Source organism: Elephas maximus, chromosome 21, assembly GCF_024166365.1.
Source record: "Elephas maximus indicus isolate mEleMax1 chromosome 21, mEleMax1 primary haplotype, whole genome shotgun sequence".
Lineage (NCBI taxonomy): Eukaryota > Metazoa > Chordata > Mammalia > Proboscidea > Elephantidae > Elephas > Elephas maximus.
The window spans coordinates 17,675,236-17,746,306 of record NC_064839.1 but is presented as its reverse complement, the minus strand read 5'-3'; the positions used below and the strand labels follow the sequence as shown (position 1 = coordinate 17,746,306).

At 47.3% G+C, this 71,071-nt stretch overlaps 2 protein-coding genes across 6 annotated transcripts; one reads left to right on the top strand and one right to left on the bottom strand.

Moving 5' to 3' along the window:
* Nucleotides 1-27,498: 27,498 nt before the first annotated feature.
* Nucleotides 27,499-34,647, bottom strand: LOC126065079 (atherin-like). Its single transcript, XM_049864744.1, has 3 exons — nucleotides 34,644-34,647; nucleotides 33,890-34,510; nucleotides 27,499-28,414 (listed from the first exon to the last, which is right to left on the bottom strand). The coding sequence occupies exons 1-3, from the start codon at nucleotides 34,645-34,647 to the stop codon at nucleotides 28,392-28,394; spliced, it is 648 nt and encodes a 215-aa protein (XP_049720701.1). The 3' UTR covers nucleotides 27,499-28,391.
* Nucleotides 32,699-50,153, top strand: SALL1 (spalt like transcription factor 1). 5 transcript variants are annotated; one of them, XM_049863623.1, is made up of 5 exons: nucleotides 32,699-33,214; nucleotides 34,785-34,877; nucleotides 43,380-43,457; nucleotides 44,005-47,427; nucleotides 48,579-50,153. In XM_049863623.1, exons 2-5 carry the CDS (start codon nucleotides 34,802-34,804, stop codon nucleotides 49,013-49,015), a joined length of 4,014 nt encoding a protein of 1,337 aa, XP_049719580.1. In that variant the 5' UTR covers nucleotides 32,699-33,214; nucleotides 34,785-34,801; the 3' UTR covers nucleotides 49,016-50,153. The 5 variants fall into 5 exon arrangements, with proteins under 5 accessions (XP_049719580.1, XP_049719581.1, XP_049719579.1 ...); XM_049863624.1 differs by lacking the exon at nucleotides 32,699-33,214 and adding an exon at nucleotides 33,749-33,766; XM_049863622.1 differs by lacking the exon at nucleotides 32,699-33,214 and adding an exon at nucleotides 33,802-34,508.
* Nucleotides 50,154-71,071: the final 20,918 nt, after the last annotated feature.

Genomic DNA, 71,071 nt, shown 5'->3' with positions numbered 1-71,071 from the left:
CTTTACCAAGCATGATGTCCTTCTCCAAGGACTGGAGAATACATGAAGAGAGAATATATATGGAGAGAATAATATATACAGAGAGAGAGAGATTTATCTCAAGGAAATGACTCACGCAGTTGTAGAGGCTGGCAAGTCCCAAGTCTGTGGGTCAGGCATCAGGCTGGAGGCTTTACCTGACTCACGTAGTTGCAGGGGCTGGCGAACCCAAGATTGGCAGGTCAGATGGCAAGCTGCCGACTCACAGGCTGCAGAGGCTGATGAATGCAAGATACGCAAGCAATACGGTAGGCTGCTGGTATGATGACCAGTTAGATGCAGGATCCAGAGCAAGCAAAAGCCAGAGAGTTTTGCCAGAACATCTATATATACTGGGTGCAGGCCAGACCCCCAAAGAAACTCCTTCTTACAGCTGATTGGCTGATCACCTCAGATATCACAGAGGTGATGATTACATTATATCACAAAATGGAGAATAACTACATCATTACATAACTGCCAAACTGCCTCATTACATAACGGCCAAACCCCTGAGAATCATGGCCCAACCAAGCTGACACACAACCTTAACCATCACAAACCATCACAAAGCATTCTTGATGTGATTGAGCCCTTCAAAATGTATGTGACTCTCTCTCTCCGCCATGCATGCCCCCCTCCTCTTCATCTTTCTGCACAGTCCCTCTCTGGGTATCTTTCATGACAAGTCCTTCTGCCCTTCGAAGCCTTTGCAGACTGCCCTGCCTGCTCCTGCCTGCCTGTCTTCTAACCTGGACCATGTCACTTAGCATATATGCCTTGAATTTTTTTTTTTTAAATGAGAGGCTGGATGTTGTAATGTCTCAAACTGGTGAACCAAATCTAGCTGGCTGATTCTTAGCCTCACAGTGTCAACAAAAGAAAAAGACTTCAATCAGTTCTCTACATATAATACTCAGAGGGGTTCACATTAAAACTCTGGATTTACGGCTTTTGTTTCAAAAACAAAAAACAGGAGATCTGGCAACAATAAGTGCACATTCCTTTTTTACAACCAGCAGCTGGAGCTGAGTAGCAGCTGTGACTTCTAGATGGGACAGATAGCTTCAGTTTGCTGAAGTCCCCACCATTCCCTAATGTCACTGAGAAGCTAGGACACTGAGGAGCCATTTATCCCAATTCCACCCCTAACTAGCTGTGTGATCTTGGGCAAGTTGTTAAGCCTCTCTGTGCCTCAGTTATCTTATTGGGAAAGGTAGCACAAACAGCTTATGTTCAACTGCTAACCTAAAGGCCGGCAGTTCTAACCTAGCAGGACCTCGGAAGAAAAGGCCTTGTGATCTGCTTCCGTTAAGATTGTTGATGCTGTTGTTAGGTGCCATCAAGTCCATTTTGACTCATTATAGCCTAGAAAACCCTATGGAATAGCTCTCTATAACACATGGGGCCGCCATGAGTCAGAATCAACTCGGCAACGATGAACACCACCACCACCCATGTATAAGCTAGGTCAAGAGCTAAGTATGGAGTGATTAAAAAAAAAAAAAATCACTCCAAATCTTAGTGAATTAACACAAGCATTTATTTCTCTGTCACCCTCGTGTCCAGCGCAGGCTGAAACAGGACAGGGGTGGTGTGCTCCAGTCCTCTTGGATGACTCGGAGTTCCAGGGACAAAGACCTTCCCACTCAGCACCTGCCTCCTTTGTCAGTCCAGGGACTGGGGCCGTAGGCGTGGGGGCAGGAAAGTGGCGGATCACACTCTGACTCTGAAAACTTCACCCAGAAGTGGCTCATGTCACTTTCACTGGCATTCCACTGGCCAATCAAGTCTCGCGGCCCTGTCCACGTCACAGGGGGCAGGACAAGCGATCCCACCAAGTGCGGAGGGGAAGCGTGGGAATCTGAGGCTGATTACCTGTGGGGCTTCAGAGCGCTTGCTCCCAGTGGCCCCTTCCAAGGCTTTCTTCCTGATTTCATATTTGTAGGTTCGTACCCCTGTCCTTCAATAGGAAATCCTGGTGCCATAGTGGTTAAGAGCTACAACTCCTAGTCAAAAGGTCGGCAGTTCAAATCCACCAGGCGCTCCTTGGAAGCTCTACGGGGCAGTTCTACTCTGCCCTATAGGGTCGCTATGAGACAGAAGCGACTCAAGGGCAACGGGTTTGTTTTTTTTTTGTTTGGTCGTTCGAGAAGGCTCCCAAAATTGTATAAGCTTCAGGGCCTACAAAACCTGGATCCCCCTCTGACCAAAAACATATGTTAAAAATCCTAATAACTTCCCCACTACTTCCCAAGCTCGCAGTGAAAAGTGTGTTAACACTTTATTTTCAAGACAGAGTCCAGCACAAGCCGTGCCCTATTTCAACGTTAGAGTCTATTATTATTAAGATGGAGTCCCTGAATGTGCTGAGAGGTTGGAAGTTCAAGTCTACCCAAAGGCACTTCGGAAGAAAGGCCCCGTGACCTACTTCCGAAAAGTCAGCCATAGGGAGCGCAGTTCTACTCTGACCCACATGGGATCGGCGTGAGTCAGATTCGCCTTAACCACAACTCTCTCGTTATTAGGAGGTTGGTGAACCCTCAGCAGCTCTAACGAACACTGAATTTGCTTGGTAAGGAGCTCTGGCTTATCAGGGAGTCATCATCAACCAACGTGGGGAACTGCCTTGAGACTGCAGCTAAGTGCTGTGTGTTTGTGTGTGTGCACGTGCATGTGTGTGTGTGCATGGGTGTGTCAGGGGATCCTTGTCTGCAAAGTCAGGAGCACCTGTGACCTTGAGGAAGTCCTTCCCCTTTCTGGGTGTGGTCCTAGATGGCTTGTCTGCTCCATAATGCTAAATTTTTGTTAGCTGCCCTTGAGTCAGCCCTGACTCATGGCAGCCCCCTGCGCAATGAATGAAACGCTGCCGAGCCCCGCACTATCCCCAGGATCAGTTGCAAATCGGACCGTTGTGCTCCGCAGGGTTTTCCCTGGCTGATTTTCAGAAGCAAATCACGGTGTGGCCTTTCTTCATAAGCGATCTTAGTCTAGACGTGCTGCTGGAGCCTGCTCAGCATCCTAGCAACACACAAAGTTAGGGGCCCCTTTAAGGGGTGCAGGCTGCACAGGTAGGAATGCTAGTTGTGGCAAAGAAGGGGAGCTGATGAATGGTGTAGGCAGCCCCACCTCTGCAGACTACCCATCCAGGAGGTCAGCTCGAAGACACTGTCCCTCTTGATGTTACAGGACTGTGCGTCTTTGCCTTTGGTCACCCAAATAAAGCATCCCAGCCATCCACTTCCGGCAGCCTCCCAGGCCTGGCCCCCGCACGCTGTTACTGGCTCACAGCTGTGGGTCCTTCTTCTAACAGGCTTTTCTGGCCAGGGACGGAGATGAAAGAAAGACCTCTGTGATGAATAGTCTAACCCTTTGCTCCATGTGTCCTTCTCTGAGTTTTTTCTCATCCTTCTTTGCAAGATCTCCAAAGCAGCATCTCCAAACGTTCACATTTTTCCTACATGAAAACAAAAGAGAATAAAGAGACCTCCCCTCCCCCGCCAAGGTACAAAGAAAGTCCCAGTCAAGTCCCCTTGCCTCCATTTACTGGCTGAGTGTCTTGGGCAAGTCCCTTAACCCCTCTGAGTGTATTTCCTCATCTAAAAATGGAGACTCCAGCCCTGCCTACAAGCACTGCTAGGAGGACCCAATGAATAGAAGTGGTTTTGCTACATGTAAAACAAATTATAAACCATCACCCATCCGTCAACCTGTCGTGCAGTGGTGGCGTGCGTGTTGCTATAATGCTGGAAGCTATGCCGCCGGTAGTTCAGATACCAGCAGGGTCGCCCACGGTGAATAGGTTTCAGTGGAGCTTTCAGACTGGAAAGAAAGGCCTGGTGATTTGCTTCTGAAAATTAACCTTGAAAACCCTATGGACCACAATAGAACATTGTCCAATATAGTGCTGGGGGATGAGCCCCTAGATTGGAAGGCACTCAAAATACACAGTGACCATAAGGATGTACTTGAGCATGCCAACGATCGTGAAGATGGAGCAGGACCAGGCGGGGTTTTGTTCTGTTGTACATGGGGTCACCATGAGTTGGAGCCCACTCGACAGCACCTGACAACATAATTTCAAGAGGCAGGAAAAGAGGTGCCATTATTAATCTCGTTTAGAATTTCCTAAATCAGCTTGTTTTCATTTTTTTATTGCCATTTGGCAGCTTAAAACAATGCCTATTTATTATCTCACTGTTCTGTGGATCAGAAGCTTGACGGGCTCACCTAGTTTCTCTACTCAGGGTCCCACAAAACCAAAATCAAGGTGCTAACCCAGTTGGGTCCTATGTGGGGACTTGGGAAGAATCTGCTTTCAGGCCCATTCAGGTTGTTGTCAGAATCCAGTTCCTTGTGATTGCAAGTCTGACATCCCGTTCCTTTGCTGTCTGTCAGAGGGGGCCACTATCTGCTTCTCAAGGCCACCCCACATTGCTTCTTATGTGGCCTCTTCCAACTTCAAAGCCAGCAACAGCACCTCAGCTCCTTTTCAGTCTTCCAGTCAAGGACTTGTCTGATTGGGCCAGGCCCACTAGGATCATTTTTGTGTCTTAAAGTCAATTTACTTAAGACTTTAATTACACCCGCAAAATCCCTTCCCAGCAGTACCTAGGCTAGTGTTCAATTAAATCACCAGGGGCAAGAATCTCAGGGAGAGAGTGAGACGTTTTTAGAATTCTGCTTACCTCACAAACCAAAAAGCCAAACCCATTGCCATTGAGTCAATTCCAACTCATAGCGACCCTAGGATAGAGTAGAACTGCCCCATAGTTTCCAAGGAGCGCCTGGTGGATTCTAACTGCCGACCTTTTGGCTAGTAGCCATAGCTCTTAACCACTACGCCACTAGGTTTTCCATCTATCTCACAGCACTTCTCAAACTGTGTTTCACAGAGGTAAGATGATAGTAGACATTCTGTGAGGAAAAGGCATTCATAGCCAAATCAATCTGAGAAAGCTGGGTTAAACGGAGTGAAGCCAGTTTTGTTTGCTTATTTTTCACTTCCGGGTTCTAGCAGAGCCATTAATATGCTGTCATACCCCATGACTCTTCAAGATAGAAAATATTTCTCAAATTTATTGAGCTATAGTACCCTTTTCTGCCAGAATACTTGTTATTCCATGTAACCCACTTTGGGGAAAAATTATCACATTTTTAAAAGCTGTCTTAGCTCTTTGTTTAGCCAAGGACCCCAGGATGGTGGAGAAATTTTGTATTATACAACAGCTTTTAGAGAATTGTGATCTGATGATTCCCAGTTGGCTCCTTATGGCTAGGTGCCCTGCAAGGCACAGTCTTGGATGACCAGTTACAGGAAGGAGTTAGGTCTCTGTGTTCAGTCTGAAAGACCAAAGTGAGGTCCATACCTAGGAGGGCCAGAGGGAAGGGGCTTTTATGTGCAGCAGCCTGCTCTCGCTGGGCATCTGTTCAGTGCCCTTCTAGGCTGAGCTGCTCTGACCACATCCTGAAATGTCAAAGACTGTCTCTTCTTAAGCACATGTCCCTAGCAAGCACTCCCTTCCCTTGCAGCCCTTCTGCCCTCCCTGGTGTATCTGAGCTGCAACCATGCCACCCCTTTCAGCAACTGTCCCAGAGGCCCAGCTCAGGCCAGCACTGGGGCCATTCTATGATGCAACCTGTACATTTGGGATAGAAAATGGGTGCCAGGTTTACTTGACCTCTCCTGACATCAACTCCAAAATAATTTTTCCTTCCAGTCCATTCATCGGCAACTCGAACTTGGCTTGATTTCAGATGGCGGTTTGTTTTCCTTCTAAGAATCCCTCCATTACCATTGGGGTAAATAGCAGGTCTGTTCTGGGCACTCTAATAAATTGCAACTTCACATGGAAGGTTGATTTTGCTGGAGGCAAGTGATTAAACATTTTAATAGTGCAGCGAACTTATCAACAGATTCACCAAGAAAAAAAAGGAAGTGATTTTATCCTCCCAGCTTCTGTTTCAGAGTATTTTACTACTGAGTTCAAACGTCCATCAGAGATTTTGAAAATTCGACTTTGAACAACCTCAGAATGCTTCTCTAATGCAGATGACATTGTGCCCTGTAAACAGCCGAGGGTTCGGCCTTTTAACTATCTAGTTCAATATTACCATGGCACCTAAAAGGGTTTTAATATAGATATTAAATATATCCATATCACCACTTCAGTGAGCTGTGCTTTTTCCTTTGGGGTCTTCCAAGCTATTTGCTGGCTGACATACACTATTAAAAATAAACCTACCCCAAGGAACTAGTCATTTTACATGTTATTAGGACTAATGTTATCATTTAAGGAGCTGCCGAGATTTTCCAACTACAAAGGCCCCAGATAACGATGGAAACATGATCGTGTGAGGTGATCTTCCGCGCGGAAATGACTTCCATCATCTGTAACATGTCATTTAGGTACTTATTTAAGATTTATGCTATCGAAGAAATATTGATGCCTTCAACTGGATAAAAAACATCAATGCCATGGTTAGAAGAGGGATACGATTCACTTCTGGGGCTTGGGGCAAGTCTAAATATGAAGCAGTAACTGTGTAACGAAGGGGGGACGGTGGAGGGGAAGAAAGGGGCATTACAGTTAAGCGTTTGGCTGCTAATAGAAAGGTCAGCGGCTCGAACCCACCAGCCACTTTGCAGGAGGAAAGACCTAGGGATCTATTCTCATGAACATTTCAGCCTGGGAAACCCTATGGGGCAGTTCTACTCTGTCCAACAGGGTCATTATGAGTCAGAATCGACTGGACGGCACAACCGCCACCTTCTGTTTGGGAACACATCAAGCACTGGCATGTGCAAGCTGAAGGAGCCTGCACAATAATATTATTAAGGAGGTAACATGTTTATACCCATTTTACAGATGAGGAAGGTGAAATTCAACAAGTTTTCTTAAACTGAAGTTCAAACAAGGTCACTGCCAGGATGTGACAGAACTGAGATTTCCACATAGTTCTGAGTCCAAAGTTTATGCACACTACAGAGATATTGGCTTCACCCCCATTGTGGAGAGACAAGGACTCAGACACCTTTCTCTCCTCCATCCATATGGCAAAGGAAGTCGACGATGTAGTCCCATATCCATTCATCCATTGATTCAGTCAATCATTGATTCACCTAATACTCATGGAGCATGTATAACACACCAGGCGCTGTGTTAGGCTCAGAGCACACAGAGATGAAAAAGGCATGGGCCCCAACCCCAGCAACAAAGCGGGTGTCCACATGCAGTTCCTCACAGCCTGGTAGAAGTCAGTGCCCGTGTCTATGCCCACACAGCTCAGTGGGAGTCACTGCCCATGATCTATGCCCACACAGCCTGGTGGGAGTCAGTGCCCATGTTGTAGCTCACACAGCCTGGTGGGAGTCAGTGCGCTGGTCTATGTCCACACAGCCTGGTGGGAGTCAGTGCCCGTGTCTATGCCTACACAGCTCAGTGGGAGTCACTGCCCATGTTGTAGCTCACACAGCCTGGTGGGAGTCAGTACCCACGCTGTAGCTCACAGAGCCTGGTGGGAGTTGGTGCCATGATGTACAGCCACACAGTTTGTCGCCCTTTTGAGATACTGGATGGAAGCAACAACCTCTTCTACCCCTACCAGTCACTCATAATGACCCCATAAGACAGAGCTGACCTGCCCCATTGGGTTTTCTAGGCTGTAATCTTTATGGAAACAGATCAGCAGGCTTTTCTCCCACAAAGCCACTGAGTGGGTTTGAACTGCAAACCTTTTGGTTAGTAGCTGAATGCTTAGTCGTCGAGCCACCAGGGCTCCTCTATCACACACAGAGCTTCACAAATGGGACTCCCCCGACTCCATCAGGCTTGGAGCTCCCAGAAGATACAGACACAATTACTCCATACGCAGAGCTCACGTCTGGTTAATTCTGTGCTGTTGTCCACCGTTATACAGCACCATGACACTCACTGCCTAATTCAACCCTCATAACAGTCTAAGAAAGTAGGCATTACTAGCCCCATTTTTCAGATGAGCAGACTGAGACTCAGAGAGGTGAAGTGATTTCTCTAAGGTCACACAGATAGCACCTAGCAGAGTGAGGGCCCTGGGATTAATCCTTGATTGTCTTCACCCTACCACGTACCCATTGTAAAGCTAATGTTATCTGAAGGCTTACAGTGCACCTGGCCATTTGAGGCAGGTGCTGTGATCATGACCATTATATGTTGAGGAACCCAGGATGTGAGAAGGTTAGTCACTTGCTCAAGCCCACTCCACTAGGAGGACGTAGAGCCAAGCTTCTGACTCTGATACCAAGTTTCCAGGCCTTCTTGATGGGCTGGTCATCTTCAAAGCGGGCAACTCAGTCTTAGCAACAACTTGCCAGGCCCCCTCTGGTCATGATGCCATCATGCTAGGGACACAGCCCTGTTAAAAGCCAACCACTGAAAAGGGTCTCTCTTCTTGTCCCTTCTTTCCCTCCCTGGCCTCCCAGAGGCAGGGATCCCTGCGGCCTCATAACATCTGAGGCTATTGAAAGAGACTGTTCAGAAAATTACGGGGATCTATTTTTATTTTTAAAAAAGCAAATAATTTGTACGAGGGGTCCAGGATAGGGGAAAGGAGATTATGCAGAGAAAGCACCAGAGCTGGCCCTGGGAAAGGCGGGGTGACGGTGGCGTTTGCGTATGCCTAAGCAGCACAGCTGGCCTGATGGGGTTTGGCAAACTCAAGCCCTGTCTCCTTCCTAGTCATTTTTACCTGCTGCATTTGCATATACATATGATATCTGTTATCCTAATTATATCTATTTTCCCAGGTATAGACAGACATAGCCCAGAGTTGGGGTGCCCATTAGCAGATCACACGGGCCTCTGCAGCTGTGTTTTGATTAGCAGAAAAGGTTCTTTGGCATCAGAGAACTGAAATCACCTTTTAGGGTATGACAAGCGCAGCCAAGCGTCTCGCAAGTGGAAATCAGAGGTTTCTCTAAGGAAGGAGTGAGAACGACCACAAAGAATTAAAAGGAGAATAACCTTTAATGGTTTCAACTGTGAAAGCTCAGTCATGCTTAAGGCCCGCCATCCATCACAGCAGTGTGGTATTCGGGGAGCCTTCAGGCCAGGATTCGCCCCCATACACACTTCTGGAGGAGGGGATGGCAATGGGGGCCCGTTTTTTCCAGCCTGGGCTCCAGCAGGGAGGATGCGAAGGTGAAGAGGCCAAGGATGGTTGGAGGTGGGAGAGCAAGGGTATTACGGATTATGGTGCATTCCCACCTGCCTCAAATGACTTGCAAATGATATGCAAATCATTATGCAAATCACCACAAGCCGTATCTGAGACCCTGTGGTTCAGGGGCGCCTTTTAGAAGACATGTCAGTACTTTCCTGCTTGCATGCTTCCACGGTAGGTTTACCTGCCCAAGCTCTCTCGGCTTCCTTGGGAAGGCCATGCCCCTACATTACCCAAAAATACAAATGTGGTTTATTCTTTGTCATTTACATGGCATTTTCGTAAATTCTATCTTATTTGACCCCTGGCAAAGGTATAAAGGAGCTTGAACAGACTTTATGACTCCTATTGTACTGGAGGAGTCCCTGGATGGTGCGAACAGTTAACACGCTTGGCTGCTAACCCAAAGGCTGGAGATCCAAACCCACCCAGAGGTGCCTCAGGAGAAAGGCCTGGCAATCTACTTGAGAAAAATCAGCCATTGAAAACCCTTTGGAGCACAGTTCTACTCTGACACACATGGGGTTGCTATGAGTCAGAATTGACTGGATAACAATTGGTTTTGTTTTGTTTTGTTTTTTCTTTGCATTGGGCCTAAAGGGATTAAGCAATTTACCTAAGGTCAAAGAGCCAGGCTGTGGTTGAACCCAGCCTTGAACCCAGGTCTCCTAACTTGGAGTCTGGTGCTATTTACTCTACGTTTCCCTGATGAAAGCAGGGTGCATGCAGAATGGTGGAGGGCTGGGGAGGCAAGGAACATCCAGGAGAGGGGATTCCCAATCTTTTTTTCCCCTTCCAAATAATGTCAAGCTTTCTCGCTTTCTCACTGGAAGAAGAAAACAGCTGTGTCAGACAGGGCAGCAGAACTTTGTAGGCTGAAAATGCTCCTCAGGTAGTTACAATGTGTTCCCAGGTGTGTCCTGGTTGAGAATTAGCTCATTCTTTCCTTCAGTAAATATTTATTGAGGACCTACTACATGCCAGGCATTGTTCTCTGAAGTCCACAGTCTATTGGAAGCAGACAATTATCAATTGTGCGAAGAGCTATGACAAAGAGGAAACAGACATTAACTGGCCGAGGCCACTTTAGATAGGGCAGTCCCTCTGAGGAAGGGCCCCAGAGCCAAGACCACTTAGAGGGTATGAGGTAGTCATGAAAGAGCTGAGGAGAGCCTTGCAGTCAGGGCTGCCATGGGCAGAGGGTCAGGAACAGAAAGGGATGAGTTTGGGAACCAGGAAGGAAGTGGACCTGGCTGAAACTAGACAGAGCGAAGCTGCAAAGAGCAGAACGGTGTAAGATGAGTTTGAAAAGGGAAGCGGGAAAGAGACCAGGTGGGCCTCAAAGGGTTTTTTAAATAGCTCTTACATCACCCTCAACCTTAAAAGCCAATTGCTGTCCAGCTGATGCCAACTCATGGTGACCCCATGTATGTCAGAGTAGAACTATGTTTCACAGCGTTTTTAATGACTGATTTTTTGGAAGTAGATCTCCAAGCCTTTCTTCTGAGGTGCCTCTGGGTGGCCTTGAACCTCCAACCTTTCAGCTGGCAGCTGAGTCCACCCCCAACCTTAGTGGCTGGGAACTAACAGTTGTTTTTGTTTTAATGTAGAATAGCATACGTTATGCAATAATTTCCATTTTTGCTGCATATCAGAATCATTTGGAAGGCTTGTTAAAACCCCAAGAACTTCTGACATCACATCTCAAGTGGGGGCCCAAGAGTTTGCATCTCTACCAAGTTCCCAAGTAAAGCTGATGGTGCCAGTGGGGACCCCACTTTGGGAACCACTAGCAGGGTGTATCACATGCATTCTGACAAGTTTCATTCTTGGAAACTCTAGCTTCAGAAATATACATAGTTCGTGTGTACTAGATCTCAAGGCAAAATGTATCTCTTCAAGCAGATTACGATCGAAAAGAGTTGGAAAGCCCCTGATTCAGAGACTTAGGACCTTTGCATAGTACAGAAACCATCAGCCTTTGTGGTTCTAATCAATTCTGCTGGAAATCTTGTGACTTCCCTACAAATAAATAAGCAAATAAGTATACGAGTGAGAAATAAAAATAAAGAAAGTGTGGCTAGACTAGGAAAGCAGATTCTCCCATTCATAGCCTTACCTCGGCCTTAATTTGTCCTCTTGAACCTTCTAAAACATGATGTTGCACTTCTGCCTTGAGCCCAGGGTTATGCTGTCCCTAAGCCGCCGGCCTAACTCCAGAGCTCAGGAGCAGACTGACCTCAGGGGTGATGCTTCCATGTCCTGGTTCCATCTGCACAGCCCAGCCCCCCTCTGCAAGGCCCAGAGCACTCAGTCCTGGAGATGCCCACCTGAGGTGCCCGTGGCACCTACCACTTCCCACACACACCCATTGACTGGCTTCCTTTGCACTTGAGTCCTGCCTGCTTCTCCTGTGAGCTGCACCAGTTCCAGAGCCCCATGGAGAATTCAGGGTCATTGCCAGCTGCTCTCCCTGGCCAGTTTTGACATCAATCATAAAAGAACATCTGATCCTCATTCTGGAAGAGACCTTCCTGATGGGGAAGTGGGGAGTGTTTCTCTGAAAACCAAATAGGAAGGCAGAAGCCTCTGGAATCTATACTAGCTTAGGAGTCCAGAAACTTGCACACACTCCTTCAATAAGCCTTTGCTGAGCTCCGGCTGCGTGCAAGGCATGAGCTGGGCGCAATGACCATTGTGGTGGTGAGCAAGCGAACACAGGCTATGCCCTCATGAGGCTTACAACGGATCCACTTTCCAGCTCCTTCTCCAACTTTCTGGGTGACTTAGGCCAACCATTGCCTTTCTCAGAAACTTGGCACCATTCTATGCATGGTGAGTACTAGGAATGCTAGAGCCGGAAGTGACCTTGAGGATAATGGCGTCTCATCTCCTGGTTCTATAAAGGAGAACCTGGGTCACAACAAGGGGGAGTGACTTGCCCAGGGTCACACAGTGAGTTGCTGGCAGAAGTACAGCTGAAACCTCACAGGTCAGCTTCCCACCTGCCTTCCTTATACTCCTGCGCATGCGCTTACCCAACCCCATCCTTCCCTCTGCACCTGCCCGGACTATCAAGAAGCTGAATAAGGCTGTCTTGTTAGAAATACAAGATACGCAGAAGACATGGTGGATACCAGCCCCTAGCCCGTTGCGGTCGAGTCGATTCCAACTCATAGCAACTTTATAGGACAGAGTAGAACTGCCCCATAGTGTTTCCAAGGAGCACTTGGTAGATTCAAACTGCTGATCTTTTGGTTAGCAGCCATAGCACTTAACCACTATGCCACCAGGGTTTCCAGTGGATGTCAGGCAGTTGCTAACTTCCCAGGATAACTTCGGTTTTCACTGCTGCAACACAGATGGTGTTCCAGGCCAGAACCCAGAGCAGGGACAGAGCACTGAGGGGCCTCCAACCCCATTCAGAGGAGTTGACCCCTGCCCCTTCCCACAACCATCACCCACTGCATTTCTATTGACCCCTCATGGCAGAGTTCAGTGGGTGCCACATTCTTGATGCCTTCCCCAGGCCACAAGTTCAGAGCAGCCAGCTCGTGTCTCTCTAGCGCTTCTCTCTCGGCCTTGAGCAGGGGAGAGGTTACGCATTCAATCCCTGACCTGACAGAGCTATGTAGTGCCAGGAGGAGAATCAGGCTCACAACATGCAGGAGCTGCAGACAGCCCCTGCCCTCGAGAGCTGACACATAAATAACTTCCAGGATCACGTTGGGTGTCAACTCGGAGGCCCTCAGGAACCTCCCTGCAGGGTCAAGAGTTTGTGACATGGCTCCCCAACCACTCTGTGGTCCTGCCTATGGATCACAACGATCTGATCCACAACTGATCATGGGGAAGGTGCAAGACCAGGCAATGTTTCATTCCATTGTGTATCGGGTTCCCATGAGTGGGGGTCAACTCAATGGCAGCTAAGAACAGCATCACTGAGGTGAATGTTTGCCATTTTGGGCTGTCCTGAACCCAGCCCCCCACCTTTCTAACATCTTTCGGAGATCCCGGATTGTTGTAGTCTTGGTGGTAGAGCCTGCCAGGCACTACAGACGCTTAACCAAATGGCAAGTCTATGATATAAGCTCAACATATCCTGACTGAGTGACTCCAGGGGGTGGAGATGATTGGAAGTTATGTTGGTTGTAGCACACTGAACAGCCCACCTCTACTGCCTTGCCCTCTGGGAGTCACTGGGTCCCTGTCCCTTTTCACAATCTTGTGTTCCAGCCTGCTGGAAGTCCCCAATATCCTTCCAATAAACTCCTTCCTTTTGGTGTAGCAAGTTGGCTTTTGTCGCTTGCAGCCAGGAGCACTGCAGTGAGAAGGGCCTTCTTTGTAAGGCTGCTGTGAAGCTGAAATGAAATTACACTTGTAAAGCATTTTGCTGAATGCCTGGCACATAGTCAGGCTCAATACATGTTCACTATTGAGATTATCATGGACTCAGATGGCCCCAATGAAGGGGTGCTCTGAGTTGCATACAAGGTTTTCATTGAGAAAAAGGGTACACAGATTCCTAGTTGCCAAACTGGCAACTTTCCCCTCTACTCTTGGGGCTGTTCGGGGTCTTATGCTTGCCATATTCGCCATGAATTGGCAACGCTTGATGAACAGATGAAATGCAGGAACAGACCAGCCAAAAACCAACACCAAACAAACAAGAATACCATCGAGTGATTATTTTAGCAACAAATTCTCCTTCTTTACTATGGTTTGCATGCCCTGATGTTAAAATCACTGTGCAGTCTTGGGGCATAGCGCCAATAGGCAGCTCAAGGAAGTCAGGGGGGTGAAGGAACAGGGGCTCAATGGCAGAGGTCCAAGGCCAGCTCTTGAGGACAGAGAACCGTTCCAGAAACTTGCTATGTAACTGCTCAGCCTGGCCTTACCACCACGCACACCCTGAAGTGGCTGAACCTGCCTCATACCTGACAGGGGTATGAGTCCAGTGAGTAAAGCCTGTGGCTGCACTTTGCAATTTGGCACATTCCAGACACCAGTGGTCATTGTCACCAGCAGTAACAGCGTCAACCGTGTCTTTTTCTTCTTTCTAACATCTATTGTGCTATTCCTGTGCCCCAGGGACTGGCTAAGCAATTAGCATACATTGTTGTCGTTAGTTGCCCTGGAGTCAATTCTGGCTCTTAGTGACCCCATGTGACAGAGTAGAACTGCCCAGCAGGATTGTCCTTGCTGTAATCTTCACTGGAGTGCATCACCAGGTCTTTCTCCCAAAGAGCCACTGGGTGGGTTTGAACCACAAACCGTTGGGTTAGCAGCCGAGTACTTCACCATTGCCCCACCAGGGCTCACTACAACCATTAACATACATTAATTCATTTAATCCTGACGACAACCTCATGAGGCCGGCTACTATGATTGTTGTTAGTTGCCATCAGGTTGGTTCCAAATCATGGCAACCCATGCCTGCAGAGTAGAACAGCTCCACAGGGTTTTCAAGGCTGTGACCTTTCAGAAGCAGATTGCCAGGCCTGTCTTCCAAGAATACCTAAGCCTGGCTTTGAACCCATCAACCTTTCAGCTGGTAGTCAAGCCACCCAGGGACTCCTGAACATACACGAGTTCAGCGAATCCTTAAATGACCTTATGAGACCAGGTACTGTGATTATCATTAATAAACTGATGCTTAGAGAGCTTGAATGACTTGCCCGAGGTCATATAGCTAGTACGGGATGGAGCTGTGGTCTGTCCCCAGGCTTGTCCGCCACTCAGTTAAAACTCTGCGCACTCCCTGGAGTGCCTCCACCTCGCACACACGTACACACACATCCTGACCCTAATCGCAGCTGCCCTATTCCCAACAGACCTTTCTCTGCCGCCTTAACAGCCACAGAACAGAACTTGGGCTAAAGTGCCTTTGTGTTTTTATTTGGAAGATGGGTTTTATGCCCTGGTTGGAGCTGGTCGTGGATTCTGTCTCTTCTATATTATACGCTCTTATGTACATGCCGTAAAAGTGTCCAGTCGGTGCTTATGGCAATATATTGATCAGGGCCATTTAATCTCCTGTGCGAAGTCAGAGGGCTGGGCACACACTCTTTTCTGCTACTTTGCCCTGCAGGCTTCGGTTTTGTAAATCTGTTTTCCACCAGGGCTAGAGGGGAAAGAAAAAAGGGTTATTTATGAATGGGATTCTCAGGTGTTCTGTCTGGATAGATTGCTTCCCATCCTAGTTAACGAAGGCCCAAGGTGTCAGCGTGGAAAAATGAATCACAGCCACACCATTTCGACAAGGAAAGAAATCAGAAGAGGCACGTGTTTCTCTGAAAGGTCACTATACTACTGGGCCTGTGTTGTTGCTCTCTGTTGAGGCGCAGAATGGTGACAATCTGCAGCTCTTGAATGGCGAGCAGCTCTGGGTGCCCTCTATGCACACATGCTCCTCCCAGGCATGTTAACAGCCCGCACAACCACGTTGCCCCAGCCCATACCCCCCACCCCCATCTTTACTGCTCTCCCCTGCTCCAGACAGGCGGGGAACACAGGAGATCAATGAGCTGTGTTATCAGAGGTGCCTGCAGCACGGCCATTTCTCAGGCCGAACACTGATGGCACCTCTCCTTGGCAATAAAAGGCTGCTGGAGACAGACTGGAGGCTGGTCCGATCAAGGGCCTGTCTATCCCTTTCTGATAAACAGCTCCTGCACAAGCTTGAGGCAAAGAACCCATTTCCGCGGCCACCTTGCTGCGCTTGCCACATGCCCACTCACCTCCCAATCGACATTTCCTTGTGTTGCTCCAGATTTTCCCAGGACCACCGGGCAGGCCAGGCCATCTCCAAAGATCATTCCATTTTATTCCAGCAAATCTCACAGGAAACACTGCTGGAGGGTTGGCAGCGGATCCTGGCTCCCCAGGAGGTGGTGCAGGGACCCATGTACCGTGGAGATCCACTCCAGATTAAATCACTTGAGGGAAACCAAACCCAACGCATTTTTGGAGAGGAAAAAGAGTATTCTGCCCAACGAGTTGCCTAAAGTGCTGTGTTGGCTTTATTTATGTTTGTCTTATCTGTTTGTTTTATTGTGGTAAAATACATAGAACTAAAAAAAAAAAAAAGCTACTTTAACCATTTTTAAGTGTACAATTGACATTCTCCATATTATGTAACCATCACCACTATCCTTTTCCAAAAGTTTTTCAGCACCCCAAAAGAAACTCAATTCCCCTTCAGCGATAACTTCCCACTCCCCGCCCCAGGTGACTACCAATAAGCTTTTGGCTGTGTGCATTTGCCTATTCTAGGTATTTCACATCAGTGGGATAATACAATATTTGTCCTTTCACATCTGGCTTATTTCACTCACATGTTTCCAAAGTTATAGCATGGATCAGAATTCCATTCCTTTTCATGGCTGAATAACACTCCATTGCATGGATATACCACTGTCTCGGTCATCTAGAGCTGCTATAACAGAAATACCACACATGGATGGCTTTAACAAAGAGAAGTTTATTCTCTCACAGTCCAGTAGGCTAGAAGTCTGTATTTAGGGGGCCGGCTCCAGGAGAGGGCTTTCTCTCTGTCGGCTCTGGAGGAAAGTCCTTGTCATCAGTCTTCCCTTGGTCTGGGGGCATCTCAGCTCAGGAACCTCAGGATGCACTCTGTTCCCAGCACGGCTTTCTTGGTGGTATAAGCTTCCCAACTCTCTGCTTGCTTCCCTTTCCTTTTACCTCTTGAGAGATAAAAGGTGGTGCAGGCCACACCCCAGGGAAACTCCCTTTACCTTGGATCAAGGATGTGACCTGGTAAGGGGGTGAACAATCCCACCCTAATCCTCTTTAACATAAAATTACAATCACAAAATGGAGGACCACTGCAGAATACTGGGAATCATCATGGCCTAATAAAGTAGATACACACATTTTTGGAGAGACATAATTCAATCCCTGACAACCCCATTTTATTTATCACAATTTAAGGGACTTTTGGATCATTTCCACCTTTTGGCTATTGTGAATAATGCTGCGTTGTTGTACATTGACAAAATCCCGCTGCTAATTAACAGTAAAGATTTTAATTTAGACATCCTTTTCCAAATCACGGCTTTTTCTACTACATCTATACCATTTTTCAAACACAATCATCGGGTCAAAAAGAAGGAACAAACCCACCTATCAGGGTTTCTGCTTATCTTAGCTACAGAATCCTGTCGAAAGCAAGACTGGGGACTGGAGGTTGCCCGGACTGATGGCCAGCACCAGTCATTAACTTATCCAGGTCCAGACGTTCAAAGACAAACAACTTAATTCACTGGGGTGGGGTTAGCTTTGCTCTAAGCTCTCCATCAGTTCCATCAGTTCCAAATCAAAAGCATTTAAAGACCACCCATAAAAAATACAAAGCAACCCCAGTTTCTAAGATTTTAATGGGTCTGCACCCTCAAGCTGTAACTTCCTATCATCTGAAATAAAAATGGAAGCCCAGATCAAGTCCCTGCAGTGAACGCCAAAGCCCTGCCCCATTTTCCTTCCTTATCTGGGCTCCCTCAAATCTGAACACTTTTTTATGGTCATTTAGTATCATTTTGTCTTCCCAGAGAGACGTAGATGAGACCTGGTTTTTGCCATCGCGCAGCTCTAAGGCTCTGTGATTCCAGTGAAATCGCTCGAGAGCCTCAGTTTTCTAGTCTATAAAATGGGAACAATAGAGACCACATCACAGAGTTCCTTAGGGAATTCAATAAACTAATGTGTGGACTGTGCCCAGCCCCAAGCCAGACTCCTGGCAAGTATGCAATGAACAGAAAGCTACCTTCTGTCTTCTTTCTGAGAACATTCCAGAAGCCGGTGGAGGGTTGATGGAGCCTGATGAATCTTCTTAAGAATTCTTCAACGTTGGGTTGAGCTGAGAGCACAAAGGGGGAGAGCTCCAACAGTGGGGTGCTGCCTAGTTGCCTAAAAGAAAGCTCACTGCCACCTTTGGCATGTGGTTCAGAGGTGGGCTTTCTGTGATGCTCAGGAAAAGAAGACGACAGCTCTAAAACCCTCAGATGGGGTGGGGCTGTGAGAGTCTGTAGGGACACCTGACATTCTCCTGACTCACCCAACTTAGGGAACTCCCCACTGAATGAGGCTTAGACCATCCCTGCAATAGAAATTGTTAAGACATCAGATATCATTTTCCCAGCATCCCTTGCAGCTACAGAGCATCCATCGAATGCACCTGGCCAAGATGTTGACTCAGGAACCAGGACTGCAAAGAATCTGCTTTGCTGAGGATGTCACAGGGGTGGGAGTGACAGCCAGTGCCCAGGGCTTCAGTGCCCAGCTTTCAGGGGTCAGCAGCCTAGCAGTGTCAATTATGAGGTCTCCTGAGGAGCTGTTCTAGAGAGTCAGTCTGGACAGACTGAGGCTGATTCTCTGGCCCTTCTAAAGACTCTGTTAGCTCCCCGAGTCTTTTAATAGGTTATTTTGCTATTTCGATTAGTACATTGCTGTTGTTGAAGTTAATCCTATGGAAACATCCTTCAGCTTAATCCCTGGCCATAAACTTAACTTGCAGAGAGAAGGAAGTACGTCCTGATAAGACACCCCCATCACTGGACCTCCCCATTTCACTGTATCTACACACACACACACACACACACACACACACGCACACACACACACGCAAACCTTTGCCGTGGAGTCGATTCCAACTCATAGTGACCCTGTGACACAGAGTAGAACTGCCCCATAGAGTTTTCAAGGAGCGCCTGACAGATTTACACTGCCAACCTTTCGGTTAGCAGTCATAGCTCTTAACCACTACGCCACCAGATTTCCGAATCTACACAAGTGCTTCTCAGAGTAAGGTCCTTGAACCACACACTTCAGAGTCAACTAGCATATAATTAGGGTGTTGATGAAAATGCAGATTCCTGGGCCTCACTCTGCAAATACTGAATTAGAACAAATACTGAATTAGAACCTTCGGGGCTGCTGTTTAGAAAAATGTGTTTTTAGCAAGCCCACCCCCATCACTGTTATGCTCATTAAAAGGTGGGGACTTCCTAGCATTTTCCCATGGACAATTGTCACATTATTAGTGAGACAAAAGGAGGATGCTCTTCACGACCAGAGGCAACTGGCCCTGTGGGACCTCCTGCTGCCCTGAGTGCTAAGGGAACCAACATCTCACACACCTATACCCCTGGGGACACACTGGGATCAAGGAGGTTCTGGTCTATTCCAGGGCTACACAGTGTGTGGTTCAAGGTCCAGTGCCGTCTGTGAACTGTTTGTTATTGGTCTGTAACACTGCAGCTACAGAAATCGAGAGTAAGCATTGAGCAGCTTCTCTGGCAGTGTGCCAGATTAATTTTATATTTGCTGAATCTGTGATACAATCTTGGCCTTATATTTTGGGTAACCGTTTTATTTTGTTGTTTTCTAATTGTCTTAGTCGTCTAATGCTGCTATAACAGAAATACCACAAATGGATGGCTTTAACAAAGAGAAATTTATTCTCTCACAATCCAGTAGGCTATGGAGTCCAAATTCAGAGCATCAGCTCCAGGAGAAGCCTTTCTTGCTCTGTTGGCTCTGGAGGAAAGTCCTTGTCCTCAGTCTTTCCCTGGACTAGGAGCTTCTCTGCACAGGAACCCCTGATCCAAAGGATGCGCTCTCTTCCTGGCACTGCTTTCTTGGTGGTATAAAGTTCCCAACTCTCTGCTTGCTTTCCTTTCCTTTTATTTCTTGTAAGATAAAAGGTGGTGCAGGCCACATCCCAGGGAAACTTCTTCCAGGGATGGGTCCTGAGCAAGGATGTTACGTCCCACCCTAATCCTCTTTAACCACGGGCAGAGATTATGATTTATAACACATAGGAAAATCACAAAATGGAGGACAACCACACTATACTGGGAATCATGGCCTAACCAAGTTGGGGACACAATTCAATCCATGACACTAATAATGCATTTTTGTTGTATTTTACAAAAATACAGGACCATGACTTTCAGCTTGAGAAAGGACAAGCATGTTCTTCCCTTTTGGTTTTCTAACTCCAGGTCTTTCCACATTTCATTATCACACTTGACTTTGTCTTCTTGAGCCACCCTTTGAAATCTTCTGTTCAGCTCTCTTGCTTCATCATTTCTTCCATTTGCTTTAGCTACTCCACATTCAAGAGGAAGTTTCAGAGTCTCTTCTGACATCCATTTTGGTCTTTTCTTTCTTTCCTGTCTGTTTAATCACCTTTTGCTTTCTTCACATATGATGTCCTCCCACAACTCATCTGGTCTTTGGTCTTTAGTGTTCAATGTGTCAGATTTATTCTTGAGATGGTCTCCAAATTCAGGTGTGCTATACTCCAGGCTGTATTTTGGTTCACGTGGACTTGTTATAATTTTCTTCAGCTTCAACTTGAACTTGCATATGAGGAATTCATGGCCTCTTCTGCAGTTGGCATCTAGCTTTGTTGAAGGATTCTACGGACAAAATATTTGAACAATCCAGGAAGCATCAAAAGAAGATGGAAGGAATACACAGAATCACTGTACCAAAAAAAATTGGTTGAGGTTCAACCATTTCAGGAGGTAGCATATGTTTAAGAATTGATGGTATTGAAGGAAGAAATTCAAGTTGCACTGAAGGCATTGGTGAAAAACAAGGCTTCAGGAATTGTCAGAATACCAACTGAGATGTTTCAACAAACGGATGCAGCACTGGAGGTGCTCACTCCTCTCTGCCGAGAAATTTGGAAGACAGCTACCAGGGCAACCCACTGGAAGAGATTCATAGTTGCGCCCATTCTAAAGAAAGGTGATCCAACAGAATGCGGAAATTATCCAACAATATCATTAATATCACAGGCAAGTAAAGTTTTGCTGAAGACAATTCAGAAATGGTTGCAGCAGTACATCAACAGAAAACTGCCAGAAATTCAAGCTAGATTCAGAAGAGGATGTGGAATGAGGAATATCATTGCTGATGTCAGATGGACCCTGGCTGAAAGCAGAGAATACGAGAAAGATGTTTACCTATGTTTCATTAACTGTGCAAAGGCATTCAACTGTGTGGGTCATAACAATTTATGGACAACACTGCAAAGAATGGGAATTCCAGAACACTTAATTGTGCTCATGCAGAACTTGTACATAGACCAAGCGGCAGTCTTTTGAACAGAACAAGGGGATACTGTGTGGTTCAAAATCAGGAAAGGTGCGTGTCAGGGTTGTATCCTTTTACCATATTTAATCAACCTGTATGCTCAGCAAATAATCCAAGAAGCTGGACTACACATAGAAGAATGTGGCATCAGGATCCGTGCAAGACTCATTAACAACCTGTGGTACGCAGATGACACAACCTTGCTTGCTGAAAGAGAAGAAGACTTGAAGCACCCATAGGGTTTTCACTGGCTGATTTTCAAAAGTGGACCTCCAGGCCTTTCCTTCTAGTCCTCCTTAATCTGGAAGCTCTGCTGAAACCTGTTCAGCATCACAGCAACACGCAAGCCTCCAATGACAGATGGGAGGTGGCTGTGCTTGAGCTGTGTTGGCTGGGAATTCAATCCAGGTCTCCCGCTTAGAAGGTGAGAATTTCTACCACTGAACCATCACTGCTCTCATTGATCTACCCAGTTTGGGAGTTCTATGTAGAGCGGACCCAGCCTAAAGCCCTCATCTCTCTCTGGATGTATCTGCCCCTGGGAGCTATGGCCTTGACTCTCACTACGGGCAGGCAGGCCTCTAACTCTGAGACTAGGTCAATATCTGACATTGACAGGTCTTTGTGTTTCCAGGCAGGGTAATAGAAGGAATCACTACTCAGAAACACAAGGGAAACTTTACGCTTTTTCCAGAGTGAATGTAGGTGTCTCAGGGCCAACCACCCATCCCCAGCCCCACCAGTACATGTTCCTAGATTCAATGTGATCAAGCTTCAGAGAGCTACTTTGGGTTCAAGTGCTTAAACATAACTATGGTAATTTTCATTTTCCCTTTAAATTTAAATTCTCTGGAGGAAGGTTCTTGTCTCTTAAGCTTCTGCTTCCTGGTTCCTTGGAGATCTCCATGTAGCTTGGCATCTACCTTACCCAATCTCTCTCTCTGCTTGTTTGTTTAATCTCTTTATATCTCAAAGAGATTGACTTAAAATACACCCTACACTAATCCTCCCTCATTAACATAACAAAGACAACCCATTCTCAAACAGGATTATAACCACAGCCATAGGCGTTAGGGTTTACGACACATATTTGGGGGGACATAATTCAATCCATAACATTCTACCCTTTGGCCCTCAAAACTCATGTCCTTGCCACATGCAAAACACATTCATCCCATCACATCATCCCAAAAGCTTTAAATCAACTCCAAGTTATCTTCTGAATCATTTAAATCAAATACGGGTGAGACTTTAGGCATATTCTGTCATGGGGCAAAATTTCTCTTCATTTGTGAACCTGTTAAATCTAGAATACAAGTCATCTGTTTCCAAAGTACAATGGTAGAACAGGCACAAGGTAAACGTTTCTGTTACAAATGGGAGAAATTGAAGAGAAAGAAGGGATAACACACACCAAGCCAGTCCAAAACCCAGCAGAACAAAATACATTAGCTCTCAAGTCTTGAAAATAATGCTCTCTTCTCTGAGATCATCTAGGCAATAGCCCTGCCCTCTAGACTCTGGCTGTTGACCATGTACTGTAGATTCTGAGTGGAGGCCCCTCAGCCCTGGGCTTCAGCTCTGCCTTCCAAGCCCTCTGGGATGGCAACGCTGTTCTCTCAGCTTTGGGTGGCCCTATTCTCCTAGTCCATCTGAATGACAACCCCACCATCTTAGCCCTGGCAAGCCTCATTCTTTGGCATGACAGCCCTGCACCCTCAGCCTTGGGCAGTGACCCCATCTCCCTGGCGCTCCTTAACAGCAGCCCCACACACCAGAACCAAGTTGGCAAAGATCTGAATTTGAAACCTAGGAGGCTGTGGCCCATTCCTTTGAGATCCAGGAAACTGTGGACCCACCCTTTGAAATGAAGAAGGCCCTGCTTCCTTGCTCCTTCCAACAGTTCTGCTAATCTCTAAGTCACTCCAGGGACAGTCCTTTTTTCTTCCTTGGAGGACAACAGATGCAGCTCCTTTGGCCTGTTTCCTTCCTGTAGAATTACAAGAAGTAGATAGTGTTCTTTCCTTTCATTCTTTCTCTGTCTCTTTCAGTCTAAGCTGATGGTTTTTCTGCTGTGGTAGTCAGTTATATCCACAATCACAGGCTTAATCCCTTAAACAAAAGATTGTATAGCCATATCCTTGGTGAACATTCTAGGACACGAGTCCTTAGTTTGTACCACAGAATTTTCCAAATCTTTAAGTTCTATTTTCATTTTGCACAGTTCATTTTATGTCTGTCTCTTTCCTCTCACATTTTACTATAAGCAGCAAGAAGAAACCATACAGCCCCATTAAAATCCTGGTTAGAAATCTCCTCAGTCAGATATCCAAGTTCTCACTTACAAGTTCTACCTTCCACCAAATATCTGAACATATTTCAGACAAGTTCTTTGTCACTGCATAAAAAGCATCACCCTTCCTCCATTGCCCAATCACGTTTTCATCATTTTCTTTTAAAGCCTCACCAGAAGCACACTTAATGCCCACCTTTCCAGCAATATTTTGTTGGTGCCACATGTATTCTCTAAGATGAAAGAGGCTTTCTGTACAGCTCTCCTCACTTCCTTTTGAGCTCTTACCAGAATTGCCTCTGATGTCCAAAATTCTACCAACAGTCTCTTCAAGGCAATCTAGGCTTTTACCATTAGGCACCTTAAAGCTCTTCTAGCCTCTACCCATTACCCAATTTCAGAATCACTTCCACATTTTAGGAATCTGTTAAGGCAGCACCCCACTCTTCCAGTACCAAGTTCTGTCTTAGTTATAACACAGCTAAACAGCTGTGTTCAGGGACTCCCTCCCAATATGAGTAGTGTTCTTATGAAAGAAGTGTAGAGACACAGAGATAGACACAGAGGAAAGGCCATGTGAAGACGGAGTCACAGATGGAGTTATGCCAAACCTGCAAATCAAGAAACAGCTGGAGTTACCAGAAGCTGGGAAAGACAAGAAAGTCTCCTCTAGAGTCTTCAGGAGAGCATGGCCCTGTTGACACCCTGAATTTGGACTTCCAGACTCCACAACTGTGAAACAATGAATTTCTGTTCTTATTTGCCACCAATTTACGGTACTTTGTTATAGCAGCTTTAGTAAAGCAATGTCCTTGGCCTGGAATGCTGGACTCCCAAACCTTTGCGTAGCTAACACCTTCTCATCATCTACATCTCAACTCAGGGTCACTTCTTCAGAGGTCTTTCCTGATCCCCCCTAATACTCTTCCCCGTGCCCCCACCCAAGTCACTGTCCATCACCCAGTGTTAAGCTCTCAAAGTACTTACTGTTTTCAGAGTTTATTGACTTTGTTTGCTTTTTTATGTCCATGCTCTACATTAGAATATGCGCTCCAGAAGAGCAGGGACCTCCTCTCTCTTGTTCACTATTATATTCTTCTTGTCTGAAATAAGCCACCTGGTCTATAGGGTGACGCAAGCAGTTTGTGATTGACTGCTAACCTAAAGGTTGGTGGTTCAACCCCACCCCGTGGCTCTGCGGAAGAAAGGCCTGGTGATCTGCTTCTGTAAAGATTACAACCCAGAAAACCTATGGAACAATTCTAGTCTGTAGCATGTGAGGTCGCCATAAATCAAAACCAGCTCCATGAAAACAGGTTTGGGTTTGGGTTTGGGTTATATAGTATTTAAGGAGTTTCTGGGTGGTGCAAAAGGTGAAGCACTCAGCTACTAACCAACAGGTTAGTGGTTCAAATCCACTCAAGAAGCCACTTCCGAAAGATCAGTCATTGAAAATCCTATGGAGAGCAGTCGAAATGGACTAGATGGCAAATGGTTTAGGTTTTTTTTTTTTTTTTAAATATAGTAGGTGTTCAATAAATGTTGGTTAAATGAATGTATAAGTGAATGAATCAATGAATAAACGAGAAGGTGAAGGGGAACTGTACACTGAATTGTAGTTCTTGAAATTATAAAGCCATTAGCTTTGAAATATCTCAAAATTCCCAGATAACAGTAAAGACATTTGGGAGGCCACCCACCACCACGGGGGAAAACTCAGAAACCAGGAGGGGAGTAGGAAAGGAGAGACCAAGCAGCGGAGCCATGAAAACCTTCTTAATGCAACAATGAGAGAGCCGGCCTCCGCTATCCCCACCGCAGGGCGGGCTCCAACGCCCCTACAAATCATCTGTAACGCTAAATCTTGTTTAAATCCCTCTGCTTGTGGCCATGGGGAACTATGAAGGACACTCACGCACAATTTACATACTGCCAAGCTCCTGAGACCCTCTAAATAAAGGCCACCAGGGTCTCCGGGCACTATTTTTGAGAAGGACATCAAGTAATAGATTAAATTGTGTCTGCTCCCTCAACACTAGGGGAGAAGAAGCCTCACCCTCCACCCACTGACATCTGCCAACGTCTCATGCCCCGTTTGCTGTTGGATGTCTCCCTGGGAAGCCGTTACTACATCGAAAACGGTACACGGGTGCTACTGTCACCCCCGCTTTACGCAATTCCACTGCTAACAGGCATTTTTGCTCAGACTTTCATTCTTTTTCTAGACTCTAATCAGAAAAAAGGGCTTTCCACAACAGCACTTTGCATCCTGCCAGTAACTGTTACAACACAGTTATGATACCAACAATGGCTTGGTCGATGCAGCAGCCATCCGAGGGTCTGAAGCCAGACCCAACAGGCATGCACCAGAGGAAGGGCCAGGCAGATACGGGGATTTTTGTCTGAGCCATGAGATCTGGCTACAGAGCGCTCAGCTGCAAGGACCATGATTAACTTTTATAATATGACAAAATGGAAAGCAAAAAAGCGCGAAAAGTAAGGCCTAGGACACTGTGATTTATACTTTCGGGGATCCGAAGAAAAACAACACCTGCTTTAGTGTTTTGTTTTCTTGCACAACGCAGAGCAGACTACACAATCAAACAAACAAATAAAAAATGTGAAAACAGAACAACCAGAACAGAAATACCGAGAATGTTCACGCGTTGTGAAGAATGTAATCAATGTCTGAACGCTGCATGTAGAAATTATTGGGAAAAAACCCAAATCCATTGCCATCGAGTCATAGCTACCCTGTAGGTCTGGATAGAACTGCCCCACGGGGTTTCCAAGGAACAGCTGGTGGATTCAAACTGCTGGCCTTTGGTTAGCAGCCCGACACTTAACCACTGCACCATCAGGGCTCCAGAAACTGTTGAAACGGAATCTAAACTGCTATGTAAACCATTACTGAAAACACAGTAAAATGTTAGTTAAAAGGGGGAGGGGGCTGTTTCCTGAAGATATGGTAAGAGACTGACTTACATAGCTTCTCTCAAGATTTAGAAGCAACTTTTCTCACGTAATTTGCGTAAGTTAAAATGCAAGCCCTGCTCTCTGTGAATTACCTGATATACTATTTTTTTAAACCTAATTTCCGTATTAATGTTACTATTTAGCCTCATCAAGATGCAGCTGCCTAAATGTTTTTAGGAAGTAAAATCAATACATTTTATAAAACATCAAGGAATGAAATGTCCATGTTTAGAAGAAAATATATATATATGTAAGCCAAATAAAATAACCAGAGAAATGCAGGCTGGTACCTGAGCAGCAGGCCACCTCCAAGTCTACCATTGCTCATGAACCTTCCAGAAGCATGAAGATGGTCTGCCCTGACCCAAATGACACCCTGCACAATTGGGCTTTGACTCACACACAAACTGCTCTAGTCTCAAGTCCCTTTGTTATTTGGACTAGCCATGAGAATACTAGCAATTCCCTAAGATGAAGCTCTGCTTTTATCTCTGCTCCTATGCCTTTCCCCTTCCCCCAACACTGAGCCAGGCAGTAACACAGTCCCAGAAAAGAATCTCTTTGATGGATTAATTGCCTGTAAGCAAGGAAAGGAGCTACAGTGTGTGTTTCACAGTTGTATCCTCCATGCCTAGCATATTACTCTACAGTGAGTAGCTACACAAATAGATGATGGGTGGATGGATGGGTGGGTGGACGGATAGACGGATGGATGGGTAGATGGGTGGATGGGTGGGTGGGTGGGAGGGTGGGTGGTGGGTGGATGAATGGATGGGTGGGTGGGTGGGAGGGTGGGTGGTGGGTGGATGAATGGATGATGGAAGGATGGACGGATGAAGAATGATATTTTAGCTATATCATTTGATCCTCATAACAACCCTGTGAGGTAGTAACAATAATAGTTAAGATTTATATTGTGCTAATTATATGTTATCGTTGGGTACTGGTGAGTCAATTCCTGCTTCATAGGGTTTCGTAGGCTGCAATCTTTATAGGAGCAGATCACCAGGTCTTTCTCCTGCAGTGCCACTGGGTGGGTTCGAACTGCCAACCTTTCAGTTAGCAGCTGAGCACTTAACCACTGTGCCACCAGGGCTCCTGCTAATTATATGCCGGCCACTATTCTAAATTCTTCATACGTATTAACTCTTTCAACCCTTAACAGCCCAATGAAGTAAGGACTATCATTATCTCCTTTTAACAGGTGAAGAAGCCGTTCATTGGAGGCATTTGGAGGTCACACTGCCAGTAGGAGGCAAAGCTGGTTTTTTGCTAGATGCTCTTAAGTACTATGCTTCCTCTCCATTAGTTGTATTTTATGGAGCAGGAGACCGAGGGCAGTGATAAAGCAATCAATGCCATCGGTTGCTTAGGTGCAAACCAAGGGCTGTGTTTCCAATACACTGGGAAGTGACAGAGCCAGAATGTGAACCCAAGTAGCCTAACGCAGCCCACACTCTCAACCCCCATCAGGACATGTGGAATAAGCTGGTTCATTGCAAAGACTTGAGTTCCACAGAGGCTTGTTAAGAAAGGTTGCGATAATAGAGCTTGTTTTCTCCCAAACTGGAGGTGCTGTGGGGGTCTAAGACAGAAAGAGAAAACTAAAACAAACCTGGAAAATGTGCGTTCCGCTCCAACTCTCCCCAAACCATCTTGTTTTGGTTGGAGAAGGACAGATTTCCTGGCATCTCCATGGTCTCAGTCCTGGGGCAGTGCATACAGCTGAGCAAAGCCCGCAGCTGAGTTCTGAGTAGGCCCTCTCAGGGAATGGAGTTTACCAGAAACGTGTCAAAGACTCTGGGGAGAGAGGGGAGGACCCAGGATGAAAGAGTGGTGGCCAGGACAGAATGAGAACTCAGAATGAGAATTTAGCAACTTCAAGAGGAAGAAAAAGTTGGAGTGGTTCCTGACATAAATGTGGGTTTTGGAGGAGGATGGAAGGGGAAAATGATCTTTTCAGAAGTATAACTTTAAAAGACAACTGCTTCCGTTTTGAGAAGGCACAAAGAAAGCAGAGAGACACTGGTTTGAAAGCGGGAAATGTTAGTCTCTTACATTTAAAACTCCCTGTTAAACTGGATGTTAAGATGGAGAGAGCAGCGTGGTTACTACGGCTGAAGAGATGAAGATGGCAATCGAGAAAAATAAATTATAGTGCAATAATTAAGAAAGTCAAGCTGGGGAAGGAGAAATAAGGAAAAGAGATAGGTGGGTTATCCCCCTATTCTCCCCACCCCCCCTTCTTACTGTGCATGTGGGGCTGAAAGGACAAGGATGCAGGTTTGGACGGAAATGACTGCACAGGCCTGATGAACCGAAGTTTACTGTAGGAGTGGGGTAAAACTACAACTCTGACTCAAGCTGTAGTCCAAGAAAAACACCTTTCTTCGTCAGAAAAACATGCCGTCCTCAGGAGTGGGTATAAAGAAACCCAGAGAAACACTCCCTATGACGGTCATCACTCAGCTGAGACTTGTGGGGATTACCCCCAACCCTAGAGCTGCTTTTGTAAATGTGACCGGCAGGCAGTGTGGCCGGCAGGGCCAGGCCAGCAAGTGCCAAATCCAGACCCTGCCCTTTGATTTCTACCAAAAGTTGCATTCCTCCCTGCAAGCTGACCAGGAAGAACCCATTGGTGGGGCAAAGTTTCACTGCACACAGCTTTGAAAAAACCAAGATGCACATCTCTGAGAACTTGTCACCTGGTTTAAAAATGGATGTTTTGCTGGAGAACATGGCAGAACATATATATATTTTAAAGCTTGTTGCAAGAAATTTGCTGAGTTAGTTCATCTCGGGGTCCTACAGGGAGGTCTTAAGAAGACCACCTTTAGGAGTGAAAATGAGTTTCCAGTCACCTCCAAATGCACACACCCAGAAGACAGGGAGCCTCGCATCTATTCCCAATGGAACACGTACAAAATACCAATCGCTAGCCACTGGTCCTACTGAGGTCCTCCTCCTTGAGCTCACAGATGGTAATCTTTGAGCCCTGCTGGCTTGTCTGAACATCCTGCCACAGGAATTAGCTACAGTCGATTGGATGGTGATGATTTTTTCTTCCACGGTTAGAAAACCGCAAGGGGATTTTAACCAAAAGGAAGCAAAGGCTTTCTTTTTATAAATTCGATTAGTCTTTTCCACTTTCTTTACCTCGGGACATTTCCTTTGGGAGGAATTTTATACCCAGAGACCCCTTAGCGAGGCACTGCTGCATGCGGGACGCAGTGAATATCAGTGCAATTCATGCCTAATGTGGACTGAAAGTAAAAGTTGCAGGCACTTGCAGTCGCCCGAGAAGTCATTTCTAAATGCCGGCGAGGGGATGGCCCTGCGAGGGAAGAAAGGCAAAGTTTGCCGCGGGCAGGCAGCGTGTGAACCTCGGCTGGGGTGCGTGCGAGTAGTTACCAAGCCCGCCCTCCGCTCGCCACGGCTGAATTTCCCGCCGGAGCCGGCGCCGGGGCGCCTGGTCCTCGCGCTGCGCCCGGCGCCGGTCTGGAGATAGCCCTTAGCCGTGGGCGGCAGGAGTTCCCCCAGAAAGTGCGCCTTTTCGCGGTCCGGGCTTGGCGCAGGAGAGGAGCGTGCCCAGGGTGCGCAACGTTGACTCGGCCAGAGTCCACGGGCGGGGGCACCCAGCCGAGCCTGCTCCCCGAGGCCTCGGATTCGAAGCCGCTCCAGCGGCCGGTGAGAGATGAGGCTCTGTACCACAGCAGTTCGGATGAGGAAGGAGTTTCTGAAACTCCGGGGAAAGTGTCCCGGGGCTCCAAACTTCGTCTTTGCTTTATGTCATTTTTCTTGCCCCCTCCTCTCACCACGCTAGCCCCAACCCTAGGAGAGAGCCGTCAGGGCTGGGGTGCAAGCCGCCTCAACCCCTCCACCCCCGCACCCCCGCTGTCAGACAAGAAAAATACAAATAAACTCTGGGTGGTTCACGCGGATGCCTTCAGGTGCCCCCGTCCCAACACGCACACGCACACACACACCCGCGCACACCTCTCACCATCCGCTCCGTCCCACCCACCTCCCGGGGAGGGGAGGGACTGGGAACCTGATCTCCGGGCTCCAGCCCCGAACGTTTCCCCATCAATAATGCTGATACCATCGATGCGCCTCCTCCCCCGCCCCCGGGGCGCCGCTACCGCCTTTTCGCCGCTTTTTGCCTGGCGTAAGAAAACGAAACCTCCTCTACTGCCCTCCTAGACTCGGCCGAGGTCCAGCCAGGCCTGGGGAGGACGCGTGAGGAAGCAGGGGCGCAGGCCAAGCGCTGGGGGCGTCCTCCAGTTCCAGGGGACGGTGCCCAGCCCGCGCAGGCGGAACAGGAAAGAGGGTCTGGACTCAGGCAAGGCCTCATCCCACGCCCCTTTCCAGACCCGAGGTCAAACTGGCCCAGAATAAGATACTTTTGCAGCAAGAAGAACCAGGCCTCGGAATGGGAAGCCTCAACACCCCCTGCCCTTCCCAGGATCGGGAATGGAGCTAAGAGGCCCAGAAGCCCTTCGCTGAGATTGGAGTTGTGGCCCAAGGCCTTCAGGCACAGCCCTTCGGCCCCGCCAACTCACCAAGGACGCTCTAGCTCTTGGGAATACTGAGGGGAGGTACTGGTAGAAACACAGACATCAAGCCCCCAAGAAGGGAGTTTGCAGAACTGGCCAAGCGCTTCCCCCCGGGTGCGGTCCCTCTCCGCCCAAGAGGTCACGACCCTGGCACAGCCACTGCCTCACTTCAGGCCACCCACTTTTCCCATCGCGGGTCAGCCCCTAAGTGGCAGGTCCTCTCGAGGAACGGCAAACCCAAGCCTCGTCACCTCGATTCTCCCAGGAGCTGTCCCCACCCAGGGCTGGGATAGCGCGACCCCTTGTAGAGCGCACAGGTTTCCTGGCTAAGCAAGACGTGGGCATGGGCTCCAGCTGGGACATCTCACTCGCACTGGCCGCCTTCTCCGACTGGCTTAAAAATAAAAATTAACCCCCACTCTGTCTCTGTGTTTATTTATTTATTTATTTGCGTCGCGGCACGCGGAGCCTCGGCCGTTCCCTGACACTGCGGCGCCCGCGTCAGCGAACCACGGAACTTCGGCCCGAGACAATGGCCGGTAATTGATGTATTGCCATCAACAATAAAGACCAATTCTCTTCTCCCCGCCATTTCGACCATCCCCCTCCTCCCTTCCCCCCCTCCACCTCCCCTCTCCTCTCGCCGGGCCACCGAGGGAAAGAAAACAAACAAGAAATTAGCGGGGGACGCCGCGTGCAGAGCAAGACGCCCGCCTCTACGCCGTCGAGGACGCAAAAGAACGAAAAAAGTTATTAAAGTTTGGATCCCCCCCCAATTAATTCGTCTCCTCTCGTCCATTTTTAATTAGACATCGCGGAGCTGCTTTTGCGTGCGCATTTCGTTTGGTTGGTTGTTTTGGTATATTTGTGGGGGGGGGAGCTTTTTTGGTGAAAAAAATCTTTATCACACACAGAGCAAGCAAGGAACACGTGTGACGCTATTCCCGGGAGCTGCTCCTCGCGTCCGCGGTGCCGACCGGGAAGAAGGGTTTGCGGGATCGCCAGCTCGGCTCATTTCCCGGTAGCACGCGGTGCTCCGGAGGCCCAGACTTTCAAGAAGATTGTGAGAGACGGCTGCGGGTGTCTCCAAAAGCGGGCATGTTCGGGGAAGCGAGTGTGCACGTGCACACGGACGCGTTTGTGAACCCAGAACAGTGCGGGCTGGCGTGTTTGCGAGGGCGTCTGTTTGCGGGGTGGAGGGTTCGGTGCGAGATTGACTGGTGCTGCTGCTTGCGTTCCCGGAGGTCTGGGGAAAGCGAGCGGCTCACACCCCAGGAGTGCGCAGATCCATCTTTGCCGAGGGATCTCTTTAAATATTCAGTGAGAAATAATGGCATTTGAAGCACCACCTATGGAAACATTATTATCTTCATTCTTCAACATCAGCCCCACTGATAGCTTCGTTTGTCTTTTTATCAAAATCTACTGTACCCAACAAGACCTGGGGAGAAAGGGAGAGTGAGGCGGAGTGGGAGTGAGGATGATGTCAGGGACCGAGCGAGGGCAGAGGAGAAGAAAACTAAAAGGCGAAAGAAGAAAGGGCGGACAGGAAGAAAGACGAGAGAAGTTACGCCCAGAAAAAATAAAGTCGGCGGGAGGAAGACAGAAACATTCACCCGCACACAAAAGACTTAGATTTTAAAAAGACCTAAGATGCTGAGAGAAAGAGAAAAGGGTCTCTGAGGGAGCGCGGTTCACCAAGGGTCTGGAGTACCCGAAGCTCGGCTCGGGAGCTCGGTGCCCATTTCGCACGAACCGGCTGTGGCACTATTGAGACTCGAAGGCGCTCCCCGATTGGGGCGTCCTTACGAGCCCTCTCCTTCCCCGATCGCGAGATAGGGCAGGATTGTGTATCTGCACCCCCTCCTCCCTCAGCCAAAGTTTAGTTTGTCCTTCGGGCGCAGGACTTCGGGCACCTTGGAGCGAGGAGACACCGAGGCGCGAGGGGGAAGAGCTGGGCTGGGCCGGGAACCGAGCCCAGGTTCGCGGGCGCCCGAGCTTGGCGGAGGAAGTGGGGGCTCGGGAGCCCGGCTCTGGGGCGCAGGTAGGGAGGCTGCATCCCAGCCCTGGGTGATGGAGATAGAGCGAAAAGTTTGGGCGCCGCGCTCGGCAAGTGCCGGAGAAGTGGAGGCGAGCTCCCGAGCGTCCAGGCAGCTGCAGGCTGGGACACTCTCAGTCCCAGCTTGGAGCAGCCACACCGTCGCCCGGAGGCTAGGGTGCAACCCTCTCAACCCCCACCAGGACAGGGTGCCCAGGGGTCCCGAGGACTGGTTTTGCCCAGGGCCGGGCCGGGACCTGCTTTCCGAGGCCGGGGGCGGGCTGCAGCTCGCAGGGTATTCGGCGGTCCCTCCCCTCCCCCAACCGGAGCTGAACTCGGAGCCCAGGCCGGTCCCTGCTCTCCGCCCGCCCCGGGCCCGACGGCGCCACCGCCGCCACCGCCTCCCCGCGGAGTGACGCGCCCTGTAGCCAACCCGGGCGGCCGGGGGGGCAGGCTCGGGAGGGGTCCTGGGCGGAGCTGGGCCGCCCCCTTATCCCACGGGCTTGGGGGCCGCTTCTCCCGAAAACTTCAGCCCTAATTGTCCTGGGAATGTCCGAGGTAGAGAAAGGGAGCGAAGGAGCAAGCGAGAGGCAGGAGAATCGGGAGCCTTTGAGCGGGGGTGGGGGTGGCGGGAGACCTGCTCCCCGGAAAAAGATCCCCAAACCCATCACGTTCCCAAACCTTTCCTCGATCCTCTTCTCCGCGCCCCCGCGAGCCCGGGATCCATGGGATGGAGAACTCGGGGCGAAGGAGCGCCAAGCCAGGCGGCGAGAGGGAGGGAGGCCGGGCCGCGGGCGGGAGGCGGACCGGCGTGGGGCCGGCTCTTCCCCACTCGCTTATTTTTTTTATGGAGGTGGGAGTGGGCTGCTTTCTGGTGGCTCTTAAACGAAGAAACACTCACGAAACGGGCCGCCCTCCCCCCCAGTCCCGCCACGGGACTCCCTCCCCCAGCGGGCCAGCGCGCCGTGCGCCGGAGTTGGGAAGTTCGCTGAGCGCCCGCAGCCTCGGTTCCCAGCCTCCGCCTCCCGGCCCCACCCCCACCGGAGCGGCTTAATTCCGGGGAGGGCATGCTAATTTGGGTCGGCCCAGCCCGGAATGGGGGGGGCCGGGCGAGGGCGGGAGGACGGGAGGGGGCGCCGGGCCCCGGCGCCCGGCGCGCAGTGGCGAGGAGGCAGGCCCCCGGCGGCCGGGCCGCGGAGTCCCGGGCGGTGGCGAAGAGGGTTAACCCAGTCTCGGGCGGCGCGGCGTGCAGAGCCAGCCCCGCGGCCGGCTTATTGGGCCAGCGCTCGGAGAGACAGGGGTCTGCAGCAAATCACGAACTAATTGATTAAGGCGAGCGGGTTTGAATAGCGCTGGCCCGGTGCCAATCGCCTTTCAAAGAGCCCCTCTATGATTAATCGCAATGCATTATTGATAATCATAATTATAGCAGGACACATGCGCGCTGCGCCCGGGGCCGGGGAGCCGGGGAGGGGGCGGGCGGGCCGGCGGGCGGGGGGAGCCGCCGCCGCCGCAGCCGCTCGATTTCCGTAATTTTGAGAAGATTTTTTTTTAGTAATTTTTTATTCTGCCCCAGCTGATGTTTGAGCCAGCATGTCGCGGAGGAAGCAAGCGAAGCCTCAACATTTCCAATCCGACCCTGAAGTGGCCTCGCTCCCCCGGCGAGATGGTGAGTGCTCCGGCCCGCGCCGCGGACACACTCACACGCACTCGCACTCACACTCACGCACACTCGGTCCCACGCACACGCCGGCTGGCCCCCGCGCCCCCGGCCCGCCGCCGCCGCCGCCCCCGCGTCCCCGCGCCTTGTAGCCTCGGCATTTTTTTTTCTTTTTCTTTCTCATTTTCAATTTGCCTTTGCTTGGCTTCCCCCCTGCCCCGGGGAAAGCAAACACTCCTCCCCGCAGGATCTTTCCGGAGTTGTTGGGTTCTCCTGTTGGGAGGAGGGAGAGCATGCCGGCCTTTCTCCTCCGTCCCGGCTTTTCCGGGGCGAGGAGCCCGGGAGGCGCTCCAGCTGCAGCCGGGGCCTCGGCGTCCGGCGGGGCTCGGGTGCGGGGAGAGGCTGTCGGCGCCCGCCGCCCGGGGCCCCCGCTCTCTCCGTGCCGCGCCCGGGCCCCACGGCTGTCCGCCGCCGCCCCTGGCCCTTCTGCTAGCGGGGAGGAAGTTTACTTGGTGCTCGGGGCTGAACTCCGAGCTTGCGGGGAGCTCCCTGCACCGCCCCCCCAGCTCAAACTCCACTTCGGCCCGCGCCGCGGAATGGAGTGGCTTTGGGGTGCAAAGCTGCCAGAAGGTGGGACCTGTGTCTGGGCGCCCCGCGCCTGACGCGCTGGGGTCGCGGCTGGGGTGGAGGTTGCTTTTTGCTGCTGGTTACTCCCAAAACAGAGCGAAGGCGGACGGGGAAGGTGTCGGGGTTCGGCTACCCAAGTTTATGCTGGCTTCTTTTCTCCTAACACGTGCACCCCCGCCCCCAAGGAATCTTTAGACTCGGCTTGCGCCGGCTGGGAACCTCGCACTTGCAGATGGGTCGGGGAGGGAGTCGGGAGGGTGATTTTTCAGGGTTGGGGCTATCCAGCCGGAGGAGAATCCCCTGAAACCGAGGCACTCGCTTTCTCCGGTGGAGGCGCCCACTGCGGGACCCCGAAGGGAGTGGACAAGCCCAGAAGAAAGTTTGTGTTCGGGACCTACGGCCCAGAGTGGGAGAGGTCCGGGCAGGGAATATGGGGTACCGAGGGAGGACATCTCGAATCCGTCCTTGTTCCTAACGTGTTTCATTTTAGGAGCCTCACGGCTCCTAGGCCCGAAGCCCGAGGCGATGGAACGGCGCCCGGGCTCGGTTCCCCGGCTCATCCCGGCACGGTGTTCGCTTCCCGGCTGCCAGAAGGACGAATGGCAACCCCGACTGGGGTTCCACGCCTCGGGATGCCTCCCAGGATGCTCACGTTTACTGGGCAGTATTTTGGGGCATTGGGGAGGGAGCTGGACCCCGACGGGGCTCAGAAGCGCGACCCTAGATCGGCATCTCTGCACCAGACTCCGAGGCCGGCCGGGCCCCAGTGTCCGGAGGATCCTTCCCCAGAGGCCTGCCTCTCGGTGGAGCTGGGACGCAGGGGCCGGCGCAGAACCCAGACAGCGAAGCGAAGGGATCCCTACTCCCTTTACCCCACTGTAGGGGAAGGAGATGCCTGGCGTGGGGGGTGTAAGAGATGAAGGGCCCTGAGACCGATTCAGGAAATTGTTTATGATATTTGCCCCCCAAGTTCCTTCTCAAAGCTTTTCAAGCCTTACCGAGAGCCTCTGCAATTTCTCAGTCCGCTGAGAAGAGCCACCGTGAACCCCGCTTTCCACTCCTAGACAAAACCGGGTACGCGGGGTAAATCGAGGTGAAATGAACCCAGGCCGTTGCGACTACTGCGAGTATTTTTCCGGGTATTATCAGCTGGTTTCTTCTGCTTCTCGCCCCCACACCCATCTTGCCTGAAGTTTCTGGTGAGCCCTTCCGCACCAAAATACTGTCATCGTGCACAATTTGTATACGGAAAAACCAAACGGGAGAAAAGAGATTGATTTTTTTCTTTTTGGTAAATGTGTACTAATTTTATTCGCTTTGCAAAAAAAAAAAAAAAAAAGTCCCGGGCTGCGCGGAGAAACGAGCCTTGCTAGATCTTTGCCTTTCCTCTCTGGCCTCCTGAATCAGGAATTTTTAATAGTTAAGGCTTCTCATAAAGGAATAGCATAAAAGCGGTTCACTGCCTCTTACCATTATTATTTATTAGTACTATTATTTTTTTAGTTTATTTGAGCTTTGAGGTAAGTTAATTAAGTAACCGAAGTTTCCTTTCTTTTTCTGTTTTCCTTCCTTTTAATTTCATTCTCTTTCTTTTGCCTTCTCTTTTCATCCCTAAAAGCTAGTTCATTGTCCTGTGAGGTAGTAAACTGTTAGGGGCACCGTAGGAAACACTTTCCTCCCCACCCCCTGCTCTCACCTCTCCCCACACCCTCCTCTCTTTCTTCAGTAGTAATGATTTAGGTTATGACTGTTTTTACATGGTTGAACAATAAGTTTGGGAGAAGTTGCCTAGAGGGTAGATTTTGTAATAGGGTTACAGGATTCAGTGTGGTGTAATAAAGTAGCTGTTGTTGTTGGGTTCTGTGAAGTCTGATTTTCGACTCAGAGCGACCCCGTGTGACAGAGTAAAACGGCCCCGAAGGGTTTTCTAGCCTGTAATCTTTACTGGGGAAATCGCCAGGTCTTTCTCCGCAGAGCTTCTGTGGCTGTGTGGGTTCGAACAGCTAACGTTTCCGTTTGCAGCCATTACACCACCGGGGCTCATTTTGTTGCAGAAATACTGGTACACAACTAATCCTTCCCAGTGCCAGATTTACAGGAGGGCCTTTTTTTCTCTTCCACATCCCAGCCCTTTTTATTTGGGAATATTTGTGGGATAAATGGAATTGAGAGTTCATGACATAACTCCAAGATGCCTTTAAAAAGTCACCTTTTTTGCCTTGAATTCAGCCACCGCCCCACATCCACACATCTCAAGGAGTGTTTTCTGGTTTGTCTTTTTCTAATATATATAAAGGTTCTTGAATTTTCAAACAGTTTCAACGAAAAGCCTGTTTAAACAGTTTGGCTATTTTTTTTTTTTCCTTATGTCTGGAGATGGCCTTAAAATACGACAGTGAAGTTAAACATACGGAATTAAATCTGGTTGATGCTCTTTGCATCTGCCAGCACCTCAAATTGGGTGACTTTTACCTAGAATGGGATCTGGAAAAGTTGTAGACCTCAGTAACAGAAGCCTTGGAGGAACTGGTGCGCTGTGGTTGTTCATGTATGTTTGTGTGTGTTTGAGTGTTTGTGTGCCTCCCAAAAAACTCAAGCCATGCTGAACGGCCACACCGATAACTTCATCGCAACAGGTTCAAGAAAACAAGATTGTCTGGTCAATCTTATGATGTTGATATTCTAATCCTATTTCAGTGCAGCTGTAATCCCAAAAATGCCCCAAAATAAACTTGGAGATTTTTCTGAAACCAGAATTATGGCAAATATGACTTGTCTCCTAAATGATATTCAACAAGTCTCAAATTATTCATAGAAAAATGACTGCCATTGGGAAGATTGTATACCCAGATAAGTAATTTTGAGGAAAAGGGATGGTGAATGATTTAGTGTTTTTATATGTCTGCTCTCTACTAGGGATTTGGATTTCAGTGCTTTGTATGGGTGTATGTTGGGGTTTTCTTCCTTTGGTGGTGTTTTGAAGTTTCCTGGCCTATCCAGACTCCGTTCATTTATTAAGAAAGTATTTTGGTGCTTAGCTTTTTCAAGGAAAAGATCATATTGGAAGAAAAATAAAAACATCATGAATTGCAGATAAAACATTGACTTTGTCATATAAAGAATCATAAAAATTCCTCTTATTTATATTAATAATGAAATTCTATTATTTATCAAAGTAATTTACTCATTGTGAGCGGCTTAATGGCAACACATTGATTTCTGGGCCCAAAAGGTTAGAGAGAACTACAATTAATTGCTTTTTTTGAAAAACCGACACCTGCAAGATAAGGCTGTCAGAAAGAATTCATGTGTAAGCAGGCCTATTTTAAGTTTGTGGCATAATGGAAGATTCTGGATGAGAAAATGTGAAATGTTTTGGGGGATTTGCTTCGGGCTGCTCATACTTCCTCGAAATGTCGAAAACAAACAAACAAACCAGCCAAGTCTAGCTGGGCAAGAGATAGAGAGCCTAAGAGTGAATTTGTGAGACTGAACGTTTTGTGTTTTATTTTACATCAACTTTCTCCTATGATTTATGAACACAAATGCCAATTTATAGTTATTCTTTGGGGGCTTCATCTTGCTTCTTTCAACTTTACCAGCCAAAGTCCTTTAGAAGGCAGAAACCCATGTTTTTAACGTGGAGAGCTTCCTGGGAACCTGGCGAAGAAACAGGGAGACCAATAGTTTGTTGTTGTTGTTGTTTTCTGAGATTGTTAAAAGCCAAGCTCTGTGTACCAAACAGAACAAATTCCTTCTACAGCCTCAGCTAGGTTTTCCTCGGACATACTGGTGCGGCTAGCTAGCCACATCTTCCAAACTCAGGGCTAGTTTAACAGAGGAGATAGATGGTGGATTAACATAGGAACCGACACCCCTCCCCTACAAAAGAAAAAAAAAAAAAAGGTTTGTGTGGCAAGCTTTAGAAAACTTAGATGTGTTGAGCTGTTTTAACCTTTGCTAGCCTCCTTCTCTGCAAAGGTGACAAGGTCCAGATCATACTAGGTCCTTCAGTATCTTCCCAGTGACCCCCAAATTGAGACTTGCTAGTCACTTAGCAGGAAGGTAGTAGTTTATTTTAGTTTTCACCTTATCAGCTTGGCTTCTTTTCCTAACCTTATTCCCCTGTCACCCTCAGATGCCAGACCCCCAAAGGGGAAGATTGACAGGTAGTTCTCATAGCTCAGTTTTACCCTCAAACAACAGGGATTTAGTTTCTGTGCCTTTGCCAATGTTTATGTAGTCAGAGTTTAGCTCTCGCCTTAAGCAGTCTCTCTTTTACGCGTCACTGGAATGGGAAAGCCACAAAGAAGTTTTTGAACAAACCCTTGCAACTGGAACCCCATCTAGTGTTCAGTTTGATTCATCCAGGGGAAGACATTTTCCCCCCTTTCATTTCTCGTGTACATTTAGGCCAGCTGGGATTACTATTTTCAAAGCAGTGTCTTGTCCGGGTTATTATTTTTTTCAGAGATCTCCCTTGTATCCTTCCACTCGTGAACACACTAATCCTGTTCGGAATGCTGAGCGAACTTGAAGGTGCCAGCACATTTGTCATTTGATTACGTATCACATCAGACGAAACTTTAGACACGACAGGAAATGTGCACAGCATATGTTGCAGTGTTTAAAATGTCTTGGGAATCTTAAGTTGGGCATCCAGACTCAGGCTTTTACCAGGTCTGTGCATTAAAAAAAAAAAAAAAGATAACAGATCAGTCCATCAAGAAAGTTCGTGGTAGCCTTTCCAAGCAGGTCTGCAGAAAGGAACAGCCTATTGAAAGGGTGACCTCCAAACTCAAAATTGTGAAGGGTTCTATTAAAAAACGTTAATGCAATCTTAAGGTAACGAGAAGTACAGCGAAGTATCTTTCTGAGGAACTCCAAAAAAGAAAACACTAAATATGGCAGAGTAGGTTTGGTTTGGTTTTGTTTTCCTTTCTTGGCTAGCTAAACCCTTCTGTGTGGGGCATAAGTTGTATTTTTATTTTCTCAGCAGACAAAGGTGCTGGAAGACTTCAATTTTCTGTTTCCTCTTCTGCCATGTTCCGTTCAGAGCATGAGAAAGTGACAAATTTGATTTGGGCATCAAGTACCCAAAGAGGAACGAAAACATCTGGGATTTTGGTATAAATTGGGTAGAGCTAGAAGACCATTCTCCCCCCCCAAAAAGGCACAAAAAATGTAAAATACCTTTTTTGTGTATAGATACTTAGAAAACCACTGTTTCTTCAATTTTCCTATCTGACCAGGATTACAAAATTAATTTGCATGCAAAATCCATTGGAAAGGAACTGGAATGTTTTTTTTCACCCTAGCACAAGGAAAGCAAGGCAACAGTATTTACTATAATGGGGTCACCAGTTGCAATCCTGCATAACAGATTACTGAGCTAGATACAAAATAGGAGGCTAGTGGGGGGCCATAGTTGTTGGGTGTTTTTTGTTTTTGTTTTCTTTTTTTGCATCTTAATACAACTTAAAATCTTCTCTTTGCAAAGCTAAAGATTTGGAAGCAGTCCTAATGTTTGGCCTTCTTTTTGCAAAGCTGCGCCATTGGAATTCTGTTTTGAAGGCAGATAGATTTAAAGTTAAGAACTATTACAATGTAGCGACACCTGCTTTTGAAATAAATCAAAATAGATACCAGCATTTTTTTTTTTCCTGGAGTTCATAAACATCAGGAAATTAAATTAGTTGACTCTACAGTGAGATCAAATGTCAGCTTCTTAAAATGTTGTGAAAATCGAAGCTAAAATATGGGCAGCTTTTTAACACAGTCTCTTAGAAGCAAGCAGGCTTTTTTTTTTTTTTTTTTTTGAAGTGTCTACATTTTCTGTCCAGTTAGCACAATTCTAAATGTAAAAATGTTCAGGGTGAAAAACTTGAAAAATCTCAAGTGAGGCTTGAGGCCGCAAAATGCAGAATTCAAGCACAGGAAAGCAGTCATCGACCAAAACCTGTAAAGTAACCTTCCTCTTATTTTCTCTATATTATGAGAATATCAGATGTTTGCAAGTTAGAAAGAATTAAAATGCCCTTTAATCGTGAGCACAGATGTGCTAAATATTTGAAGCAACTACATTGTAATGTGTACAATTGATGAAGTCAGTTTTCTGATTTCCCTTGCTAGTTATTTAGTTCTGAATCTGTCATTATTTGTCTAAGCCCAGCTGACCAAGCAAAACTGTGTTTTAAAGTGGCTTTATGTTTTGATAAATGTGAGCTGGTTGAAAAGTATTTTCCAGTGAATGCAGAGCTTAATAGAACATGCTGACATAATAGTTTTAATGCATTTTGTTGAAAATGTGTGAACAAACAGAATAGCTTTTGTTCCTTCATAATTGGCTGTAAAAGTAGATGGAAACATAACCATTACATATGGAAATGTGCAAAGAGAAAGAAATAACATTTCTGTTGAATATATTAGGAATTGCATTTCCCAGTTTAAAATAAGCATCTGAAATGGATGCATCACTTAAAATTGGTTGTCAAAATAAGCAGCTTTCAACAGAATTTTTGTCACATTATTTTTGTCCCAGGTTAAGCAACATAACTTGAGCGAATTTCCTCTAATATTTTGTTTATATGATTTTAAGGCAGGGAGAGAGACGGAAAGGGTTTAAAACAGTACCTTGGATGTACACGGGAATCTGAATGCAACTGGGATGATTAAACATTAAATGAAAACTGAATCATTATTGGTATTTTCAGCTGCAACTACGATTTGTCTGATGATGTTAGTGCATTTTGCATCATACCCTTGTAGAGATTAAAACATGGGTATTGGCAAAGCTAGCTTGTTAAGTATAACTTCACCACACTCCCAATGAATAAAGCCTGCATGCATTTGGCATACTTTGTCAGGGGTCCTAGTCACCTCCGCCATCATCGCTCAAGGCAAACGGAGTTAAGGAATTTTCAGAAGTTAGTATTCAGGTATTAATTATATTTTCTGGACTGCAAAGTCTCTCAAGCTTTTCTGATATTTACTACGCAAAGGCAAATGGCTGGCTCATCTGAGTTGACTCTAAGTTTACAGAAAAGCAGCATTTGGATTTTGCATGGATTCATATCTGCAATTCCTTTTTTTTTTTTCCCCCTGCAAGTTTTCTGGGAGATGCAATTTGGAAGTCATGGAAACTATCTATTATCTGATTCAGTTCTGCAAAAAAAAAAAAAAAAAAACCATGCAGGGAGGTAATCCTTGAATTAAACAGTTTTTGTTTTTTTTTTTTCCACAGCCTTCGGAGATGACCACACACCATTTGTACGACAGAAGTTGGTGTTCCCCATGCTGAGCGAACAATGGGACACCATCCTGTCTTTGAATAGCGTGTTAGCCTGAAGCTGGAGATTTTTATGTTTAATTTACAAATGGATCTTAGTGAGAAGAAATCTGAGCAACCAGTGGAAACAAACATGAAATAAAGGGATTTTTTTATAATGAAAGGTTCAGGACAATCTGTTAAACAATTGATAACAGTTAAGAGCAAACTGTTTTTAAAGGCATTCAGACAAGGAGAATGGCTAAAGTATTTCCAGAACTCTTAAACCAAGACTGATTTCTTAGGGGATGGGAGCGCTCCCTCGGAACTGTGCAACCTCCTTAAATTGATGTTTAATCAGAAGTGTAAATCTTGTGCCAGTTTTTATAGATACAAAGAGCAGTTTTGATGAAATATTTTAGAGGCATAATGTTGCCATTTGGAGCATATTGGCATATATTCCTTGATTAGTGGAATGGTAGCCTGGGTTGCATTCTTTAATTTTAAAAATAAACATGCCACGGGGTGATATATAGGTGCCAGGCCGGCCTTGTAAGGGATTATGGTCATTGTGTTTCTCTTCATTGTGTGTGTGTTCCTTTTCGTTTTGTATTCAGCTGGGTCTGGAGGGGCAGCCTTGGAGGATTTGGTACTGACGTGTGTTTGTCAAGGCTCAGACTCCGCTCAGGTTCTAGGTAGGGGCTGGAGGTGGTTTCCAAGTTGTCAGACTACAGCTTGGTGATGTGCGTTTTATTTCCCCCCCTTGTCAACAACTGATTGGAACCTGAATGACTACAAATTAGTTTAGTGACAGAACAAACTGTCACAGATCTCTCTGAACCCCTTGAAAATGAGTAAGGTTGACAGAAACTCGGGGGCCTAATGAGTCCTCAGAATGGTTGCTGGACACTCTCTGGACAAGTCGACAATAAGGTGTATAAAATATTGGAAATCAATATTTTGCTATGGAATCTCATTATGCACCAATGTCTTCAGTTCATAGTATTTTATATTTTGATGGATACTCTGAAGGCCAGGACTCTCCAAGATACCAGATTGATAGAAATTCCGCCCACTCCTCAAAAATTAATTATGAACATCTTGGGTAATATTGATTGGTTTTCAGGGGCTACAATTTTGAGTTTCGCAGGTAGAAAATAATCAAGGAACTTTTTTTTTTTTAAGTCATAGATGACTCTGTTCAGGCTTCCTCTCTAATCTTATGCCTTTTGATGTTTGTAGGAGACACGGAGAAGGGTCAACCAAATCGAACCACTAAGAACAAGGACGCCCATGTCTGTGGCAGGTGCTGTGCTGAGTTCTTTGAATTATCAGATCTTCTGCTGCACAAGAAGAACTGTACTAAAAATCAATTAGTTTTAATCGTAAATGAGAGCCCTGCTTCCCCTCCCGAAAGCTTCTCCCCCAGCCCTCCTTCCGATAATCCTGATGAACAAATGAATGACACGAGTAACAAAACAGATCAAGTAGACTGCAGTGACCTTTCAGAACACAACGGGCTTGACAGGGAAGAGTCCATGGAGGTGGAGGCCCCAGTGGCTCCCAAAAGCGACAGCAGTGCTTCAAGCAGCAACCACAGCAGTACCACCCCAAGCTGCAACAGCAGCTCGTCCACAGGTACCTCAGCGATCACAACCTCTCTACCTCAACTCGGGGACCTGACAACACTGGGCAACTTCTCCGTGATCAACAGCAACGTCATCATTGAGAACCTGCAGAGCACCAAGGTGGCGGTGGCCCAGTTCTCCCAGGAAGCGAGGTGCAGTGGGGCCTCCGGAGGCAAGCTGGCTGTCCCAGCCCTCATGGAGCAGCTCTTAGCCCTACAGCAGCAGCAGATCCACCAGCTGCAGCTGATCGAACAGATTCGTCACCAAATATTGCTGTTGGCTTCTCAGAACGCAGACTTGCCAACATCTTCTAGTCCTGCTCAAGGTACTTTACGAACATCTGCCAACCCCTTGTCCACGCTAAGTTCCCATTTATCTCAGCAGCTGGCGGCAGCAGCTGGATTAGCACAGAGCCTAGCGAGCCAATCTGCCAGCATCAGTGGAATGAAACAGCTACCCCCAATCCAGCTACCTCAGGGCAGTTCTGGCAACACCATCATTCCATCTAACAGTAGCTCTTCTCCCAATATGAACATCTTGGCGGCAGCAGTGACCACCCCTGCCTCAGAAAAAGCGGCTTCAAGTGCTGGGGCCTCCCATGTGAGCAACCCAGCAGTCTCATCCTCACCAGCTTTTGCAATAAGCAGTTTATTAAGTCCTGCATCTAATCCACTTCTACCTCAGCCGGCCCCTGCTAACTCGGTTTTCCCCAGCCCTTTGCCCAACGTTGGAACAACTGCAGAGGATTTAAACTCCTTGTCGGCCTTGGCCCAGCAACGAAAAAGCAAGCCACCAAACGTCGCTGCCTTCGAAGCGAAAAGTACTTCGGATGAGGCATTCTTCAAACATAAGTGCAGGTTCTGCGCGAAGGTCTTTGGGAGTGACAGTGCCTTGCAGATCCACTTGCGTTCTCATACTGGAGAAAGGCCGTTCAAATGCAACATCTGCGGGAACAGGTTCTCCACGAAGGGAAACCTAAAAGTCCACTTTCAGCGCCACAAAGAGAAATACCCTCATATCCAGATGAACCCATATCCTGTGCCTGAGCATTTGGACAATATTCCCACAAGTACCGGGATTCCATATGGCATGTCCATCCCCCCTGAGAAGCCAGTCACCAGCTGGCTAGACACCAAACCAGTCCTGCCCACTCTGACCACTTCGGTTGGCCTGCCGCTGCCCCCGACCCTCCCAAGCCTCACGCCCTTCATCAAGACGGAAGAGCCAGCCCCGATCCCCATCAGCCATTCTGCCGCCAGCCCACCAGGCTCAGTCAAAAGTGACTCCGGGGCCCCGGAACCGGCCGCGAGAAACCCGGGTGGGCTTCCTGAGGAAGCTGAAGGGACCACTTTGCCACCCTGCAGCGGCAAAACTGAAGAAAGCCGGGTGGCCACCACTCTGGTCCCAATGGCAAGCACCGGCTCCCTGAGCTCCCCAGCTGGGGACTCCGGCCCAGGCGGTGCCGCCACGTCCACCAACCCACTATTGCCACTCATGTCAGAGCAGTTCAAGGCTAAGTTTCCTTTCGGGGGACTGTTGGATGCGACCCAGGCATCAGAAACGTCCAAGCTGCAGCAACTGGTAGAGAACATTGACAAGAAGGCAACTGACCCCAACGAGTGCATCATCTGCCACCGAGTTCTCAGTTGTCAGAGCGCCTTAAAAATGCACTACCGGACGCACACTGGGGAGAGGCCTTTTAAGTGTAAGATCTGCGGCCGGGCTTTCACCACGAAAGGGAATCTTAAAACTCACTACAGCGTCCACCGGGCTATGCCCCCGCTCCGAGTCCAGCATTCCTGCCCCATCTGCCAGAAGAAGTTCACAAATGCAGTGGTCCTGCAACAACACATCAGAATGCATATGGGGGGTCAGATCCCCAACACCCCTGTCACTGATAGCTACCCCGAGTCCATGGAGTCTGACACGGGCTCCTTTGATGAGAAAAATTTTGATGACCTCGACAACTTCTCTGATGAAAACATGGAAGATTGTCCTGAGGGCAGCATCCCCGATACGCCCAAGTCTGCGGATGCTTCCCAAGACAGCTTGTCTTCTTCGCCTTTGCCCCTAGAAATGTCAAGCATTGCTGCTTTGGAAAACCAGATGAAGATGATCAACGCCGGCCTGGCGGAGCAGCTGCAGGCCAGCCTGAAGTCGGTGGAGAATGGGTCTGTAGAGGGGGACGTCCTGACCAACGACTCGTCCTCGGTGGGTGGTGATGTGGAGAGCCAGAGTGCTGGCAGCCCGGCCATCTCAGAGTCTACCTCTTCCATGCAGGCTCTGTCCCCATCCAACAGCACCCAGGAGCTCCACAAGTCACCCAGCTTCGAGGAGAAGTCTCAGAGAGCATTACCAAGCGAGTTTGCCAATGGCTTGTCTCCCACCCCAGTGAATGGTGGGGCTTTGGATTTGACCTCTAGTCACGCAGAGAAAATCATCAAAGAAGATTCTCTGGGAATCCTCTTCCCTTTCAGAGACCGGGGTAAATTTAAAAACACTGCTTGTGACATTTGCGGCAAAACCTTTGCTTGTCAGAGTGCCTTGGACATTCACTACAGAAGTCATACCAAAGAGAGACCATTTATTTGCACAGTTTGCAATCGTGGCTTTTCCACAAAGGGTAATTTGAAGCAGCACATGTTGACACATCAGATGCGAGATCTACCATCACAGCTCTTTGAGCCCAGTTCCAACCTTGGCTCCAATCAGAACTCCACAGTGATTCCCGCCAACTCGTTGTCATCGCTCATCAAGACAGAGGTCAACGGCTTTGTGCACGTTTCTCCTCAGGACAGCAAGGACACCTCCACTGGTCACATCCCTTCTGGGCCTCTGTCATCCTCTGCCACGTCCCCAGTTCTGCTCCCAGCTCTACCCAGGAGAACTCCCAAACAGCACTACTGCAGCACCTGTGGCAAAACGTTCTCGTCCTCGAGTGCCCTGCAGATCCACGAGAGAACTCACACTGGAGAGAAGCCCTTTGCTTGCACTATTTGCGGAAGAGCCTTCACGACAAAAGGCAATCTTAAGGTACCTCACTCCATCTGCACCTCACCCCCATCACCCCTCTTTCTTTCTCACTGCCCCTCCTGATGGGTAATGCACGCCCTGAGTGTCACCATGTCCCAGCTATTCAGGGAGCGAGTGCCCACGAGGGAACCTGCTGCATGGGGGCTGACACTGGAGAGATGTGGGTGCCTGTGAGCATCAGGACTGTGGCAGGGATGAGGGCACGTTGCAGCTTGCTGGATGTCACAGTGCATTGAATAATTCCGTACGCCAGCGAAGCAGTGGTCTATCTCTCCTGTCTCGCTAAGTGCACCAAATGAATTGCTTTACCTACCAAATAAGACAGCCCGGCGTTGCCATGGGGTATTGATTAAAGACCTCCATGTGGCCTGTATGTTGCCCGTATCACTTAATAATTACGGTGCTCTTTGGTGCGTGCATCCATTTTTCATAAACTGTGCAGTCCAGCATGGCTTGTTTCTCTAAAAACAATAACATCACTGCGTGCCTAATGGGTATTATGATAATTGATTATACAACACTTCCTACTGATATGTGTTGGAAATAGAGCAAATATGCTTAAGTTCTGCAGCAACAGTTGAGCGCTCTTACTGTGTACATTTTTCTGTTGACAAGAGTATTTCTCTAGAGATTGCGGCCAGTAATTCGAGATGAATAATTACTCTCCGGCTTTTCTCACCATACCCCCGGGCCCTCCCATGGGCAATCAGTGAGGGGTACTCTCTTTCCATCTGAAAAGGACATTTATAGGTTAAAGGGTGTCAGATACAATACTTAACCATTTCAATGAGAGTGGACATAACAATTCTAACCCTGAAAGGAGCTATCTGCTACTGACTGGCTTGCTTGAGGCCATTATAAGCTAAATACAGGTAATGAAAACAGAGTAAGTAAGGCATCTTTGGCCGGGAAGAGGAAAGGAAGCCCAGGGCTGCAGAGAGCCAGCGCATTTTACTAGCCCATGAGAGTGGATGGTTCCCATTACCTCTTCCACTGTCTGTCACGTAATCAGAACAGACATTTAGGCCACTTGCTTTGTCGAGTGTTGGGATATGAGTTGAGACGGATTCAACTATTAAGCTTCTCCCTCCCTCTGCCCCTGCCCCCTTTTCTTTTTTCTCTCTCTCTCTCTCTTTCTCCCTGTGCCTCAGGTACACATGGGCACTCACATGTGGAATAGCACCCCTGCGCGGCGGGGCCGGCGGCTCTCTGTGGATGGCCCCATGACATTTCTAGGAGGCAATCCCGTCAAGTTCCCAGAAATGTTCCAGAAGGATTTGGCGGCAAGGTCAGGAAGCGGGGATCCTTCCAGTTTCTGGAATCAGTACGCAGCAGCGCTCTCCAACGGGCTGGCGATGAAGGCCAACGAGATCTCCGTCATTCAGAATGGTGGCATCCCTCCAATTCCTGGAAGCCTTGGCAGCGGCAGCAGCTCACCTCTTAGTGGGCTGACGGGAAATCTGGAGAAGCTCCAGAACTCAGAGCCCAGCGCGCCTCTGGCCGGCCTGGAGAAAATGGCAAACAGTGAGAACAGACCCAACTTCCACTTCACCCGCTTCGTGGAGGACAGCAAAGAGATCGTCACAAGTTAAAGCAGCTTGGGCTGGAGAAAGAACATTCCTGTTCAGAACGCAACCTGTGGGGTTGCCTCCTCCTCCTGCCCCATCCCCTGCCACTGGGCCCCGAGACCTAGGAACTATAACCTTATGAAGACATTCTTTTGTACCTTGTTCAACTTCTAGAGTTCTAAGAAAGCTTATTTATTAGTGATATAACCTGGCTTTGCAAACAGAATGCAAGCATTAACTTTGGTCTTCTGTATTTTGAACTAAATACTAATTGACTAGAGTGTTGTAAACTTGCTGTAACATTTATGGCAATTGCAAGTTGTCCTGCTAGGCGGTCCTAACTGGCATTAACTTATTTTCTATATCCAGTTTAATATGAATCTGGTGTTGATGCAATGCCTCCGTGATGCATTAGATCTCTAATAAAATCTGTATATAAATGTACACTTTGATCCTGCTGGAAAATTTTATCAGCAAACACATTGTCTATCCTCTCGAAACAGAGTTCAGGAAAGGACTGAAAGAACAGACTGGTTCTCCGAAAGTTTCAGTTTTTTTTTTTTTTAATTCTAAAATTCGACCTGCCTTTTTTTTTTTTTTTTTGGTAGAGATTTAAACATTTCCGTTTTGAACTGCTATTTGTATTGTGCATTTTACTTGAGTCGTCCTCAATGTTAAGTTTCTGTACAGTAAAAAGCACGCAGAATTCTTTAGAGAAATACACGTGTTGTTTTGGTAGTTGAAACTGAAAAGTAACATTTTTGCCTTGTAGGTCTATTCCCGATAGGAAATGTGTGCTGGAATTTCACAATGCTGCTAAGTATAGCATCTTGAACAACTTTCAGTGGAGAAAATGTAGATGCTCTTGTATATATGATAAGAAATATCACTTTCATTAAAATGTACATATGTTCCTTACAAGGGCAAATGCTTCTTCTTGATCAAGAGAGCAGGTAGAGTGTTTGTTTATTTTGTATTAGGTATGGAAGGAAAAAAAAAATGGAACTGTTACGTGCACTTTCTTGGAAAGTTAAAAGGAAAGGGGGGGGTCCAAGTTCTTTAACATTTAATACTTACTAACAAGAGATACTGTAATTTTACTTAAGTCATCAAATACATTTTTTTTTTTTTTTTTGCAACAGATAAAGTACTTTGTCTGTGCTTTTAGAGTGCATTTCTATTTAGCCAGGCCCCTAAATGTCTTTTCACATTTCCCCGGATACCAGTAAATTGTCCATATGAGTACGTGTCTCTCTCTAAATAAGAAATTGTAAAATGTCTACCAGGCACGGGATTGCAGGGGCCTTTCGTTTTATTTTAATTGGGAAGTTCTAGATATTTTCCCAATATCCGTGACTTGTAATTTGGGTATGTATTTTATAGTTTTTCACACTCCTTCCTCCCAAGAAAAGAAATGCAAGTGGGGTGGTGGTAGTCTCTTCCAGACCAGGTAAGTTTTCTCAGCCGCACACTTGTGTGGATTTAGACTTCAGCTTAATTTCAGCTCTTCAGGCTTCCTTTCACATGATTCAGTCGCTTTAGTTTCAGGCGGCTGCTAGCAGCCTTGCTGGAGAATTCCCGATGCAGCAGGGGTTGTATAATCTGACTCTAAACTGGGCCTCCACCCAGAGAGGTCAACATGTTCCTTATTTAATTAGTCTTCTAAGGATTTAAACGCACATGCATAGTTGAAAGAAAAAGTCAACTACATTTAAAGTCAACTTGAATATTCCATCATCAAAATTCAACTGAATTCTTCCTCTCTCCCTTTTGTTCTAGGGGGAAATAAGTTTTCCTCCTGAGCACTGTTTTGGGGTGAGCAAACGGACAGGATAGGAGGTGTGACTAGAGGGGTCGGCGAGTTTCTGTCAGACGGGCGGTCAGGTAAGGCAGTGGTGTTGGGCCGCTTCCCAGGAGAGGTTTCCACAGGGGCGCGGGCCATACCACCGCCAGGCGCCTCCCCTGACCCCAGTGTCATTAGACCTCCGTGCCACGGGCTGTCCCCTGGTGGGGAGATGCAGGCCCCGAGGGGGCGCCGAAGCGCCGGCTCAGCCTCTGGGGTTCTGGCCTGGTGTTTCGAGAGGCTGACCCCAGGCCGGCCATGCGGGTGCGAAAGGGCGCCCCCACACCAGGAAAGGGCAGGGATGGGGGTTGCGCGGCGTCTTGGTGCAAAGGATCATCTTGCGGTCTCCACCCGGACATTTAGAGGGCGGTATTTCTCGGTGTCGTCTCCCACCCCGTACGCTCTGCCCAGGGGGGAGACCCCTTTTCGCAGCGTGGGGACAAGGAGAGAAGGCCGGAAACTCCTGTTCCTTGAGGGCCCAACCAGTACACTTTCCGCGCGGAGGAGGGATCGGTGACGGTCCCATCGCGGGGCGTGGCGAGGAGAGGGGGCGCCCCAGGGTTGCGAGATTTCGGGTCCTGGCGCCCTGGGACGGGGACTGGGGCCTGGGGGAAGTTAAGGGCTGCGGGTAACTGACAAAGCGGCTTCGACAAAGCCCCCACCCCGCACACACCCGGGTCCCGCGCCTCGGGGCCCCTCCCCAAAGGGGCCCAGTGAGCTGAACCCCGGCGCCGTCTGCCGGGAAGAAGAACACGTCCAGCAGCCGGGTCCCCTCTCTCTCGTCCCCTCCAATCGCCGCAGCCCGCACCCCCCCCAACTTCGGGCAGAGCCGCGCGGGGCGCCGGGTGGGGCGTGGGGTCATGGGCTGCGCCTCAGGGGCAGCGAGCCCATTCCGCGGCTGGGGCGCAGGGGTGTTGGGAGACAGGGAGCAGGGCAGCTTTTCCCTCTCCCTCTCCCCACCGGCCTCCTCCTTCTATAGTGTTTTCTGAGGGCCAGTTCAGGGGACCAGAAGTGGCTTTTCGTTTAGACAGAATTGGAGACAACAGAAGCTCTTAGGAAAATGTCAGAGCCTCAGCGTCTGGGTCTGGGTGGCTCTCTCCCCTCCCCTTTTGCCCTTGCCAACCCATCTGTTTGTTGATCGACTATCTTTCTAATCTATGGAGCATTAGCTGCCCATTGCTCTTTGCATCCATTTCCAAAACAAGAAGTCACCCTCTGCCCCTTTCCCCTCACTGTGACAACCACACCTAGCCTTTGGGTCAGCCCAGCACAAGAGAAATGCACTTGTATTTATCAAGTAACAGCTTTAAGGCTGAGGCGGTTCATACACCGCACCTTGCCTTCCCCACCCCCACCCCGGCCCCACCACACCTCGCGCATTTGCGTTTTCTATCCCATTCTGGAACTTGAGGTGCTTCCAGGTAGTTTTGGAACCACCTTGGACCGAATGTACCAAACTGGGAGAGTTGTCACTGCGAGGAATGGTGAGGCTAAATTTACAAAATTTTTGAGTTGAACATACTCATATCGGTGACGTTTTTGCCCCCAGTTCTTTTTTAATGTAAATCGTAAAAGAACAGAGAATAATGTAGAACCCCCTTGTGCCCAGCACTCAAAATTAACAAATATTAGCAGCTTGTTTTCCCGGTTTTTAGTAACTCTACTTTTTTTGTTCCTCGCTCTCTCTCACTGTGTCCTTGTCATTCTCTCATCCTCATTCCATCTCTTCTTGTATCTTTCCTTCCCATCTTCCTTTCTGGTCTTTTTTCTCACCGCTCTTCTTTCTGGAAAATACTGGGAATGGCCGTTTGGTGTTTGAAGGGACCTGGGGAGGGAAAATGGAAGCGAGATTGTCAATGATAGACCCAAGCTACCCAAGAGAGCCCTCCTCCCCATGCCCATGGCTTGGTTGTAAGAGAGGACCCTCAGGGAGGGGACAGATCAACTGAAGATGTCCAAAGCTAACTTTGGGGCACTCGCAGGCCAGGTTTATGCAAATGGCATTTTTGGTGGGGCTTGGGTGAGAGCATTTTTTTAAATTAGGATGAAGTGTTCAAACAGAAAATCCTAAATGATTTGCAGTTAACACAAATGTCTAGTAGTAGATTATTTGCTTATTGTTTTTGGCATATTGTGAATGTCAAGAATGAGAGAACTTATTTAAAAAAAAAAAAAAAGTATTGCTCCCACTCTGTTAAAACTTAGCAGTTCCTGTTAGAAAAATAAAGCAATGGAGTCCTTACCACTCCATAGTCCACCCCAGATGAAACAAATGTCAGACGGGGGTAACAAAGTGGGAAAAAATGTAAAGCGAATTTCAAAGGGCTCCACCAGCCAAGTGCAATCTGAGACTCACAGAAAGTGGAGACGGATAAGACAGGAATTAGGTCATCTCGTCCAGACCCCAGGAAATATGTTTAGATCAAAGCTTGCTCCGTTCAAATAAACAAAACAGGACCCATTGGGCCCTACCAATATTTTCATCTCCAAGCTAAGGGCTGCTAATCTAACCAGCTCTAGTTGATGAAAGGGGGTAAAAATGACAACGGTACAAAATGACTAATAAAAATAAGGATGTCCTCTCAACTATAATGGCAAGATAAAGATTTAGATTTGAGCTAAAAAGTAACAGGAGCCAGGCCCAGATCAACACAAACTTCCCGGAATTTTAGCACTAAGTAAATTATCTAATCCCAGCCCATTGTTCTTTCTTTATGTGTCCCCCTCCCCACACGGTTGAGTAGGCCAGATGATTTACATAAAAAAAAAAAAAAGTTAAATTTTAACTCCAGTCTAAGAGCATTGCAGGAGGCAGACTTTTGGGTTCACTTATTCTGCATTCCTTGAAAGCCTTAAGAGCTTCTGCCCCTACCAACCCCAGTGCCGCCTACCCCCTGACAGTTGTTGGGGTAGCTAGCTAGCATCCCCATCTTTATTGTTGTGGGTGGTTCCTTCAACCCCATCTTAAAGCCTTGGCTCTCTTTCCATTGTAACCGCAGATTGCAGGGGCCAGGAGCTTGTGTCGCCTAAGCCTGGCTGTGTGACCACACAACTCGGCAGCAGTTGATATTTTAGCAGCTCAGCCCAAGTACTGTGTAAGGCTGCCTTTCACCACAGAGCCAATGGGTTCACACCAACTGCCAGAGAACGTTTGGTAGATAGAAACCTCCAGAAAAGGGACAGGAAATCTCAGAGAAGGAAAATTCGCCTAGGCGAAATCCAGGGTTATAGTTCCTTGCTGAGCCTGGTTTCCTCTTAACTGTTTAAACACTTGATTTTCCTTTTGTGTTCCTATGTCCATCTGAACTCAGGTTTAACAAAGACTTATGCAAGGAGCGTCAGCTTGGCTCCAGCACTCTCTGGAGCTGGGGACAGGGGTGGGGAATGAGAGGGGCCTTTATAAACACCACCAGGAACAGGTCATCTTCTGTGTAGGGCCCTTGGCTGCTCAACTCGGTGAGGGCACTTCCAAGATCAGCCTTTTACTTACCTTCTTTGGAGGGCTTTGAAGACAAGTGGCACTGTGTAGGAGTCCCGCAAGTCGATTCTTTCCCTTAGCCCCAGGATGGAACTCCATCCAGAAGCACCAAGCACAGTTAAATCCTGACGCTGTGTGGTCTGTAAGGACGTGGAGGCAGAGAGACCAGGGGTCACATCATCTTGTAATCACAGCCACGTTCAGTATGAGGCCCATGTGGATATGGTGGCAGGCTGCACTCTTGGCCTAAGGGACCAAAAAAAACCAAACCAAACCCAGTGCCATTGAGTTGATTCAGACTCATAGCAACCCTACAGGACAGAGTAGAACTGCCCCATAGGGTTTCCAAGAAGCGCCTGGCAGATTTGAACTGCTGGCCCTTTGGTTAGCAGCCGTAGCACTTAACCACTATACCACCAGGGTTTCCGCGTAAGGGACAGGAAGAGAAATATTTATCAGCTGACAATCTACTTCTATATTCAGAAGTTAGGCAGGCTTCCACGTGGCTCATCTTAGGAGATATATATCGTGATTCTTAATTGCCTGATATAGGAAGGGCCACTGCCATTTAACAGATGACAAAACTGGGGCCCCGAATGCCAAGGAGGAACACGTAGACAAGAGGTAAGGAACCCGGAGCTGTCACTGTTATTATTAGGTGCCATCAAGTTGATTTTTGACTCATAGTGGCCCCATGTGACAGAGTAGAACTGCCCTCCCTATCAAGTTTTCTAGGCCGTGATCTTTACGGAAGCAGATAGCCAGGTCTCTCCCATAGCAGAGCCACTGGGTGGGTTCAAACCAGCAAGCTGTCCTTTAGCAGCTGAGAGCTTAACTATTGCACCACCAGGCTCCTTACCAACTCCGGGAGGCAGTAATAACTTCCCTGAGCCATGGTTCATTTCCCCATCTCTACCATGAGGTGAGATTTCCATCAATACTTCCTGGCTGTTTTCATCATACTCATACCACCTTCAGATTTTCCTGTTACCTGAGTACCATCGACGCTATTACTTAATATTTTAAGTTGACTTTACTTTTAAAATGTAACCATACTTGTTTGAGAAAGAGTAGGAGACACTGGATTAGATTCTTTTCCATCCTGTGGTAGGGCTGAACAATTTCACTTACGTTTGGTGATGTGCCCAAGGTCAGAGAATACAGACAAATCCTGCTGCTTCTGTAGTTACATCTTTTCTTTGTAACCAACTGCCTCTTGCTTTGGACAAGTGTGATGTCTGTGCATCTTAATGAATTTTATTTCCTGGTCCCCATCCCCAGCCCTTTATCTGTGAACACACACTTTCGAACCAGGCCAGAGTTTTTCAAATTGTGGCTTGTGACTCATGAGTGCCTTATGAAATTAGCATGGTAGGTCATGCCACACAAGTTGGCAACAGCTAGTACCTTAGCAGCTCAGCCCAAGTACTGCGTAAGGCTTTCTTTTACAGTGTAAATAATGTGCGAGGCGTTATTTCTTAAATGTAATAGAATAGAAAATATCAGAGTATATCAGATGTAGTAAGGGAAGACTGTGTTTCATGAAACTTTTACATTCTGGGTGTGCACAAGCAGGTATGTGCACTAGGTCACAATGATAGAGGTAGTTCTTCCCAAATGGGTTGCCATCAAAAAAGTTTGACAGCCATTCAGATAAAGGCTCCTGACAAAATATGGCTGGCTCTCCCCCTGCTCCTCACTGGAAATCTGAGAATCAGAGGCTTAGAGAGGGGCTGGCATTCAGGCTTGGGGGTGGGGAGAGCAGTGATGAAGACACAGGTAGATAACACAGGACCCCAAGTTCACTTTGCAATCACTCATCCGTTCTACAGAGTTGTCTAGCTTCTGCTTTGGCAAGGAACGAGAGGCTAGCAGCTGGGCTCTTAGCTCAGGAGTGTGTGCGCTCTCTCCCGGCTGCTTTCACGTGGAGGATTTTAATAGCATTTTGTTGTCAAGAGGATTTCTCCTAAAACATGCATGTGAGTGCAAAAGAGAAAAACTGTGAGTAGGAAAGCTTAATTACTGCAGGAGGCTGCACTGTCCCTTTAAGATTCCATCCCCCATCGGTAACTGGGCGGAGCTCTTGGGTAACTAAGATAATGCCCTTCTCAAATCCTGCCTGCTGTATCTAAGCATCCTTAGTCACTGTGTAACTATGGGGTTTGCTACAGCCTAATAGTACCAAGTCCTAAGCAATCATTCTTAGAAGAGTTCCTTCGAAACACTGTTCAGAAGGGAGGTTGTCTAAGGACTTCAGTAAAAATCAAGCACGTGAGACCAGAAGAGGTAGATGGTGCCCAGCTACCAGTGATGACCACCCTGACAGGGAACGCAACAGAAAGTCCCTGACGGAGCAGGAGAAAAGTGGGGTGCAGAACTCAAATTTTAGTAAAAAGAGCAGACTTAATGGTCTGACTGAGACTGGAGGGACCCTGGAACACATGGCCCCCGGACTCTCTGTTAGCCCAAAACTAAAACCATTCCTGAAGCCAACTCTTCAGACAAAGATTAGACTGGACTTACAAGACCAAAAATGATACTGGTGAGCAATGAGCTTCTTGACTCACTTGACCATGTGGGCAGGTCCTCTCTGGAGGATAGGTGAGAAGGCAGAAGAGCTGGTTGAATGGACACAGAAAATACAGGATGGAAAGGGGAGCTTGCTGTCACATTATAGGGAGAACAACTAGGATCACATAACAATGTGTATATACATTTTTGTATGAGAAACTAACATGAACTGCAAACTTTCACTTAAAGCACAATAAAATAAATAAAAAATAAACTGTTAGGTGTACATCGAATAAGGCCTACAAGGAATCACAGAGAAATAAGAATAGTGGGTGGTGGGACTGTGTTTAACCTTTTTTCCTTATAGGCTTTTTGTATGCACCAAACTGTCTACAAGGAGACATTTTTACTATAATAATTTAAATAGCACCTTAATAATAAAAATTATCTAAAAACAAACCAAAAAAAGCAGATCTGGCACACATGCGCAAGTAGGCACGCGCACACGCACGCACACGCATGTGCATCACAGTTACCTAAACCTCCCGAAGTACACAATATGACCTGAGGGCTGGGGCCTGAGGTATTTAGATTTGTCTTCCTCAATCAGGGGGCGGAAGTGACTTGCCCAGCTTCTTGGCTGAAGATCAGGGTACAGTATCTCAACCTCATTCTTGGTGCAGTTCAAATCTACCAGGTGCTCCCTGGAAACCCTTTGGGGCAGTTCTACTCTGTCCTATAGGGTCACTATGAGTCAGAATCGACTCGGTGGCAATGGATTTGTGCTTTGTTTCGTTTTACTAACCTAAAGTTTTGAACTCACTCAATGGTGCCGTGGAAGAAAGGCCTGGTGATTTGCTTCCGTGAAGAATCCAGCCCAGAATGGAGCAGTTCTACTCTGTCACACGTGGGGTTGCCACAAGTTCTTTGTTGTTGTTGTTTTTCTAATGGTAATTCGTGTTATTGGCATCAGCTCTCCAGCCCTCTCTGTATCCTACCTCTTGCCACACACCTTGCAGTACATTCTCACTGAGGACAGAGCGTACTCCCCTACCTCTTTGGCTTTGGCCATGTGACTCACCTTGGCCAATAGAACGAGGCAGATAAAGTAGTGTCCCAGTTCCAAGCCCAGGCCTCAAGAGGCCTGCTTCCACTTGTGCTCTTGTGCCTTTGCCATCACACTGAGAAGCACAAGTCCACTGGGCTCAGGCAAAGATTGAGAGGCATGTGGAGCAGAGCAAGCCCTGGCCAAACCAGCCTAGATCAGCCAGTCCCCACCTGGCCGCAGACATCTGAGAGAGCCCAGCTGAGCAAAGCTAATGATTGCTGTTTTAAGCCATTGAGTTTGGGGGAGGTTTCTTAGAATCATCGGGGCCAGAGCTAACTGTCTTGATAAGGTGTATTTAGCAATTACTAATTGTCAGACATTTTTCCAATGCTTTCCTTGAATTAACTCTTTTAACCCCTATAACAACCATATGAAGTAGGTACTATCATTATACCCATTCTGTGGATGAGGAAACTAAGGTTCAGAGAAGTTGAGTTAAATGTCTAAGGTCAAGCACCAGAACTTGAACACAGGACAGCCTGGCTCCAGCGCACGAGTACTGAGCTCTTAAACGCTACACTACTCTTGCTGTCACAAATCTTCCCAGGAAACCCACTACCCGGTTCCTCTGTAACTAAACCCCAAGCTCCAAATTATAAAATAAATAAATCCCATCTCTGCATCTTCTCTATTCTAACGCCCTCCCTTCCCTACTATATTTAAAGGTCTCCAGAGAAGAAGAGGGAGCCCTGGTGGTGCAGTGATTAACGGCTGCTAACTAAAAGGTTGTCAGTTCAAATCCACGAGCTGCTTTTTGGAAACCTTATGGGGCAGTTCTACTCTGTCCTATAGTGTCCTGTAGAGGCACTATGAGTTGGAATCAACTCCATGGCAATGGGTTTGGTTTTGATTCTTAGAGAAAAAGAGAGGGCAGTGGGGGTTCAGTGGTAGAATTCTTGCCCTTCCATGCAGGAGACCCGTGTTCGATTTCTGGTCTGTCAGTGGAGGCTTGCGTGTTGCTATGATGCTTGTCTTAGGCTGGGTCTAGAGAAGCAAAACCAGCAAAGCGTATCAGTGTATATGTAGAGAGGTAGCCAAGTTGACACACAGTCTTAACCATCCAGTGCTGAACAGGTTTCAGCGGAGCTTCCAGACTACAATGGACTAGGAAGAAAGGCCTGGCGATCTGCTTCTGGAAATCAGGCAATGAAAACCTTATGGATCACAAAGGTCCAATGCAGGATGGGTGGCATTTGACTCTGTTGTGCATGGGGTTGCCATGAGTCAGGCAACTGACTTGATAGCATTTAACAACAACAACAGAGGAGGTGAATCCTCTGGGATTCCCAGGCAGGTGATCTGCTCTCTAAACACTTCCTTCTTCCGGGAGATGGGCTCTGACCAGGGTCCTTCATGCTCAACAGACGGTAGTAGCAGGGATCCATGGGAATTGTGATCCACACACTAATTCTAGCATGTTCCTTCAGTCAGGGATGAATGCCCTATGCATGCGATAATCACACCTATGCCATAATCGCTTATCTACACTGTAGAGATCAGAGATCAAATTATTTTTGTATCTGTAGAGGAAATGATCCATCAACCTAACAGTGTGGGGGACTTCCCTCTTTCTTTCCCTCTCTTGTAAGAAAAAATCAAAACTTTTTCCTTTCACTTTTCACCAGGGCTTCAAATCGGGTTCCTTCAGGTTCCAGCCCCTGCAGAGAATTTGTGTTTCCACACCAGATGTACTGAATCAGAATCTACATTTTAACAGTATTCCCAGGCGATTCTTAGGTATGACAAATTTGGAGAACCACTGCTCTCCCAGTGCTTCTCAGAACTGGTCCCTAACCAGCAGCATTGGTATCGCCCGGGAACTTGTTAGAAATGCAGCCGTGAGGAACCCGGTTCGAAGCCCTGTCTTTCACAGACTGCACGTCATGCAATTTCTCACCGAGGGGGGAAGCTGCATCTGAGTTATCACAGTGAAGAAACAGTTTGCAGGCTTGAGCAGCAGCAGCTGGTATATTTTTGTCTCCCTGTTAAGAGGACCAATGAGACTCATTTTCTTACACAAACCTAGATTTGGAAATTCCTGGAAAATCAAGGGAATGTTAGAGAGGGTATTAACACTGAGGACGTCTGAAAGGAGGGTTAGGTTTGCATGACCTGGAAGCCCTATGGGGAAGGTGAGAGGAGGTAGGAAGATTGGGAATGGCTATCTTCTTTCCTTCTTTCTCTTAGTGTCCATCCCTGATGGCCAGGCATGACCTCCGTCTGTCAGCCATTCACCAAACATTTTTGTGGTCAGGCGCGGGCCTTGCAGAGGGACTGCAGCAGTAGCCTGCCCTCCAGGAATGCATAGTGTAGATGTTGTTGTTAGGTGCCAGTGAGTTGGTTATGACTCACAGTGACCACATGTAACAGAGCAGAACTGCTCCATAGGGTTTGCTAGGCTGTAATCTATACAGGAGATTTCCAGGTCTTACTCCCATGGAACTGCTGGGTATGTTCGAACCTCCTTCGTTTCTGTTAGCAGCTGAGTGCTTTACCGTTGCGCCACCAGAGCTCCACATAGCGTAGGGGCAGGGACAAAGCCAGTACTAGAAATCATTCTGCAATTGGCAAGAGCTGATAATAGGCAGCTCAGTTGTGGTTTTGCTATTGTCGTTGGCTTTCGTTTAATTCCATTTTATTCTAACCCAAATCTTTACCTACACAATGCTGAAAAACAAATTCCTGCTCTGCCTATGGCTCACCCTGCTGCAAAGAAACAATGTACCCTAACACATAACAATGTCAAGGTTCCTGGCCTCCTTTCAGCCCTGAGAGCATCCATCCTCGGATATTTGCCACTTGGTGCCTGGCTTTGTGCTGATGGGCAGCAAACAGATATCTGGTCCCGTGGTTCCGGGTTGTTCCTAAGAGCCTTCCTTCTCTGCTGGGCACTCAGGGAAGGCCCAAGGTGACTTCTCAAGCAAAGCTACTCTGCTCTGTTCATTGACATGAGCGGCTCAACCAAGGCCAAAGGGTGCCGCCATCTTGTGTCTCAGGTTTTAAATAAATGAGAACAAAGTCACTCTGGGGATGCCAGGTGAAGTTGGGAAACTGTCTCAGGAGCTCAGGTGAAACACAATGGGGACCTGACAGGAAAAGGAAAGGTGGAAGGAGCTTTGGAATATTTTTGAGCTGATTTCACAGGTCAGAAAAACCATGGGGCTCAGAGCCAAAAGGGTGCCTTTAAGCTGTAAGGTCACAAATTGGAGGCCTACAGGCTGAGTTTGGGCTACATATGTGTTTTATTTGGCTCATAAGGGAGATTTAACAAATTTGAAAGCATTGCCCACATTTGAAAGTCAGGAGATCACATACAAAAGTTCAAGTTTCCAGTTTTTTTTTTCAAATGTCACATGATCTAGTATTCCTGCTTCCCACAGTTTAACAATTGGCTGGCACAAAGGTGAGACTGTCCCCTTTGGACGGGGCAGGTCCGTTCTCCACTTTTCCTCGGTTCCCACCCAAACCACTTCACTTATCTACCAGTGGCGCAAATGATTAAACGTTCAATTACTAGCCAAAAAGTTGGTGGTTCAAGCCCACCCAGAGACACCTCGGAAGACAGGCTTGGCAATCTATTTCCAATAGGTCACAGCCTTGAAAACCTTATGGAGCAGTTCTATCCTCCACACATGGGGTTGCCTTGAGTTGGAATCAACTGGACAGCAGCTAACAACAACAATAACCAGCCCTAGTGGCCCCTGACAGTGGTTGCCTTCCCTCCCTAGAGCTGGTCCAATCGGCTTATTTTGGAAGCGAGAAAAAGAAGGCCAAGAGACAGAAGGACGATGCTTTACTGATGAGTGTGACTACAGATTAATTCAAAAGGGGAAGGTTCATGGTGGAATGGTAGAACACACGTACCTTCAAGGTAAAGAGATGAAGGTGTCAAGTTAATTCTTAGCGTGAGACCATTTCAGGGGAAAACATCCATCAGGAAGTCAACCTTTGGGGTCAAACAGGACCCTGGATTTCCTGCAGAACTCGTTGCTTGAGATGTTAGATAGGGATTGAGAGAGAAAGTTTTGATGATCTTCCCTTGTGTCACAGGTTTTGTGCTTTAGAAACACTTTCGCATTCAGTTTCCTTTAGCCCTTCAGTGCAGGGCACATGGTAACACCATTGCCATTTCACAGGTGAGGTAACTGAGGTTTAGGGACTTTAATGTGACTTTTCTGGCCTTTTATACTAAGTGGAGGAGCCCTGGTGGTGCAATGGGTAAGCACCGGGCTGCTAACCAAAAGGTTGGTGATTCAAACCCACCCATTGGCTCTACAGGAGAAAGGCCTGGTGATCTGCTTTCATAAAGGTGACAGCCTGGACAACCCCAAGGAGACACATGAGACTATGTGGGCAGCTCCTGTCTGGAGGCGAGATGAGAAAGCAGAGGGGGACTGGAGCTGGTTGAGGGGACACAGACAATACAGGGTGGAGAGGAGGAGTGTGCTCTCTCATTAAGGGGAGAGCACCTAGAAGTACGTAGCAAGGTGTGAATAACTTTTTGTATGAGAGACTGACTTGATTTGTAAACTTTCACCTAAAGCACAATTAATTAATTCTTTTAAAAAAGATTACAGCCTAGACAACCCTATGGGACAGTTCTACTCTGTCACATAGGGTCACTATGAGTCAAATTCGACTCAGTGTCCCCTAACAACAACAACATACTAAGTGGCAGAGCATTAAATTTATAACTGTCCAGGGAATTTCATGTGTAAACCAACAGAGTGTACTTACTCCATGCCAGGCACTGTTCTAGGCGCTGGGAAACATCAGTGACCAAAGAGAATAAACATCTGCCCTCATGTTGCTTACATTCTTCTGAAATGGCTGGAAGAGTAGCTCACATGGCTTTAGATGGATACTTTTCTAAATGTTGCGACACTACCCCGATGGGATATTACTAGGTAACCTATAGCAACACTGACTGCTATAGAGATAGTTACATTTGCATGCTTAGGGCTGGTAAAGTGAAAGGTCAGCAAGAGAGGAAGTCCCTTGACCAGATGGATTGACACAGTGGCTGCAATGATTGTGAGGATGGCACAGGACTGGGCAGTGTTTCATTCTGTGGTACATAGGGTCCCTATGGGTTGGAACCAACTCAGCGGCATCTAATAACAACCATACTTAGGGCACAGGGCCATACAACAGCCAATGAAATGAGTAATAGACCAAAGAACCACAAGCCACTCACTGAGCTAACTGACCGCACTTCCTGGAACTTCCATTTTTGGAAGTATGGAGGACTGGAAAGCCCTCTTGGTGTAGAAGTCCTAGACGTGGGAACAATCTTCTTCACATGAAGCTAGCCAGACAGTCACAGGCTGTGCCCAGAAGCCTGAGTAGAATAGCCTCCGTTGCTGTTTTCAGGTGAGGGTGTTCTTTTCCAGGCGAGGGGTCCTTGTCTCCTTTCAGACGAAATTGCCTCCAACCAGGATAAGGGGCAAGGATCAGATAGTTTCCACAAGTAGAGTTTTTATGACTGATGCAGGCAGAAGAGGAATAGCAGCAGCCTCCCCCACCGAAAGAAAGAGGAAGGGAGAAAGCAAGGAAAAGAGGAAAGGGAGGGAGGGAGGGAGGGAGGAAGGAAGGAAGAAAGGGCGTGTTTCTTACCTATGAACCTTCATTCATAGTTTGGAGTAAACCTGAAAACACTGAGTGCTGAAGCATGGGGCAAGAACACCTGGTGGATAGGTGGGCTTGGCCATCAGCGTGGGAGAAGAGGCCATCGGTGAACATGGAGGAAGCCCTCTTTGTTTCTCTTCTCAAGCCTTGTTGCATCCTACTTAAATATCCTTTTATAAAATAGAGTGCTGATAGAAACTGGGCCTTTTCTAATTCTAGTTCCCTTTAACAGAACGTAGTGCTTTTTGAGGAAACAGGAGTGTTTACTCTTGAATTAGGGATGGTTGCTAGAAATAATAACTCGGCTTCAAAGGACAAAGAGATAAAGTTGGGAGCCGTGGTCAGTTGAAAGAAACATTTCTTGATTAGAGAGTGCCACAGAGTAAACACAGAGCTCGTATAAACGTGGTCTTTTTCTAACCACTTGAAGGAAAAGGAGCAAGACCTGTACTAGAATTAGCAAATGCTATGGCATAAAAATAAAAGTCCCATGTTAATTTAATAAAAAAAAAAAAGAGAGAGAGAGTTTGCAGAGTAAATGAAGAGTGCATAGATGTTCCTAACACCAAGAGCAGCATCACAAAAAGGAAGAGGGAACGTGATTAACATTCATGATGGTTAAGGGTTAAGGATACAAGTCAGCTGATTCGATAAGGTTTGTATGTCTTTAAGTTTTACTCTGTTTTTTCAACAATATGAAATCTTTTCCCAGACTCTGAGGATCAGGGCCCTGGGTCAGTATACTCACCATCTCGGCACCCCCACCCCACTACAATTTTTTGAGTAAAATCAATACTCTGGAGCCATGGCTCTCAACATTTCCAGTGCCTCAAACTCACCTTGAAAGCTTGTTTTGAAATACGGATTCCAGGGCCTGGTCCCAAAGAGTCTGATTTCTACTGCAGTCTTCTTGCATGCCTCGGTCTACACCGGGCTGGACCAGGATGGGTTGATCAGGGCCAACTTCCTAACCAGCCTCCAGGCCCTCTCCCCATCACTCACGGGCTGCAGTCTCTGGCTGTCTCAGTTCCTCTAGTGCAGCTATAACAGAAATACCACAAGCAGGTGGCTTTAGCAAATGAAGACTTATTTTCTGACTGTTTAGGAGGGTAGACAGAATCCAGGGTGCCAGCTCTAGGAGAAGCCTTTCTCTCTCTGTTGGCTCTGGGGGAGGTCTTGTTCGCTGGCTCCCTGGTGATCTTCATGTGGCTTGGCGTCTGTCTTCCGCCATCTCAGCTTGTTTCTCTCTGGCTAATGGGCTTTTATATCTGAAGAGAGAAGACTTAAACACACCCTACACTAATACTGTCTCATTATCATAACAAAGAAAACCCATTCCTAACCGGGATTATAACCACAGGCAAAACCAAAACCAATCAAACCCACTGCCATCCAGTTGATTCTGACTCATAGCAACCCCATAGGGTTTCCGAGGCTGTAAATTTCCTACGGAAGCAGACTGCCACATCTTTCCCCCTCAGAGCCGCTGGTGGTTTCAAACTGCCAGCCCCTCCCTTAGCAGTTGATGACTTTAACCACTGCGCCACCAGGGCTCCCTAACCGTAACTCAAGGGGTTAGGATTTACAACACATATTTGAGGGGGACACAATTCAATCCATAACAACGGCCTTTCTTTTCTTTGAATGTGGAGAAACTTACTTCATATATTTGGACTTAAAATTCATGCCTGGAAAATTCTGCACCCTGATCTTCCCAGTTTCCCAATGATTCTCCTCTTGTGGTTTAGGTCTGTGCTCAGATGTCACCTCCTCAGAGAGGCCTTCTCTGGTCACCTCCTCTAAAGTAGTGCATTCGCCTGTATTCTCTTTTACACACCACTTGTGTATCATGGGGAAACCCTGGTGGTGTAGTGGTTAAGAGCTACAGCTGCTAACCAAAAGGCCAGCAGTTTGAATCCACCAGGCTCTCCTTGGAAACTCTATGGGGCAGTTCTACTCTGTCCTATAGGGTTGCTACGAGTCGGACTCGATTTGACGGACATTTCATGACCTTCAAAGCTCCTATTACTATCTCACATTATCAAGTCTTTGTATTTGTTTATCGTTTATTGCCTGCCTTCCATGAGAGTGCCTTGAGCCCCACTGAGTTCCTGGGTACTGCAAACAGTTAATGCACTCGGCTGCTAACCAAAAGATTGGAGGTTTGAGACCACCCAGAAGTGCCTCAGAAGAAGGAACCGGCCATCTACTTCTGAAAAACCAGCCATTGAAATCTCTATGGACCAGAGCTCTGCTCTGACACACATGAGGTTGCTATGAGTTGGAAACTACTTGATGGCAACTGGTTTTAGCACAGTGCCAGGGTATTGAGTGAATGAATGAATGAACATACCCAAGCTGAGAAGCAGAGTATAAAATAAAATATACAATGTGATGAATTCTGGCCTTAGGAACGTAAGGCTGCAGAGTGAAGCAGATGTGAGGGCTTAATGAGCAAAAGGATGAGTTGAGCAGGAAAGGAGTAGTGATGCCTCCTTCAGGGCATAGAAGAAAAGGAAACAGAGGAATAGATGGCGGGGGTGTGTTTGCAGCTTTCCTGCTCATGTGCTGTATCGCACACATCCCTTAGTCCTTCTTCTGTGTCTGCTTTTAAAATTATAAAAATTATACACGTGCATGGCAGGCAGCTCGAGAAAACAAAAAATATAAATAAGAAAATGTGTGCTGCATTCTACTACCACCCATAGATAACTCTGGTTTTCATTTTTGTGTTTTTCCTTTTAGAATATTTTCAGAATTTTAAAATACGTACACCTTACAGAATAGATGGATGGTGTATATACTTTCGTGTGCTGCACTTATTTTGTTTAACATGATAGGATAAGCATGCTCTCGTGCCCATTAAGTATCTTTTAAAACATAATTTTTAAAACCCATTGCCATCGAGTCAATTCTGACTCATAGCGACCCTAGAGGACAGAGTAGAACTGCCCTATAGAGTTCCCAAGGATCGCCTAGTGGATTCAAACTGCCAACCCTTTGGTTAGCAGCCATACATAGCACTTAACCACTACGTCACCAGGGTTTCCATGGTTTTTAAAGGTTGTTTAATGTTCCATTATGTGGATGGAAATACATAATTTATTTCCTTTATTTATTTATTTTTCTCTATTGTCCAAAAAAAGCACTCTAACTTTTAAGTGGAGTAGAAGTGTCTGATAAATGAATTTCCCCAGTGGTTCTCAAGCAGGGCCGATTTTTGCCCCCAGGTACGTTTGGCAACCTCTGGAGATATTTTTGGTTGTCACGGGTAGGGGTGGTAGTGCTGTTGACATCTGGGGGAGATGCCAGTGTTGCAGCTAAATATCCTACAATGCGCAGGACAAACTCCCACAGCAAAGAATTATGCGGTCCAAATGTCAAAGGTCCTGAGGTTGAGAAACCCTGTTCTAGAGGTCTCTTGCTCTCTAGACAGTGTCAGGGTTAATATTCAACATTCACTTAAATTCAGATTCGCATGCTGCCTTTAGAGTATGGGACTTTGCCCTGGAATTCTGCATTAGAATAATATCTCAGTTACTTAGGACTCCAGCTACTAGAATCTGGACTAACTGATATTTTACTTTTATAATTTTTAGTTTATTAGAAATTTTTAAATGACAACAGAAGAAAGAAAGCGAAACTGGAGACTATATTTTAAAAATTAAGTTCCAGGAATGAATGCAGTGGTTCTGGGGTGCGTCCATGTTGGGGTCCATACTTCTATGTAAACACCGAGGCCCAGAGAGGATGGGAACCCACAGCGCAGTCCCCAGCTGCCAGTCGGGCTCGGTAGAAAGCACCTCCAGACAAGTGACTCAGCTGTTTCTAGAAAAAGAGTTTCCAAATTCAAAAAGGGCTTTCGATGAACACTTTGTTAAATTCATCTATTTGGAATCCTCTTCCCTGAGGCTTCCCTTGAATGGAGGGTTTTAGTTCTTTACAGCTTTAGCAATAACGCAGACTCATTGGGGAATTCCACATTAAGCAAGTAAGTGAAGTCCTGGAAACCAGCCCCTTCCCTTCGGTTGAGAATCGTGCCTGATGTCCCTTTTATCACAGATGTAGTTCTTTGGGACTTTTCCTGACCTTTGCACAGAGACAGTCTGTGAGAGGCAGTGTGTTAGGATGAGCCAAATACCATTTGTTCAATCCCCAAACACAGGGAATATCTGCTGCTGCTTTGCCTCTGCCTAGATTCCTGCTAAACTTTATTCTACAGGGAAGAGGACTTTAACTTGGAAATGTTTGGAATACAGTTTCGGATATTTAAATGATGAAACCAAAAAGCCTTCCCAAGTATGCGCTGGGTGAAAGATACCAAGCCAAACAGAATCAGGAATCCCCGTCTGAGCTGGAGCAATGGAAATGCGATCTTTAGTTAACAGGGACTCAGAGTTGAGAGCGGGCAAGGGTGGGAGAAGGTCAGTGGTTCCCGCCTTGAGATCGATTCGTGCCTCTGACCTAGATAATCTCCATGCGCTACACTTGTTGGCAACTGCACCTCCTGCAGTATCTTATGTGGCTCATCTACAGAGCCTCAGACCCGTGGTGAGGGGTCAGTAGAGTGTCCCCGGCTGTCAGATCCTCTTCCAGGAGGCAGGCATCTTCCCATCTCCTTGTCTAGTCTCCCTGGGTTTGGCTGAAGACAAGAGGCATCTCTGGGCTCTAATCAGCTCCATCAGCTGGTGACACAGACTGTATCGTTTGGAAGGTGTAGTGGGAGGGGGACTGGGGAAACAGAGCTGAGGGAGGGACTGGAAGACAATTTAAAATCAGCAATCACAGGCTGAAAGAGATAAAATAGGTGCAGGACTAAAAGCGATGGACGGGAAGTCAGTTCACACACAGGTCTCTCTCTTCTCAGTGACGTGCAGGCTTTTATTTTTTGGCTTTTAGCAACCTTTAGTTTCCAAATACTCATTTTCTTTGTGATTTTCCATTAAAATATTGATTCATCTGCTGAAAAAGATGCACCCAGGGCTTTCAGGATTTACAAGGCTGTAGTAAGGCACTTCTGCAGACAGCAATGTACCCAAACACGCGGGTGGAGGGGCAGAACCCGCCCTCGCCCTACCACACACACGTGCGCACACATGCACACACACGCACGTGCACACGCACGAGACTGCTGAAATGCAGGTAGTGTGGCATATGGGTTTTGTTCTTGTTAAACTGAACCCGAGATTCAAATCACCTGACTGTTGGGTGTATGTGATGCAGGTGGTGAGAATGGGAAATTAAAAGAAATAAACTTGAGAATGTGGATAAACCGAGTGCCTGCTGCAGAATTCCTCAAAATAGTGACTTCAACTCAAATAGAGAAGCCTCAGGGGCAAATCCTGACTTCCCATGTCAATCAATTTCACTTTTGATTCAGGAAATGCCTTTCATTGTTAGCAGCTGTGGAGTTGCCCCCAACCCTAGAGAGGACCCCACGTTCGATGGGATCAAACCCTTGTGATCCCTCGGGTTTTCAGGGGCTGATTTTTTGGAAGCAGATCACTGGGCCTTTCTTCCTAGTCCACCTGAGTCTGGAAGCTCCACTGAAACCCGTTCGGCATCACAGCAACACACAGACCTCTTCTGGCAGATGGGTGGTGGCCCTGCTTGAGGCATAAGGGCCAGGAACCGAACCTGGATCTCCCATATAAAAAAAAAAAAAAACCCATATATAAGCTGAGAATTCTATCACTGAACCACCACTGCCCCCTAGCAAATACTTAGGCAGCATCTGTCTGATCACCAAATACTCTGAGCTATCACTTTTTTTTTTTTTTTAATCACATGAATGGGATATCAGCATCAACCTTGAGATTTAGAAGACTAAGTGGGGTATTGGTCCAGTCGGACCAATAAGCAACATCGCGATAAACAGGAAATTTTGAAGTTGTCAAGGAGTTCATTTTACCTGGACCCATGATCAATGCCCATGGAAGCAGCAGTCAAGAAATTAAATGATGTTTTGCAAAAGATCTCTTTAAAGCATTGAAAAACAAAGACATCACTTAGAGGACTAAGGTTCGCCTGACCCAAGCCATGGTATTTTCAATCACCTCATGCATGCGAAAGCTGGACAGTGAATAAGGAAGACTGAAGAAGAAGTGATGCCTTTGAATTACGGTGTTGGCAAAGAATATTGAATATACTGTGGACTGCCAGAAGAACGAACAAGTCTGTCTTGGAGGAAGTACAGCCAGAGTGCTGCTTGGAAGTGAGGATGGCGAGACTTTACTTCACGTACTCTGGACATGTTATCAGGAGGTACCGGTCCCTGGAGAAGAACATCATGCTTGGTAAGGCAGGAGGTCAGCGAAGAAGAGGAAGATGGATTGACACAGTGGCTGCAACGATAGGCTCAAACATGGCAATGATTGTGAGGATGGCACAGGACCGGGCAGTGTTTTGTTCTGTTGTACGTAGAGTCAGAATCAAATCGACAGCACTTAACAAAAATAAGACAGAACAAGTGGTTATAAGACAATTTTACAAATACTAGTGGCACAAGTCGTCATGATTTTGATTTTCCAATTCTAAGTAAAAGCACCCGAATTGCCCCCTAAGCATTCTTTCAAATAGTTTCGGTCAGTGCAACTGGAGCCTTGGTGCTGCAGTAGTTAAGAGCCTGGCTGCTAACCAAAAAGTCGGCAATTCCAACCCACCAGCCACTTCTTGGAAACCCTATGGGACAGTTCTACTCTGCCCTATAGATCACTATGAAAAAAAAAAAAGAGTCACTATGAGTCGGGATCAAATTGACAGCAACGAGGTAACTGGGCCTCCCGGTGGACCAAACAGTCCAGGTTGTGGCTGACACTTCACCTATCTATGGACAATGGGATCTGCTGGTTGAATTCTTTGTTAGAATAATGGGAGATCCCTTATAAATGGAGTCGATAGTAATATGATCCTGGAGTTTTTAGCTCTAGATTAATTTTGCCTGATAATAATAATAACAATAATGAGGCCCAGAGAGGATAAGTCATCTAACCAAGGTCACACAGCTGGTTATTTGGAAGAGCTGGGAGCAGAACACAAAGTTACAGATTTTCAGTTTTCTATGTTGGTGGCACAGTGGTTAAGAGCTTGGCTGCTAACCAAAAGGTTGGCAGTTTGAATCTACAAGCTGCTCCTAAGAAACTCTATGGGGCAGTTCTACTCTGTCCTGTAGGGTTGTGATGAGTCAGAATCAACTCGACCGTCATGGGTTATGCCCTACCTGCTATTGCATGCTTCATTCCTTAACAAGCATGCCCAGAAAGAAAAGTAAAACAGGATGTTTTCTATATTAGGCTCATGTGCCTAGAGATGTGGCCTGACCCAGGCAGGAGAAGTGGAGGGGGATTCCATTGAGGTAAAACCACCAAAAGTACATAGTCAAATGTCTGCTACATAATAGAGCTCAGAGAATATGAATTACCATCACTATCATCATCCTCATTGTCATGTATCGAATTGTGTCCCCCAACAACTTGTGTCAACTTGGCTAGGCCATGTTTCCCAGTATTGTGT

Bases quoted from the DNA above. Each gene is read 5' to 3' on its own strand.
- LOC126065079 (XM_049864744.1), bottom strand. The intron at 28,415-33,889 runs GTTTGGGAACGT...CTCTCTCCCCAG, and splicing joins GAGAAGAGGATCGAGGAAAG to AGTCTTTGACACGTTTCTGG.
- SALL1 (XM_049863623.1), top strand. From the start codon at position 34,802: ATGTCGCGGAGGAAGCAAGCGAAGCCTCAACATTTCCAATCCGACCCT. The intron at 34,878-43,379 runs GTGAGTGCTCCG...TTTTGTATTCAG, and splicing joins CTCGCTCCCCCGGCGAGATG to CTGGGTCTGGAGGGGCAGCC. The intron at 43,458-44,004 runs GTAGGGGCTGGA...TGATGTTTGTAG, and splicing joins AGACTCCGCTCAGGTTCTAG to GAGACACGGAGAAGGGTCAA.